The sequence below is a fragment of the Eptesicus fuscus genome, chromosome 12, assembly GCF_027574615.1.
Source record: "Eptesicus fuscus isolate TK198812 chromosome 12, DD_ASM_mEF_20220401, whole genome shotgun sequence".
Lineage (NCBI taxonomy): Eukaryota > Metazoa > Chordata > Mammalia > Chiroptera > Vespertilionidae > Eptesicus > Eptesicus fuscus.
This window is the reverse complement of record NC_072484.1, coordinates 33251994-33307431: the sequence shown is the minus strand read 5'-3', so window position 1 is coordinate 33307431 and position 55438 is coordinate 33251994. Positions and strand designations below refer to the sequence as shown.

General features: G+C 49.3%; 1 protein-coding gene across 1 annotated transcript; it reads right to left on the bottom strand.

Annotated features, from left to right (window-relative positions):
• Nucleotides 1–425: 425 nt before the first annotated feature.
• EFCAB8 (EF-hand calcium binding domain 8) lies at nucleotides 426–41369 on the bottom strand. Its single transcript, XM_054724272.1, has 21 exons — nucleotides 41262–41369; nucleotides 37080–37183; nucleotides 34513–34648; nucleotides 31642–31747; nucleotides 31342–31426; nucleotides 30690–30814; nucleotides 28330–28403; nucleotides 25573–25703; nucleotides 18109–18176; nucleotides 17629–17780; nucleotides 16578–16715; nucleotides 15963–16058; nucleotides 15094–15207; nucleotides 13520–13747; nucleotides 12688–12758; nucleotides 11736–11940; nucleotides 10663–10872; nucleotides 5605–5826; nucleotides 4900–5037; nucleotides 504–672; nucleotides 426–442 (listed from the first exon to the last, which is right to left on the bottom strand). The coding sequence occupies exons 1-21, from the start codon at nucleotides 41367–41369 to the stop codon at nucleotides 426–428; spliced, it is 2697 nt and encodes an 898-aa protein (XP_054580247.1).
• Nucleotides 41370–55438: the final 14069 nt, after the last annotated feature.

The following is a 55438-nucleotide window of genomic DNA, read 5'->3' as shown; positions in this document are numbered from 1 at the left end:
GGAAAACAGGATAGTGATTGCTTTTGGAGGGGTAGGTAGAGATGGTCGGGTTGGGGGGATGAGGGGAGCCCCAAGGACTGGTAATGTCCTGTTTCTTTATATAATGGAGGCTATATGGGTATAAACTTTGTGAAAATTCACCAAGATGAACCTCTAGATTTGGGCACTTTTCTGCATGTTATAATGTAAGAATTAAGTTTATTTTTAAGAAGAGAAAGGAATATATCTTATCAGATATATGATTTGCAAAAAAAAAAAAATACAAAGACAAATAATAATGTGAGTGGGTGGATGGGTGAACAGATAGTTGATGGATGGGTGAACTGACTGCCAAATGTGCAATTGAATAGATTCATATCCTGTAAAACTATTTGAACAAAGAAAGCTGCTGTGGTCTGAAACCCCCATCCCATGGATTATAAGGTTTATGTCAATTTATGTTCTGACAGGGACAGGGACAGGAAGGGCCATGGGGCATGGCTGAACTTCAGCAGGATCCATACCAATGGCATCGCCGGAGAGTCTCCAAGCCTTGACGTCCCGGTCATGGCCAGCACTAATCACCAGCTCATAGTTGTCCACATACAGGATGTCTGCCACACTATCCAAATGGCCCTTCCAGGTTGCCAGAAGCATGGGGGGAGCCACAGAAATGGTATGGCCATCAATGACCTACAGGAGACCGTACAGGATAATTACTTACAGCAAGACCATCGCATAGGCTCATCAGAGGGCACCCAGGACGAGACGAAGCAGAGCCCTCAGGGCCAGGACACACTCCTACATGAACTTCTGGTGACCTTAGTTAAGTTCCCACACTTCTCTGGCCCTCACTGCCCCTTTGGTAAAATCATAAAAAGCATTTACAGCCCTAGCTGGTTTGGCTCAGTGGATAGAGAATTGGCCTCCGGACTAAAGGGTCCCAGGTTTGATTCCGGTCAAGGGCACATGCTCTGGTTGTAGGCTCGACCCCCAGGAGAGGGCATGCAAGAGGCAGCTGATCAATGATTCTCTCTCATCATTGACATTTCTATCTCTCTCTTCCTCTCCCTTCTTCTCTGAAATCAATAAAAATATATTTTTAAAAAGGATTTACATATTGCTATATTATTTTTAATGTTTTTATTAATTTCAGAGAAAGGAAGGGGGAGAGAGAGAGGAATAGACATAAATGTTGAGAGAGAATCATTGATCGGCTGCCTCCTGCACGCCCCCCGACTGGGGATCAAGCCCACTCCCTGGGCATGTGCTCTGACCAGGAATCAAACCCTGACCTCCTGGTTCATGGGTTGATGCTCAGCCACTGAGCAACACTGGCCAGGAATGTTACTATATTACTTACCAATGCCCTCCCTATAGATTATTCCATTTGAACACAAAAACCTTATGGGATGTGTATGAGTCTCACCATTTCACAAAGAAGAGAAGTGAGTCAGAAATGTTCAGTAACCAGCCCAAGCCACATGCCGAGACAGTGATGGGGTTAGGACAAGAACCCAGATCTTCTAAAGTTATTCACTTGGGCATTGGTAGTAGAATAGGGTGAGTAGGGGATGACATATCATGTTATAGTATGAAAAAATAAACTGTTCTTAACAGGGAAATGAGTGAAAATATCCAAGACCATTGTTAAAAAAATTAACAAGATTAATTAAGGGGGCCCAGCTGGGTGTGGCTCAGTGGTTGAACGTCAATCCAGGAACCAAGAGGTCACTGGTCTGATTCCCAGTTAGGGCACATGCCCAGGTTGCGGGCTCAATCCCCAGTAGGGGGTGTGCAGGAGGCAGCTGATCAATAATTCTCTCTCATCATTGATGTTCCAATCTCTCTCTCCCTTCCTCTCTGAAATCAATTAAAAGATATTTTTTAAAATATTAAAATATGTAATACTTTCAACAATAAAGACTTAAAAAGAAAACACCATTATAACAACTTTATGCTATTACAATTTTTAAAAAGATTAATGAAGGGGAACATATTTTACCATATTCACGTATGTTAAGTCACAATAGTACAAACTTTAAACAAAACAATGGAAGACAATAGAGCTCAAAAACCAACTCAAATAAAACTTTGGTATATGATAAAAGTGGCAGGAAAGCTGTGGTAATATAGAGCAGGACTCAGTAGGCTGTGCTGGAATACCTGATGAACTACTAAGAGAAACTTAAATTATTGTCATATATCTTACAACTAAATAAACTGTAGGTGCATCAAAGAATTATTTTCAATGAAACCATAAAACATCTAAAAGAAATTCAAATTTGGAGTCACTAGCAAGTCAATACCTTCATAAATAAAATTAAAAGGCAAATGACAAATTGGGGGAAATATTTGCAATATATGTGACAGATGATGAGTTAATACCTTTTAATATATATTTTAAATAAGTATATGTCATTTACAAAAGATGGTTACCACAACAGAAAAATGGGCAAAGGACATGAAGAGGTAATTCACAAAATTATACATGGTCAATAAAATAAGGAAAGGTGTCAACATCATTAACAAGCAAAGTTATCTTTGTTAAAATCCAAAGAAACAATTTGTATCTATAAATCAGCCAAAAGTGTTTGGTTTGTGTGTGTGTGCGCGTGTGTGTTTTTCACTTCAAACATTTATTTATGTATTGAATGCCTTCTCTAAGCAAGGCACTCTGATTGACCCAGCGGTCCTTCACTCAGATGAATGCCACCAATACCTTACGTTGTGAAAGATAAAGCAAAACAGGCTAATAAAGTGCAAAATTGTATGAAGTTTCTGGAATGCAGTTTGACAGTATCCGTTAAAGGTCTTAGAAAGGTTGATGTTCTATTTTTCTATTTAATGCTTTTTTTTTTCCCAATTTACATTCAATATCATTTTGTATTAGTTTCAGGTGTACAGCTTAGTGGTTAGATAATCATTTACTTTATAAAGTGTTCCCCCTGATATTTCCGGTACCCACCTGGCACCATACATAGTTATTACAATATTATTGACTATAGTTCCTATGCTGTAGACATCCCCATGACTATTTTGTAACAACCAACCTGTATTTCTCCATATCTTCACCTTTTTTACCCAGTCCTCCAACCCCTCTCCCCTCTGGCAACCACCAGTCCGTTCTCTGTAACTATGAGTCTGTTGCTATCTTGTTTGTTCACTTATATTGTTCTTTAGATTTCATATAAGTGAAATCATATGGAATTTGTCTTTCTCTGACTGACTTATTTCACTTAGCATAATACACTCTAGGTCCATCCATGCTGTCACAAAAGGTAAAATTTTATTCTTTTTATATTCCCAAAGTAGAATCACTGGGTCATAGGCAGTTCCATTTAAGATTTATGTTCTTTTGCATATTATCTCCTTGGGATAAATTACCAGATGTGCAGATAAACAGCTACAAACAAATAAAAAAGATTCATGGGAAAAAAATTTTTGCTCTATAATTTATACTATTAAAAACATTTTTATTAAAATATAATTCACATACAATTTACTCATTTACAGTGCTCACTTCAATGGTTTTTAGTATATTCACAGAGTTTTCCATCACCATCACAATCAAATTTAGACCATTTCATCACCCCAGAGTTTGTATAAATGGAATCATATAGTATGTGACTGTCTTCCTTCACTTAACATAATGTCTACAAGGTTCCTCATGTTGTAACATGCATCGGTACTTCATTCCTTTGTCTTGGAGTGCCGTGCCAATGCCCCGCCCCCGTGGCGTGCATGCAGGGCTGTGGAAACCCCAGCAGAAGCTGCACTGAGCAGCTGCCGGCCCTGCCCCCATTGCCCCGCCCCCACTGTGTGCCCGGCCATCTTGTGAGGGTGTTATGGTGTGAGTGTAAATTTGCATATTACCTCTTTATTATATAGGATAATAGCAAATACATGTAAACCATTCATTCCCAATACCAGATATTATTCTGTACAGTATATATACCACAATGTATTTTTCCAATCTACATTGATGGGCATTTGGGTTATTTCAAATGTGAAGTTATTACAAATAGTAATCCTATCAACAGTCTTATTCATATTTCTTAGAGCATAGATTTCTCTTGGAGATAAACCTAGGAGTAGAATTGCTGACTTATGGAATAGGCACATCCAGCTTTAGTAGCTATAGTTCTCCAAAGTGATTTTACCAATTTACATTCCTACCAGCAGTGGAAATTCCAGTTGATCTGTATCCTTGCCAACATTTGGTATTGCCTGTCTTTTTAGTTTTAGTCATTCTAGTGGGTGTGTAGTAGTATCACATTGTGGCTTTAATTTGCATTTTCCTGATAACTAATGAAAAGGTGCTCAACTTCATTAGTCACAAGAAAAATACTGATTTTTGAACTATATAAATGTATTCCCTGCTCAAGAAAATACATAAATATTTTTATTATTTTTAAAAAGAATGCATGGTTGCCCAACCGGCCTGGCTCAGTGGTTGAACATCGACCAGGAGGTCACAGTTTAAATCCCAGTCAAGACACATGCTCAGGTTGCGGGCTTGACCCCCAGTGTGGGGCATGCAAGAGACAGCCAATCAATTATTCTCTCTCATCATTGATGTTTCTCTCTCTCCCTCTCCCATCCTCTCTGAAATCAATTAAAATTGTTTTGTTAAAAAAAAAAATTTTTTTTAATGCATGACTCCAGAGCCCTCACTGCAACAATCAAAGCCCATCAAAGGGGTGTGTGTGTATGTTTGTACACATGTGCAAGTGTACTCATGTGGGTGTATTTGATGTGTGCATGCTTGTGTTTTACTGGTTAATGGTGACTTCTGGTTAACAAAAATTTGTCCCAATCAACCAGTCAACCTGGAACAGGAAACATGAGAGACTCAGAATCTCAGTGCAAGCATCGTGGCCCAGCTATTTAGTAGAGAGTATCCAGTACTCTTCCTACCTCCTTCTTGTCCGAGGGGATGCTGTATTCGAGGTTGGACTGGATCAGTTTAGGAATTAAGAACTGGAACTTGTTTGTTCCACTGAGTTGAGATGACTGTCCATCAGTGACTGTGCAGTAATCATCGATGTCCCAGATCTAGGCACAAAATGTGAGTTAGTGGCCCAGCACCACTTCACTCCAGCACAAACTCACTCTGGACCCCTCCCAGACCACTGCTCCTCACTTTAGCGGGGCGGTTCTTATTCACACCTCTAAGATAACCAGATGGTCAGGCCCAGGAGGGGCCCAGGTCATCTTCTAGGTCAGACCCCTCACTAGCATGCAGAGAAGGTGAGACTGGCCCCAGGACAAGACACTTGCCTTGTGTCTCACCACAAAGCATGAAATCTGTTCCTGAAACAACTGGCCACAGGTAAGATGCATGGCTGGCGGGGAGGGAGTTTTAGGGAGACAAGGATGGAGCACAGGATTCACTGGGGAAGGCTTCTTGGAGGGGCCTTTTGAACCAAACCCTCAGTCACTTCACTGGGCACACCAGCCAGCGCAGAGAGGACTTCTAAGGTAGCCCATCCTACTGCCCACTACTTCACAAATGAAAACATACCCTGAGGGAGTAGGGACTGGGCTAGGGCCACCTGTGGCAAAGAGGGGGCTAGAATTTGGCTGACACCAGCCTCTCGATCTCAGTGCCACCTTCCTCACCTTGATGTACCCTTTACTGTCCCCTGTGACAAGAATGCAGTCATTTTCGTCAGTGGCCATGGCACCCACGACCACGTCTCCGAGGCCTCCAGAGTCCACGCGGAACTTCCCCAGCATGCCTCCGTACCCATAGATGGACCAGGCGTAGATGTAGCCGTCAATGCAGCTGCTCAGCAGGGCGGCCGTCTGTGGCAGGCGAGGCCTGCTTTGCAGGAAGATTATCTGTGCAAGAGAGGTGGGCCTGCTCAGCTGGCCGCTGTCACACGGTGCTGAGGGGCCCGCCTGGCAAGTCACCACACTGATCTGGCCCCCAATAAACTAGATGCCCAGTGAGAATGGTGATGGGGTAACCACACTTCCTATCTCAGTGGTAACCAGGAACATTTTGCTGAACTATGAGCTTCTAGATGGCAAGGATTTGTGTCTGTTTTTGTTCATGACTTTATCCTCAGTAACTAAGGTGATGCCTGGCACGTGGTACATGATCAGTGAATAGATGTTGAATTGTCCTAAGGCTCAAACAAGATTTTCTAAGACCTGTAACTCAACCCAAAGCTATTTGGAGGATGAGTTCATTCCCTTTCATATATCACTACAGTGAAACAGTTCTATTTTCCAGTCAATTGCCAAAAAGGCATTTTGACCAAATTCTTCTTCAGGTCTTATTTGGATCATGCCCTTTGCTAATTCCCCCTTGCGCTCACTTTCGCTTACATGATGGTTTACCTGTGGTTTACGTGGGGCCACGGTGCAGAGTTACTCTGTACGAGGAGCATATGAAGAGAGCTGCTCGCCTGGGGCCCGCCTCGCATGAGGCAGAGAGAGCACAGTTAGGGATACAAACTAAGTCAGGCCAGGCAGGGGAAACTGGAGGCTTCCTGACTCAGACTGTCAGAAATTACAGTGGTGGCTTGTGGTTCTCACAACATGCCTTCAACAACAACAATAGAAATCTCATTTATTCTCGTCCTGGGGTCCAAAACAAAATGCTCATCCTGCTTCCCATTGGCCCAGGTGCCAGGGTCACAGAACCAAGAGTTCCTAAACCAAAGAAAAAGGCAAGCATTTCCCCATTTTTGCAAGTGTACTTGTGCACTGCACAAAATGTGGACAGCACAGGTCGATGAGAAAAGATTAAATCACCCACAGGATCCCAATAACCGGAAATAATCATACTACGATTTTAATGCATTTCCTCCAGCTTTTTTTCTAATTGCATCGTCTATAAAGACTTTTATCATATTTCTTAAAAATGTAAAACATCCATGCAAGAATAGACAAATATGCCAATGGAACAATAGAGAGGATACAGAAATAGGTTATAGATTATCAGATATAATAATGATAGAATTTCAAGATAGTAGAGAAAAGATGAACTATTCAATAAATGGTATTTGAGTAACTGGCTACCAATTTAGAAAAAAAAGAACAACTAGATTCATATATACACAAAGTTACTTAGATGAAAAACAAGCTGACTAAAAATATTTAAAATCATAAATGTCTAGAAGAAAATATAACAAACCTGGCCAGCATGACTCAGTGGTTAAGCATCAACCTATGAACCAGGAGGTCCCGGTTCAATTCCCAGTCAGGGCACATGCCTGGGTTTCAGGCTAGATCCCCAGTTGGGGGAGGGGGGGAGGGTTGCAGGAAGCAGCTGATTCTCTCTCATCATTGTTGTTTCTCTCTCTCCTTCTCCCTTCCTCTCTGAAATCAATAAAAATATATTTTTTAAAGAAAATATAACAAATTTTTCTGTGACCCTAAGCCTCAGTGTGATACCACAAAGGCAGATGAGGTGAAAATATTTTTAATACACAAACAGGCAAAGGATTAATTTCTAGAGCATATAAAGAGACCAAGAACTTAATAAAAAGAATTTAAAAAGTTGATGAATAGACATTTATTTCATTAAAGAAATACAAATATATGACAAATATACAGAAAGCTCAATATCACAAATAATCAAATAAATAGCCCCCCAAAATGCTGTTTTCCACTCACCAGACTAGCAGAAATGGAAGGCTAATGGCCACCTCCTCTGTGAAGCCACCCCTGACCACCCTATTAAAACAGTAGTGTCCTCTTCACCTCCTGTGCCATTCTCCCTGCCTTCTTCCCAGTGTTCTTGTTCTCTGCTGTGCTGGCTCGCCCTGTGGCCTATCATTTATTTTACTCACTTAACTAGAATGTCAGCTCCATTAGGGCAGGGGTTCTTGTCCCTCACTGCTGCCCCCACCCAGTGCCTGGCACGCGGTAAGTGCTCAATGGATAACTAACTGTCTGTGCTCCGACAGAACTAAGTCATTGACCCAAAAGGTGGGGCTTTGAGTCATCTCCCTCAGTCAGAGTCACAGATTGAAAGGAGTGGGGTCTGTTGGCAATTCTGCTCCCAGGAACCCATGCTTTCAATATATTCCCGTAAGTGCACTGGAACGCATATACAAGGATGTCCAGTGCAGTGCTGCACGTAAAAGTTCCATGCAGGAACTAACCTGCCAGTCTATCAGTGGAAGGCTGGCTTCATCGTTTATGATACATTCAAACTATGGGGCACTATGCAGTGATTTAAAAAAAAATAAGTAAACGTCAAAGAATAAGCTGAATCTAAATTACTGCTATGAAGACATATCCATGGTATATAGTTAAATTTTTTAAAAACAGCAAATAGCCCAGACAGCGTGGCTCAGTGGTTGAGTGTCAACCTATGAACCAGGAGATTACGGTTCGATTCCTGGATTCCCCGTCAGGGCACATGTCTGAGTTGTGGGCTCAGTCCCCAGTGGGAGGTGAGGGGGGTTTAGGAGGTAGCCAATCAATGAGCTGGAAGACAGAGAAAGCAGCCCAGGTCCCTCTCCTTCCTTTCTGAAATCAATAAAAATATCTTTAAGAAAAATAAAAACAGCAAATGGCAGGACTATAATTTAGCTATAATCTAGCTATAATTTTACATCATTGGTCTAAAAATAAAAGGCTAAGGCTAAACCAATGCATTATCAGTGATAGTGACCATTACTTTTGGGATGGAATGGGGGTGGGGGGGCAGAAAGGATACATTGGGGACCTTTACTTTTCACTTTATGCACACTTCTTTTTCGTTTTTTACCAAAACAAAATTTTCAAAGGAGAGGAAAGCACATTCAGAACCTGGAGGAGAGAATGTGCAGAGGCTCACCAGTCTCCGCTCCAGCGCACAGGACCCAGCTCTGCAGGCACTGCTCCCCTGCTCGAGGCCCTGGTCCCCTAGGTAAGGGGGCAGCCCTGCCTTTCCTAACACAGCTATGACTCTGGTTTTCACTGGCTCATCGCAGGAATTTAGGAAACCCATACAGTCTCTTAATGACCCTGTCTTTGCAGATGAAAGCTGGAAGGGGCCTTATATGACAGCACAGTGAGGGGTGATCAGGCCTGAAAGGGGAGAGGCACAGGAGGAAATGAGAACAGATATGACCCAATCCCCCTCACATGTCATACAAAACACCTCACCGGAGCACAGGAGGGCATTTAACACTGGATTCTGGACATGCTACTTTTCCTCCCTCCCGGGCCGGCACCCCCAACCAGGAGGGGACACTGTTTACCTCCCTAGACAACCCCCCATACCCGTGGAGCTTCCCCCAGACACAGCAGTCCTGAACCCAAATCCTGAGCATTACCATCATCTCCACCACACCTCTCCAGACCCTGGGGAGAACCAGGCTGGGCCCCAGACCCCCACAGGCACTGCATTTCCCAACCCCGCCCCACTGTCCACCCCCGCTCACACCCCAGACCCTGCCTGAGCATGGCCAACCTTCTCCACCGACGCATTAGACTGCTGGAACTCCCTCTTCTGCTCTTCCCCTTTAGTCCTTTCTGACTCTTGGAGGAGTGACTGTCTCTCATAGTACATTCTTAAGAGTTTGAGGCTGCCAACACTGCGTTGTTTCTGGAAAAAATAAAATGGGCCTCCCAGGTCATCATAAGGGGGTCTCCCTGGTTAATGGGGAACAGAGACTAGAGGCAGCTGCTGAAGGAGCAGCCCCCAGCCCCATTCAGTAGATGCACCACCCTGTGAAAGGCACAGCTGGGGTCTAACAGGCCCTGAGCCTATGAGAGTTGAGTTTGCTTTGGGGGAAGACCCTCCCTTTGCCCTGGAAGAGATACCCTGGCTAAAGGTAAGAATAAAGCAGTGTCTATAGGCCATTGTTCTAGATTTGAAGATAGTGGTACAACCCCAATACTCGGTGATGGTATCAGTGCCTTGTAGTGTTATCCAGTGGCTGCCCCTTACAGCAGAATTGACTCCCAGCAGGTCATATGGGATCCGGTTCTAGACTACTTGGTACCTGACAGGTATTGTGTGCCTCAGTTCCCAGGAGTCAGACTTCAATGGCTAAGACTATCTGACTGGCTTCCAAGCCCCATTCAAGAGATTACTGTCTCCACTGTAGGATCTGAGGTCAAACCACACCCAGTGAGTAGGGAGAGAGCAGCCCCCCTGGCTCTTTCTCCCTACTCCGCCCACCCCAAATAGGACCATCAGTCAAGCCTGGAAGGGTTGATCCTGGGGCTGACACCAGGGCTCAGAGGAGGAGAGAAGTGGTTTGCACCTAGGATTCTGGTCTCCAGGGAGCTAAGTCTTGTTGGGGAGGCAGGGGAGCCTTTATGGCTCATCTCTGCTGGGGCAACAGGAACTGGAAGACAGAGAAAGCAGCCCAGGATCTAACCTCCAGATGCAGGTTCTCTGGTTGTCTTGCCTCCAGGTCCTGCCCCTGAGCTTGCAGACATCAGGTCTGGTATTAGCCGCTCTCTGGGAAGGGACCATGGCCAGGCACGAGGCAACAGAGTGGGTTAGATACCATGGGCATAATCAGGGAGGTGCCTGACCCGTCCACCACACTCAAGAAAAGTGTGTTAATGGACCTAAAGGCATTCTGGGTAAAGTGCCTCCTAATAAGGAATCACACACATGAGGCAAGCTGAGGTGTCTAGAGGTGTCTGTGAGGTCCGAAAGGCTGGCGGCCACTGGTCTAGAGAGTAAGGGTGGATGCCTGGGTCAGTTCTTGCTCCCACCTGCAGGAACTCAGGCTCCTCTGACTCCTTGGTCATGGAGTGTCTCATCACAGGGGGCGCTGACATCAGGTTCCGCCTCAGTTTGTTGTTGGCCACAGTCTTGGTGCTGTGGTCCAGAGGAAGCACGGAGGATTTGCGTGCCCACTTCGGCTCCACACAGGGGCTGCTGGTCCTGTGGCCCTCGATCAAGCTCTCGTCGTCTCTTTGCACCTGTGCCAGAGAGAGAGCAGCCCCTGGGACTCGGCAGTGTCCCAGAGGGAAACGCGGGGTCTCCCAGTCTAACACCAACAGCACAGGGCTCTCCAGGTGCCCAGAGCATGCTTCCCAGAAACTGAGCACCCTTAGAGGCATCAACCCAGCACCTATGACCCTGTCCCTGAGCCAACCGCTAATGCCCTGAGTACCCATAGGCAGGAGACTGCTGCTACGAGGAACTCAGTCTTCCCATCTCTAAAATGGACAGTGGTTTCCAAATATTTTTTAGGATGTTTTTCATCTTAAGGGAAGCTCCAAAGTATAAAATAGATAGAAAGCTGGGCGGCTCTGGGAGAAGCCTCTGAAATAGCTTCCAAGCATCTTTCCCCAACATGTTCCAAAAGCTACTGCATGAGGTGACCCCAAAGGCCCCTCCAGCTTTAATGTGCAAAGATATGGCAATTCAGAGACTGTGTGTGTTTCCTAAGGCCTTGCCATGAGCTCAGTGAGCCCTGAGTGGTCATGTGTACTAGTGACATGTAAGATGTGAGCCACCTTTCAGGACAGAGTAATCTATGGAGAGAATACGACTAGAACTCCAAGCCTCTGGAGTCAAACTGCCTGGGTTTGACCCATCACTTCTGGCTGTGGGGCCTTGGATAAGATGCATAACCTCTGTGTGCCTTAGTTTCATTTGTCGAATGAGGATAAGTTTAGAAACTACCACCTGCCTAGCTCCCAACCTCCTGCAGAACAAGTCACCACCATCCTCTCTACTTCCCAGGATGCTCCCTACACCCTCCTTCCCCAGGTCCAGTGTGATTCTGGCCCACAGCTAAGAGAAAGCGGAGAGAACAGCATGTTCCTATTGACCATACCCTCTTAGGCAGCAAGGGTGAGGGGCTCTGAGAGGCGTTGAATTTGAGGACGGGCTTGAGCATATTGACGTTCCAGAAGAGGATGTCCCCGTTGTAGGAGGAGGTCCCGAGGAACTGGTTCTGGTACTTGGACACACTCAGGATATCCTCGGTGTGGAAGGTCTGCCAGTGGTCGCACAAGATCACCGGCTTGGTCTTGTGGAACCTGTACACACGGCCAGAGGCAGGGGCGCTGAGAACTTAGCCTTCATGCTCCATTGCAGGAGCACGGACTCGGAGGAGGGCACATGGAGTCAGAACAGGGCTGACGCTCTGCCCTGCTGACCTCATTTACTAAGCACCTATAATGCGCCTACTGTGAAGGCCCTGTCCTAGGGCTTCACGTAAACTAATCTTATAGATTTGCACCACTCAGGGACCTTAGTAAGGATTCAGGTTTAGAGAAGAGGAAACCATTGCCCTAAAAAGGCCCTCTGAGGAGGAAGGGGTCTTGCACATATATCTCTTCCCTCTGCCTGGAATGTTCCTCCTATCCCAAGCTCTTAGCTGCTTCAGTAAGACCCCTCTGCTCACTCTTCAGATCCCACTCCCCTACCCATAAAATCCTTAGATGAGCTTTTTCTGACTACCCCTCAGACTAAATCATATTTCTGTCTCCTTCCCATAGAAATCTCTACTCAATAGAATGTAGCATTCTAAATGAAGTGATTTGATCAGCTCAACCCCACAGAGGCTCCAGGAGGACAGAGAATCCATCGTTCTTGTTTATACCCATCCCCAGCACCTACCGCAAAGCCTAGAGCCTATCGCCTTAGGGAGTGGTGAATAAATGGGTGGATGAGCAGATGAAGCCTTGGACACTACCCACCACTAACGTCCTGCTGGTGTTCTAACCACCTGCAAAGCCAGGAATGGAGGAGCCCACCTACCCACATGCACCCTTGCTACTCACTTGTAACAAGTGATTCTCTTATTCCACCCGCTCACGTAGAACACTTTATTCATATGGATAATCCCACTAATCTGTGGAAGATGAAAGAAAACAGAACTCTAAGGTAACTCCGTGAAAACAGTTCTGGGCCTGGAATGTCTTCCTAATCGTACCAGGCAAGAAGCCAACTCTCTCCGTGTGAGGAGAATTCTCTAGAGGTGATACCATCGCATTTTTCTCAAGGCTTCCTCACATCCCATCAGTTGGTGGACTTAGAGAAAGTAAATAGGGTGGGAATCCATGTCCACTTTCTAGGGGATGACTGAAAACAGACAAGTGACTTGGCTGAGGTCAAGTGGCTGAGTGATAAGACCTGGACTAGTACTCAAAGCCCTGGCTTCTGGACCATGTGCTCCTTCTGAGTTGGTTAAAGGACTGTGCCTTAGGCGTTAGGAGTGGCCTCAAGTCCCCAAGTGGGACTGCTGGCTTTGCACGATGCCACACCCACAAACTGTCTCTGTCAGGCATTTCTCAAATAGAGTCAAGCATGGGTGGTTCTGAATCACCTGCCACCACTGCTAGGATCCCGAGCTCTCGTACGTACGTGGGGTAAGAAATGCTAACAAACTAAAAGCCAGCGAAGCTAACCTTTGCAGAACGCTTATTGAGGACAGGGGCTATTGCCTGTCTTCACCTTCCGCGTGAGGACACAGCGGCTCGGGGAGGCGTGAAGCCGCACAGTCCCCGTGGACAGCACGCAGGGGGGCATTTGAAATGGTGGGCCCCAGAGCCACAGGAGTTGTGCTTAGCTTCTCAAGAGGCCCTCTGACCCCATCCGATGGACCAGACTGACCTCCAGCTTGTCGGGGTTGGGGAAGGTGAGCAGGGATTCGCCAGTGCTGTAGTTCCACATCTTTATGGTGCCGTCACGCGAACCCGTGAGCAGGCACCGCTCGGGCTCATCCAGGGACATGGCAGTCAGCTCCACTTGCTGGTCACGACTCACAGAGAACTCCATCATCCTCTTGCCTGTGACGATCTCCCACACACTCACCACGCCGGTCACACAGCCACTCACCACCTGCGGGGAGTACACAGTCTGGGGCTCCCGCAGAGGCGAGTGTCATAGCTAGGCCTCACCCGGCCCCCCACCATGCACTGAGAAGACGGGCATTCACGGACCCTGGCTGCCAGATCACCCCCTCTGGAAAACAGGCCTTCCTCGGGGCAGTGCAGCCTGGCACAGCTCTTAGAAGGAGCCAGTTGGGTGAAATTCCCTTTAACTCAGAAATGGCCTTTATCAGAATCTATCCAGAGAAAATAATCTCTAATTCAGAAAAAAACTTTTATTGAAGCATCATTAATAATGAGGGTGGCACAGGAAATATAGTAACTGGCCCCTAAGAAGGGAAGTGCAGAGAGTGGAAGATAGTCACTCCACTCCAGGGGTCCTCAAACTTTTTAAACAGGGGGCCAGTTCACTGTCCCTCAGACCGTTGGAGGGCCGGACTATAGTTTAAAAAAAACGATGAACAAATTCCTATGCACACTGCACATATCTTATTTTGAAGTAAAAAAACAAAACAGCAAAAACACCCGCATGTGGCCCGCGGGCCGTAGTTTGAGGACGCCTGCTCCACTCAGTGCAACTTTTTGCTGCCATGACAAGCATTCCAATGCAACGGGAGCCGTGAGCCTATTTTAGACCAACCCTCCTGCTAAGGACATCTAGAAAAGCTGGGGTTGGGGGTTATAACTGTTGGAAAGCATTGAGGAGCCCAAGTATGCAGGATGGTGGTGCCAGGAGCCAAGATGAGAGGGAAGTGCTGAGAGATGAGCTCCGGCTTCATGTAGCCAAGGCCACCTCTGAGGCAGATACAGCCTTTCCTGCCCAGAACCCAGGCCAGAAAAGGGGTCCAAGTAGAAACTGGCAGAAGGCCTGGAGGCCCTTTCTGCCCCTACACCTCAGAAACCATGTGTCCAGTTGCCCTGACCAGCCCAGAGGTCTCTACTTAGGACCAGGATACTGCCCGTGGCCTGGGCCTCCCTCTCTTCCCTTAGTGGACAAAGTTGAACTAGGGCTTCCCTAGAAAATGATGCCCAGGAACCCTGCAGAGTAGCCCACCCCTACCGTCCCATCTCACACTCACGTAAAGAAGGCTGCCTGTCAGAACTGACCTGGGGCAGCAGCCAGGAGTGCACAGGCTCAGAGGAGTCAGGCAATCCTCTGGCCAAGGGGCGGGGCTCCAGTCTCATCGTGGGCCAGCCCCTCTGCAGGGGTCATCCAGACCCCGCTGCCCCCACCACCATGGCAGCTATGAGAGTCCGCACCACCCGGCCACCTGCCCTGATTACCCAGGAGGTCTGGGACCTGCCCCATGCTGCCCAGCTCTCCTGCCAGTCCCAGAGACCAGCTGGCCCACTCACCTGCTTAAAAACCTTGCTGTAGAGGACAGCACACAGGGGCGCGCTGTAAGTCGTGGTCTTCTCCCCGGTTTTCCCAGGCCCCTCGGTCTCCATGTACCCTTTTAGGATCCCAATCTGTAATGAAGAGAGGGGCAGACAACTGGACAGTCCAAAGGGCTCTGCCCTCATTGACTAGCCCCAGGGAGAAACTTCCAGTAAATTGAGACATCAAGACAACCTAACTACTAGTATACATAGGACTGAGCCTAGCAAGACTCCTCTAATCCCTACTCCATGTCACCCCTCTCTGAGGCCGGGGCTCCCAAACCCCAGGGCTCCTAGGACCCCAAAGTCCAAGGTCCCTCTTATAACTTCTGAGAAGCATACAGCCTCAGTCCAGTGTCCTCTCTTCCAGGCTCTCCCTACCCCAGGCTAGGCTAAGGATCTTTTTCCTGTGCTCCGTGAAGCACCTAGCATAATGCCCATCATAATACATTGCATTTTCTACATTCCCTTCTACCCCATAGGTTCCTCCAGGGATCGGACAGTGTCTAATTAATATATTCTCTGCCCCTAACAAAGAGCGGGGGGTTGATAATGTTTGATGACATGAAATGACCTTCAAAGGTCTATTTAATTCAACAAATGCTGGCAGCCACTCTGGCACTCAGCAGAGATGAAGGAACCCACCACCTCCCATCTCAAGAAACCTCCCATGTGGGGGAGAGCCAGCCAAGGACACAAGAACAATATACGTGTCCCCGGCCAGGGTGGCCTGGCCAACAGAGGGTGCAAAGCCTCAGCGGAAGTACCCCTAACTCTTAGCCACAAATGACACCCTTGTCTCCCTTCCCATCTTGGCTGCTGGTTGTCCTCGCAGCTCCCCAAACTCCCATCTTGTCACAGGCCCCACCGCCACCCTGCTCCGTCAGCCCCTTGTGCTTCTCCCGGTCTGTGCTGTTCTCCAGGGTCAGGGTCCAGACAGACTGCACCAGGGAAGGTGCACCAGGGAAGGCACCAGGGAAGGTGAGCTACAGATGGTCTCACATCTGGTCTCTCCAGGTTCTCTCCTTTAGAAGGGCTACTCAGGTGTGGTCCTGCCTTCCTGGAGTTCACAGTTTGTCAAGAAATCCCCGTAAGAGTTCCAGGACAGAGTTGTAAGGGCTGTGATCATGGGGAGGCACAGGTCCAAGGGAGCTTGGAGGGGGAGCCCCTAACTCAGCCTGGGGGCAGGATGTACAGGTCAGGAAAAGAACAGACGGAGCAGCAACATAGAGGCTGACAGCTGGGGGCCTAGAAACGGCTTCCAGGAAATCCCAAGAGATGAGAAAGTCAAGGGCGAGGCCACAGAGTCTAGCAGCTTCAGCCGCACAGCATCATGAAGAGCAGTCGGGGAGGGACAGTCTGTGACCATCCCTTGGTTGTCCTGTGGGACTTCAGACCCGGCCACAGTGGCCACCCTCTACGTGCAGCCACGATGCCGCCGCCTCCTGCACGGCACTCACTGAATAGGTGCTGCAGATGAGGGTGTTGTCGTTCTCCCGGAAGTAGATGCTGGTGATGGGACAGTTTCCCAGGGCAAAAAGCCTCCCACAGAAGGACTGGATGCACATATACTCCTGCAGGTCCCACACGCGGATATTCTAGGAGGTAAAAAACAGAGAGGCTAAGAGTGGGATGCAGCTGGCAACGGAGGCCTTGGGATGCGAGCAGGTCAGGGGCCCACGATGCCAGCACTTCCAATGCACACCCCCTGCGCTTAGCGTCTGCCTCCGATCCTGACCCTACGACAGAGAGGTTGTTCCTGTGCTCTAAGAAGAAACCGTGGCCCGGCTCTCTCCCCCTGTCCCAGCCTTCACCCAGGACCTCTCCCCTGCTTGAGCGGACGCCATTCAGTGGTGGAAGACCACGCCAGGCAGCACGCACCCCTGCAGACCTCACGGCTGCCCCTCCAGCCTCCTCAAACACAACCAGGTAGAACGCAGAGTAGCTACCAACACTGCTGCCCAAAAGGCCCACCTGTCCCGAGAGGATCCCCCTCGAGTTTATCTCAGGTTGAGAAAATGTCCCTAGAGAGGCCCCTGGAGAGCTGGGGGTGCAAGTTTGGGTTGGGGGGAGGGTGAAAGCAGGGAAAGACTCACATGTATTGTATACCTACTATGTGCCAGACATGGCATTACTCTTTTACCCCCCATTTTCCTCTAAGCCACTGACAACCATTCCATGGAAGGGGCATACATACTCCTGCAGGTCCCACACTCGGATATATGAAAGGGAAGGGTGTGGCCCAGGACCACAGCCAGGCTGGGCACCCGAGAAGCCAGCTCCAGTGGACTGCTGGGAGCTGAGCTCAGGCCCCGCATGGCGACTCCCCCCGGGGCATCTCCCTCTAGGCCTTAGGCCAGGCGAGAGACCACAGGCAGGGAGGTCACACCATTCCCCTGGCCTCAGGCTCCTGCCAACTGCCAGCCTCCCCGCTGCCCAAGCTAGACCACTGTCCCCAGGAAAGTGTCTCTGGCTTGGGGGGCGGAGGGCCATGCTCCACCAGGGCAGCACCTTGTCCTTGGAGATGCTGATGAGGATGTTGCTGTTCTTGGTGTTCACCAGCATGTGCATCACCGAGGTCTGATGCCCCTTCAACAGCCACACGGGCTTTTTCGAGAAGAAGGGGCTCCACAGGCAGATGTGGGGGTCATAGCCACCAGTCACTGGGGTGAAAAAAAATGAGCATCAGCCACTGGGGGCTTATGCTGGGACCTTTTCCTGGGGCCAGGGATCAGTTCCAGCCAGGCTTGGCAGATGGGCGGGCATTGCTACCAATCAACCCTCTGCTCCCCACCCATGCTAAGCACAGCCCGTGCCATAACACTACCCCACGTACCCATGAGTGGGGGCCAGAGTGGCAAGAGAGGAGGCCAGACAGAGGCAGAAGGCTGCAAGGCCTCCTCCTTGGCTCTGATGGTCCCCATGCCTCCAGCAGCCCTCACCCCGGTTCTGCCAGGCCAACAGATTCTGCATGACATGAAGATTACTTACCCAGGAAGTTCTTGTCTGCGCAGTAATCAAAGCAAAGAATTCCTTTTCTTAAATTCAGCACCGAAAACCTACAACAGCAAAGAACAAAGGCTGTGAGGCTGGGAGAGGCCTCGGGGAGCCTCTGAGCGTGGGGTGCGGAAGAACTGGAGGCAGGGCTGGGGGGAGGCCAGGAGAGGTCACTACCTCTCCACCCAAGGAGAGGAGCAGCCCCAGAAGCCCTGCCCAGAGCACACCCTGCAGCTGAGTCCGGGCCTTGGGCCTCAGCCCCAAACCAGCAGCTCATGGAAGAGGCACCCACCTCTCACTTATAGATGAAAGCAGCCCACAGGAGCAACTACTTACAGTTATAACACATTTGCCTCACTCCACGGGCAAACTTCACTTCATCTTCACCTCAACCTCAGTGGGACAGGTGTCTCCCCGCCCACAGCACAAATCCAAAGGGAAGGGTTTCCGGGCCAGCTCCTGGGGTCATGGCCTTGCTCCATGCTGCTCCCAGGGCTGGGTGCTGTCTCGTGGGCCCCCTGGACCCCTCACATAACCCTCAAGAGTGTCATCAGCTCTGTGCCATGATGAAGACATGGAAAGGAGAAGCTAGGGAGCTTGCCCAAGGTCACGTGGCTGGTAGGGCAGGAGGTCAGGGGTCAGAGCCAGGATGGGCACGGCAGGAGGAGGCAGAAGGCTCAGCTCCAGGAAAGGAAGAGGGGTGGCAGCATGGCTGGGGCTTGGGAGAGCCAGGGTGACCCAGGCAGGATTTGTGGAAAGGTCAGGCCCCGCAGCCCTCGCAGACCCAACAGCCCTGAAAACTCAGTGCCTTTGCACATGCTGTTCCCTCTTATCCACACATCCTGCCCTGCCAGCTGCTTCTTCTTGAACTCTCCCTTCAAAACTCAACTCAGGGGGAGGAACCAAGTTGGCGGCATAGTTAAACAACTAATCTGCTGCCTCACACAACAATTTCAAAAATACAACTAAAAGACAAAAACGTCTACCACCCAGAACCACGGGAAAGCTGGCTGAGTGGAAGATTTACAACTAAGAAGAGAAAGAAGCACAATCGCTGAAAAGCTGAGGTACGGAGGCACACGAATCTGCCGGCTGCGGGCGGCTGGGTGCGCGGCTTTTCTTCAACCCGCAGGGAGACAAGCTCCCGATCACTCTGAAATCCAGTTTCTGGGGACACTCGGGGGACCCAGGCACCTACGGGGAGAAGCTGGACTCTCGGCCATCGGGTCGGAAAGTGAGAGTGACTTTTTTGCGGTGGTGCGCCCAGCAATCATTGTTTACTGCGCTGGAGCGCGGGGCGCAGGGACTTGGAAACGTGGAAAGGCAGAGACGGCTGACGGCAGCCATCGCCGTTGGCCACGCCCCAGCCTAGTGACGCCCTGAGACCCCGCCCAGCCCTGAGGCCCCGCCCCGCACATTCTACAAACCCGCCCCGGCTCCACACACCGGCTTTTGCATATAAATGGCCTGTTCTGGAGCAGCTTAACCAACTGCAGCTCCAGTCAGACTGCTCCAAAACCGCCCAAGCAAAGGAGGAGAAAACTAGCCCTTGCTGTAGCTCCTGCTGGGGGACACACAGTACACAAGAGTACACCAAGAGTGTCCACCTCAAGTAACTGGGAGGCTGACCCGTTGAACCAATAGGACACCTAGTACACAAAACTACCCTACCAACTTAGGGAAGCAGAGAATATGAGAAGGCAAGGAAACAGATCACAAACCAAAGAAATGGAGGAGAACAAGCGACTGGACATAGAGTTCAAAACCACGGTTATAAGGTTTTTCAAGAATTTCATGGAAAAGGCTGATAAATTCCATGAGGACCAACTAGAAATTAAACGTACACTGACTGAGATAAAAAATATTATACAGAGACCCAAAAGCAGACTAGAGGATTGCAAGAATCAACTCAAAGATTTGGAATACAAAGAGGCCAAGGACACTCTTCCTGAAAAGGCCGATAAATTCAATGAGGACCAACTAGAAATTAAACATACACTGACTGAGATAAAAAATATTATACAGAGACCCAAAAGCAGACTAGAGGATTGCAAGAATCAACTCAAAGATTTGGAATACAAAGAGGCCAAGGACACTCTTCCAGAGAAGCATGAAGAGAAGAGAATTCAGAAAGTTGAAGATAGTGTAAGAAGCCTCTGGGACAACTTCAAGCGAACCAACATCAGAATTATGGGGGTACCAGAAGAAGAGAGAGAGCAAGATGCTGAAAACCTATTTGAAGAAATAATGAACGAAAACTTCCCCCACCTGATGAAAGAAATAGACTTACAAGTCCAGGAAGCACACAGAACCCCAAACAAAAGGAATCCAAAGAGGACCACACCAAGACACATCATAATTAAAATGCCAAGAGCAAAAGACAAAGAGAGAATCTTACAAGCAGCAAGAGAAAAACAGTTAGTTACCTACAAGGGAGCTCCCATACGATTATCAGCTAATTTCTCAACAGAAACCATGCAGGCCAGACGGGAGTGGCAAGAAATATTCAAAGTGATGAATAGCAGGAACCTACAACCAAGACTACTCTACCCAGCAAAGTTATCATTCAGAATTGAAGGGCAGATAAAGAGCTTCACAGATAAGAAAAAGCTAAAGGAGTTCATCACCACCAAACCAGCATTATATGAAATGCTGAAAGGTATTCTTTAAAAAGAGGAAAAAGAAGAAGAAAGATAAAAATTATGAACAACAAATACATATCTATCAACAAGTGAATCTAAAAGTCAAGTGAATTAAAAATCTGAGGAACAGAATAAACTGGTGAACTTAATAGAATCAGGCATAGAATGGGAGTGGATTGATAATTCTCAGGGGGAAAGGGGTGTCTGTGTGGGGAGTATGGGAAGAGACTGGACAAAAATCATACACCTATGGATAAGGACAGCGGGGGGGGGGGAGGTAAGGGAAGAGGGGGGGTAGGAACTGGGTGGTGGGGAGATATGTGGGGAAAAAGGAGAAACAATTGTAATCTGAACAATAAAGATTCATAAAAAAAATAAAATAAAAAAAAAATTAAAAAAAAACAAAAAAAAAAAAAAACTCAACTCAAAAGCCTCCAACCCTCTAGTGCAGCATGCCCTCACTGAACTTGCCTTTGAACTGGCTCCTCCACCACTCCCTGGGGGCCCAAGCCTATTACCTGAATATCATTCTGGAGGCTCCCTCTCCTGTACTCCCCCACATCCCCCCACAGCCCTGGCCTCTGCTTAGTTCAGACCCCCCTTTATTTCTGTCAGCCTCCCAGGGGGTCTCTAAACCTCCAGTCTTACTTCCCTCCAACCTGCTCTCCCCTCCACAGCAGAAGGATGCCTCAAACAATCAAAATGTCAGGAAGAGCAACTGAATCCATGTATGTCATTTATTGTCAAACCAGATACATCCTTCTCCACACATATATGTGCAGAGAAATCTTCCGGAAGAATGGTCCCGAAACGTCACTCTAAATTACTTCAGGCTGATTCACCCACTCCTTCACCAAAGAGTTACTGGCTCCTACTCCCTTCCAGGATTGCCAGAGGCGTGGATGTGATGCCCTGGCCTTCCTGGGACTTCCTTCTAGAGGGCAGCAGCATGGGCAAGTACATGAACAGAGGTGGGAGACGGACATTTCTAGATCATGGCAAGTCTTGCAGGGAAATAAACAGTGGCTTTGACAGGATAGCAGGAGGAGACCAGGTCTGCAGATGGCTGCTGCGGTGCAGAGAAGGGCCTGGAAGGTCAGGGGGCATGCAGGGAACAAGGCCACTGCGAGCAGTTTAGGTGGCAGATAACAGTGGCTTCAATGAGGTGGTGGGGGCAGAAGTGAGAGAAGAGGGGGGAAGCAGGGGAGATGCTGTGGGTCAGTCCACAGGTCCCTTCCACCCCGACCCTAGCTCCTCCATCTGATTCACTGCTGGCTCCAACCACCTGGAAACTCAGTGCAGGCCGGCTGCTGGGAAGTCAGCCCTGTGGGCCCACACTGCCTCAGAGGCTGAGGCCCACTGCAGAGTTAGGTTGGCAGTGCCAGGCCACACTGCAGAGGCCATGCCCTACGAGGCCATCCCCAGCAACTGGAAACCAGCAAGTAGTCAATGCCGCCACCTATCAGAAAATATGTGTACTGCATTCAGACAGGAAGGAAGGGTGTGTGTGGGCACCAGTGTATAAATATATTCTCCAACCAACCCTAAAATATATCTCAAATCCCTCCATCTCCACCCAATGGTCGACTGCAGGCTGCTATCATACGTACGCTGAATTATTGCACTGGCATCCTCACTGGGTCCCCATCTCAACTCCTGCCCACATGCACTCTACTTGCAACAGAACAGCTGAAGGATGTTCCTACACGTCAGACCACGCCATTCCTCTGCTCAAACCCATTCTAGAACCCTGTTTATATATGATTCCCAATAATTGTAAAAAGATATTTTTGAGACACTTGGGGAGAGATTAACTTAGACTAGGTACTGGTGATATTAAAGTATTATACTATTATCTCTACTTTTGTATGTGTTTGAAATTTTTCATAATAAAAAATGTTTAAAAAACAAAAACTATTTTTTTAAAAAGAGCATATCACTAGAGAGGAGTGATGCAAAGGCCCTGGGGCAGGAGCGCGCCCGAACCACAAGGGGGCCAGTGTGGCTGGAGTGGAAAGGTGGAGGGGTGTGCTCAGGAAGGCAGCAGGGCCTGACCAGAGAAGGCCTCGGGGCCACAGTGAGGTGACCCTCCTGATAGCCTCCTGCTGTTGAGACCCAATAAAACAAGAAGCTGATGAAACACATTATCACAGACATGAGATAATACCACCACCAAAGCAGAGAGATGACACTCAGCCAACCAGCTCCAAGCAAAATCCCACCCCACAGCCCCACAAAAGGCACTGAAGCCAAGACTGAAATGCCCCCGCCCCATCAGACATTCTCCGAGGCTCCCTCCCCTAACCTGCAGTTAGTTCCAGGACTTGGGTGGGAATGTGCACAGAATACTCTGGTTAACAAGACAGTGGGCTTACAATGAGGCCTGGGACGCAACCCCACCTCAAAGGTCTGCTCCAAGCCAGTCACCTCCCCTGCCTTCCCAAAGCCTCAAGTTTCCAGTGTAAAATGAGGAGCTGGACCTAAATTAGTGCTACCATCCCAGGATTGGATTCCCTCTGGAAAACAGGGAATAAGAAGGAACAGACCGAGATGGGACCAAAATGGCCCTTATTCTCCACACTGTACCTGACCCAGCTGCACCCCTAATACAAGCCTCAAATCTCCTCCTGTTCCCCCAAGACCAGGGAGCTACAGCTCATTATTCAGCCCGTTCAGGAGGAAAATGTCACAGGCCAAAGGCGCCAGATGTTAAAAGGTGGGACAATAAGAACACTGCAGAGGCAGGGAAACCCAGCTGCAGGAATCCTCAGGAGAAAGTACCTACTGCAAAGTGCCAAGTGCTAGGTGAACACCAAAACCACAGAATTGGGGCTTTTGATAATGGAGTGAGACAATGGGGTTAGGTAAGGGGAGGAGGGCTGCAGGATTCAAATTTTACTTATCACGTTTTAACTTTTTACAAGGACAATGTATATACATACACTTCTGTGGAAAATCAGCTGATTTTAAAGAAGGGAAGGGAAGGGAGAAAGGGGAGAAAATTCACTCTGGGGTAGAATAATCTAGAATGAAAGAAATAGACTAGAACTGTCTCCAAAAAAAATAAGTTCTGCCAGTCACTGAACACATACCACAAACCATGTTCATCAGAATAATCCTTGAGGTAAGTGAAGTGCAGTTACCACCCTTTTACAGAGGAGGAAACTGAGGCTCACAGGGAAGCAATTTGCATTCATTCCTTGGGTCAGAAAATTTTTTTCTGAATGCCTGCTGATACTACATGCAGACTCCTGTGCTGAGTTTTGTATATAAATTGTTGGGTAAAAGAAACCCTATTTTAATTTTGCTGCTGATGGCATGCCAGAATGATGATTAAAACCACACTCCACACCTGGCCAGCGTAGCTCAGTGGTTGAGCATTGACCTATGAACCAGGAGGTCACAGTTCGATTCCTGGTCAGGACACATGCCCGGGTTGTGGGCTCCATCCTGATGGGACATGCAGGAAGCAGCCAATCAATGATTCTCTCATCATTGATGTTTCTCTCTCTCTCCCCCTCTCCCTTCCTCTCTGAAATCAATAAAAACTATATTTTTAAAAAATCAATAAAAAATATAAAGAAATTTTAAAAAAATACACACTCCATAAAAGTTCTCACAAGAAAAAAAAAGTGTAACTGTGTGTGGTGACAGATGTTACTTAGACTTATTGTAGTGATGATTTTGCAATCTATACTAATAAAAGGGTAATATGCTAATTAGACCAGGAGACCTTCCGGACTTCCAGACAAAGCCATGGTGGTGGGGCCGAGGCAGAGGTGGTTAGGAGTGATCAGGCCAGGAGGGGAAGGCAGTTGAGGGTGATCAGGCCAGCGGGGTGGGGGGCAGTTGGGGGCGAGCAGGCCAGCAGGGGGGGCCAGTTGAGGGCAAGCAGGCCAGCAAGGGGGGGGGGGAGTTCGGGGCGAGCAGGCCGGCAGTGGGGGGCTGTGGGGGACAGTTGGGGGTGATCAGGCCTGTGGGGCGGGCAGTTGGGGGCAAGCAGGCCAGCCGGGGGGGGGGGTGCAGTTAAGGGCAAGCAGGCTGGCAGTGAGGGGCAGTTGGGAGCGATCAGGCCAACAGGGAGGAGGCAGTTGGGGGCGAGCAGGCCGCGGTGGAGGGGGGGGTAGTTGGGGGCGAACAGGCTGGCAGTGAGGGGCAGTTGGGGGCGATCAGGCCGGAAGGGGGGCAGTTGGGGGTGAGCAGGCTGCAGGGGTGGGGGGGGCAGTTGGGGGCGAACAGGCTGGCGGGGGGGCAGTTGGGGGCTAGCAGGCCGGCAGGCAGAGTGGTTAGGAGCAATCAGGCAGGCAGGCAGGTGAGCTGTTAGGAGCCAGCGGTCCTGGATTGCAAGAGGGATGTCTGACTGCTGGTCAGTCAGGCATCCCCCGAGGGGTCCTAGATTAGAGAGGGTGCAGGCCAGGCTGAGGGACACCCCACCACCCCGTGCACAAATTTTGTGCACCGGGCCACTAGTGTGTGTGTGTGTGTGTGTGTGTGTGTGTGTGTGTGTGTATCAAAACATTATATTGTATACCTGAAATATAATGTTATATCAATTATGTCTCAATTTAAAAAACAAAAAAAATAACTCAGACTCCAGAGCCCATGTTGAAACAACCCGCTGTTGGCCCGTAGAACAGGTGGAGCTTCCTTGGACCCGGTGTGGTTCGTAGACAGTGAGCTGCCCACAAGCAATGCCACCGTCTCAGAGGTGGGCCCACCCTCGGTAGGGACGGCCCCTTTTGAATGAAGTGAAGCCAGACCCTACCCACCTCCCTTCCAGCCCCACCACCTTAGCCTAGAGAATGGTGCTTCTCACCTGGTGGTCTCGGAGGCTTTGGATGGCAATATTGCCAGCACCAGAGAGGACTTTCCGATGGCTGAACAGGAGGCCACCAGGTTCATCTCGGGGATGAACCTGACCTGTTGGCACCAGTTGCGATGCAGAGCCTGGGAAGAGAGCGGCAGTGGTGGAGCCCACCCGAGGACAGCCTTTCAGCCCAGCCTCTGGGACGTGGCAGGTGTTGGGGACTAGAGGGACCCGGGATCGCTGAGTCCAGTGGCTTCTAATGGCCACAGCTCTGACAAAGTGATATGGCCCCCGCCCTAGCCCAGACCCCATGACCAGGAGGGAGTGGCCATTGCTTGTCAGTGAAAAGGCTGCTGCCATGTGAACGCTTGCTTATCATTTAGAGGACAGGCAAGTCAGGATAAACTAATATTGTTTGTCGCCCCCTCCCCAAGACAGGAGAAAGGATGGATTTGAGTCTGTGAGTTCTGTTATCTGCAGGAGCCCCAGCGCAGATTAACCTCTGCTTCCTGGCCCCTCCGCTGCCCTCCGTCTTTGTCAGGACATGGCGTGGGATAGTGAGAATGCTACCTGGTGCACTTGGGCAACAAAGGCCACGACCCACAGGTCACGGGGGTGTTCTGGCTGCACAGGCTGAAATACTCCAGCTCCAGCCCTACGGTCTGACCCAGAGCTTGGCCTCCCCATCCAGCCATCTTCCTTCCCGGGACAGGAGTGAAAGAAGCGGGTTGGAGGGTCGTCAGGCCCTGACTAGGTTTTGCAGGCCTGTCTCACTGAGTATCACAGTGGGGCACCAAATCCAAGGCACTAAACGGAACCTGGGTCACTTAGCAACTTGGAGGGAAACCAAGCCCAAGATGAGAATCCCACGGGAGATGGAGGACTAGCCTGGGACTCTTTCTGAGGGGCTCCCAGGGCCTGTACAACCCAACCTGCTGCAAAGGAAGCATGGAGGAGCCTGGACCACCCAACGCAGACTTTCCTGAGTGTTGGATTTATTCACTCATTTGTTTAACAAATGTGCTAGGAGCCCACAAGCCCCAGGCACTGGAGACGGAACAGAGAAGAGAACCAGCTAAGTGCCTTCCTCCAGGATCTGCACTCCCATGGGAGAGGCAGGACAATACCAAGGTGAGAGGTGGCGGCTGTGATGCTGCGATTCATAATGAGAAATACAGATTCTGGGTTTTGCCCCTGGTTCTGGCACAGAGTTCCTGAAACCCTGGGAATTTCCTAAATAATAAGAGCTATAAAGGTGTTTTGTAGTCATAGCAAGCCCCTTTCAACCACACCCCAGTTTATGTTAAGGAGGTGACTTTTGGAAAGCACCTAAGGATGAGGCTGGTTACCAGGGGAACCAGCCATGTGACTGGATAGGTGGAACCTTGAGTTCCAGGGAGAGAAGAGAAGTGGAGGCTGAATTTAGTCACCAATAACCAATGAAGGCAGCAATCAGGCCTCCGTAACGAAGCCTTCATAAAACGTTCAGAGAGCTTCCGGGTTGGTGAACATGGAGATTTTAGGAGGGTGGAGCTCCCAGAGAGGCCATGGGGCGCCACGTGCCTTCCCACATACCTCGCTCTACAAATCTCTTCCATCTCACTGCTCCCGGATTACAGCGTTTTAAAATATAATCAATCGATGATCTAGTAAGCATAATGTGTCTGTGAGTTCTGTGAGCAGCTCCAGCAAATTAATCAAACCCCAGGAGGGAGGGGATCATGGGAACCTACTTTCCATAGCCAGCAAGTCAGAAGCACAGATAACACCCTGCACTGGTGACTGGCACCTGAAGTGGAGGGCAGCTTTGTGGGACGGACCTTCACCTGCAGGAACTGTGTTGAGCTCTAGGACAGCCGGTTAGAGAATTGCATGGTGGTGTGGGAAACACCCACACACACACACACACACACACACACACACGCTGTAGTTGGTGTCAGGATTCTGCAGGGTGAAGGAATAAAGGCAGAGGCAGGCAGCAGGGCTGTTCCAGGCAGGTAGGTTGGGGAATTGAAGGAAATAGAGAGGCGGGCGTACAGGTACCTAGAGAAGAGCATGCAGCCTGAAGGAACAGCAGGTGTCAAGGCCCTGAGGTAGGAAAGGGCTTAGTGTGTTTCAGCGAGAAGCTACTGGGGATTTTGAGCAAAGTGGTGACATGACTGTATTTCCATCTCATAATTCCACTGGCTGCTGGAGAAAGCACTGAGTGAAGAAAGGACATGGGGAACAGCTAGGAGCCACTGCAGCCATCCAGGAGAGAGGCGGTGTCTGCGGGAACCAGGGCTGAGCAAGGAAGGCGCTGAGAGAGATGGCCATGCCTGAGACACAGAAAAAGCTGGTAGGATCCAGCTCCACCCATTCCTAGAGACCAGCCCCACGGCCCATGACTGAACCCAGGGGCCAAATTCACTCTCTGCATTTATTTTTTTTTTTAATGCATTTTTAAAATCTTCACCTGAGGATATTTTTTCCATTGATTTTTTTTTTTTTAAGAGAGTGGAGGTAAGGGAGAAGGGGAAAGAGAAACACTGATGCAAGAGAGACACATTGATTGATTGACTCCCTCTCACACCCTGACCAGGGCCGGGGAATGAGCCTGCAGCCGAGGTACATGCCCTTGACCAGGAATTGAACCCGTGACCCTTCTGTCCACGGGCCGACACTCTCACCACTGAGCAAACTGGCCAGGGCTCTCTGCATTTATTTTTTACAGGAGTGTGTACAAATAATTATCATGGTAACAGGCTGAGGAAAGCTACAACTTACCTTCAGTCGGTAACTTTTATACAAAGGGGACTTCTCATTTAAGAGCTTCTTTGTGGAAATACTAGTCCAGTGATCTGTTAGGAGAGAAAACCGAGGTCCATGTCACCAGTTCTCCCCCTTTGCCAGGCAAGCAAAACCTCAGAAGACACCGGAGTCTGTTTGTAATTCTATGCATCTCAAAAGCCGTTTCCATCCAAATGCTCGTTCAACCCTCACTGTGTCCTGATGAGTTCATGGGGTGAACTCAACACCCAGAAAACAGAGCCAGCAGGTTAACACTACCGCCCAGAGTCCCCTGCCAGCTCACGGCAGAGCTGGAACCAGGTTTCCGGGTTCCCCACTCTCCCCAGCGGCTACAATCTAAACAAGTTGATTCTGTGAGTTAACACCAAATTTCCTGATGGGGAAAATGAATCACGGTCCTCGGCTCTATTCACTCTGAAAACAGTCCTTTGGGGTTTCCCATCATGCTTCAAACTGCAGGCCCCCCTTTGCCCAGCAGACACGAGCATTGTAAACTGAGCACATCAGGGGCAACCGCACGAGGTGCAGCCTGCCCTCTGGGACCTTAGGTCTCCTGGCTCTGGAAACCTCCCACGAAGGCTGCTGGGAGCCTCTGGGGAAGCACTCGCCGGCCCCTGGTGCCAGCTGCACAGCTGGACAGTGACAGGTGGAGGCAGCAGTGACAGGACACAAAGCAGGATTTAAGGAGGTAGGTCAGATGGGCCAGGACAGTCTGGGCTCAGGTGTGAGAGAAGCTTCCAGGTGAAATGGAGAAAGAGAGATCCAGGGCCTTATGACAAGCATTTTCTGCTGCCAGGTCACCAGCCCCATCTCGCCAGGGCCGGAAGAGGCTTGAAAAGGAAATCCCAAGGGATGGAGTGTTGCCCACTAAAATGGGGCAGGCCCTGCATGCGTGTGGGAGGAAGGAAGCTTAGTTCTGGCTGGGCCATGCAGTGAACATAGCCTGCCTGTGGCTGCCACTAGGCCCCCTAGGCTGGGAGAGCCCCAGAGAGCAGGGGAGACCGTCTCTGGACACTGGCCATATGCCTCACTCTATGTACTCTCTTTCCATCTCACAGCAAAGCTATAGACTGAGTGTGCTCATCCCTATTGGATAAGGGAACTGAGGCACAAAGAGGTTAGGCAATGGGATCAAGGTCACACAGAGCTGGTCTGTCCAACTCCTCCCAAGTCAACATGCTGCTGGGCCTACCTTTGTGTTTGTCCCCAGCCTTCAATCAGCATGTGGCATGGAAGGACGCCCGTCCAACACTCCAGCTTCATCTGCTCCCATCCGCCACCTAACTTCTTATTCATCACCTCAGCTCAAAGACTACCATGCCCCGCCCATGCCAATTCCCAGGGTGGCAAACAGTGACCAGAGCAGAGGCTGATGAGGCAAGAACATAGCAGGGTGCCAGCCCACTGCTGCATCCAGGGCAGGATGCGTTTTCTGTCCAACCAGGAGGGACACTGCCCCAACAAGCGTGGCAGGAGGTGTCACTGAGGCCTGGGAGCCCAGGAGGATGTCCTGTTCAGAAACCCTGACTGGAAGCCCAAGGGGCCACTCTGGTGGTCTGCATGGAGCTACCTGGAAGACTGACACTGTGAACTGGAGGTTTGATCCAGCTCAGATGAGCCCCCAAATGCCCCAGGCCCCAGGGCCTCAGGATCTAGTGCCCCTTGGCAGAGCATCCCAAACAGCATCCTTCAATATTTGGTGAGTCTGGTATGCAGCTTAGCAAGTGGTTCAAGTGCAGACTCCGGAGCAGACCGCCTGCTCTGATCCCAGCCACCACATAGCCCTGTGGGGGCCTGTGCAAGAGCTCCACCCTGTAAACCTCTGCTCCTCCTCTCTTCAAGGGCTGTGGCAACAGCAGCTCCCTCCAGGCAGTGGGTGGGGAACTATAGGAGGGCTCTTTCAGGGCAGCTGCTCCACTCTCCCCTAACCACCCAAAGGCAGCTCACAGCCAAGGAGAGCAGAACCCTCCTCACAATGATGGAGGAAGTTAGCACCATCAGCCCAGGGCCCAGAGCAGGTGAGTGACTTTTCCAAGGTCACACAGCTGGCGTGGGTTCATTCTTCCTGGGATGAGGAGGGTCCTGAAGCCCCACTCCCTGGCCCTTACCTGTACAACCTCCCACCTTCAGAGTGATTGCCTATCTCCTCAGTTCCCCCCACCCACCCACCCATCTCTTGCTGTCACCCCATCTCCTCGGTTCCCACAGGCTGCTCTGAGCTGAGCGTGTAGTGCACTGTCGCCCGAGCTTCTGAAGGAGCCAGGGGCCCTTGAGCAGGGAGGTGGGGAGAGGGAAGAACACCCCAGGGCAGAGCCATTCCCCAATGTGTTAGCTACCCCACTTGGAGGTCCTGGGGAGGATTCGGGGATTGAACAGCCCATTGGCCACATTGTCGGAGGTGAAGACGATGACGTTGCCTTTGGTGTCTCCGAAGCAGAACACACCCCTGTGATAGTCAGACCTGGGAAAGATGGAGACAGAGAAGCCATGGAGCCAGCTGGGCGCACCCAGCCGCCGTCCTCACCCCCTCCCCGTGCTCCACGCCTATGTCCATCCAGGGACTGAGGCAGTTCTTGCTCTCAACAGCCGATGAACATGGGCCCAGCTACCCAGATCCAGAACATCGATGAACCAGATCCAAAAGAAATCAGCATTTTTTAAAAACCAAAATAAGTCCCTGGTCCTCCAGTTGCTCTTTGTCAAGTCGCCCCTAGCGGTAGATGTGATCCTTCCAGAGTCCTCACCCGCAGTGGGACAAGCCTCTGACTTGCTGGGAGAGGGAGAGGAAGAGAGCTGACGATGACGCTGTGGTCTGAGTGACGGTGAAAGGTGACGCTGGGAGAGAGGCAGCTCGGGGGAAAGAGGACACAGGCACACAGGATGGGAATCGCTCCAGGACTGTTTCCAGCAAGGCTTTCTCTGGGTTCCCAACCCACTGAGTGCTGTGGCCACTGCCAAGACCCTGCCCCGACCTCCCAGGAGACTCACCAGTAGTTCATAACCAGAGGGCAGCTGTCCAGATCGATGAAGGTGAAGGCCCGGGAACAGTTACGATTAGTAATATCAAAGAACTCTGGGGAAAGACAGAGGAGAGGCATGCATAGAACCCGAAGCCACATCCCAGGCCTCGGGGTCTCTGGTGACAATGAGCAGTCACTGCTCACCACCCGACAATACCCCCGAGGACTTGAATCCGTGCTCAAAGTTGGCTCAGGGACAGATCTCCCCAAGTGCAGGTGCATGACTCCCAATGGCCCAGAGCAGGCCGGGCAGCCACCAGGGACTCACCTATCTTCTGGTCAGTGGACGCAATCGCAACTAGGTTCATGTTGTGGAGACATACCATGTCGATGACCCACATCTGCTGGTTGTGGAGCGGCGGTATATGGTTAAGCTGGCCAGAGGAAGAGCAGAGACCTGGGCTGGGGAGGCTGCCCCCGGAGCACCCACCCTGACAGCCGAGGCCCTGGGACCAGGCGCAGAGACCTGGTCATGGAGCCCAGTGTGACCACCAACTACTAACAATGGCGCTTTAGATAAACGCCCTATCCTCGCTGAGTCTCAGTTTCCAGGTCTATAAAATGGGCTTTAAAAAACTGGTATCTTTACAACCCCTTTTTAGAGCAGTTTGACAAGCTCGTCCAAGTTTTAAATGTGCAGTTTGTGATCCTGGGATCCATTTCCAGGACACAGCTATGGACATGTTCACATGTATGCACTGAGACATATATGCAAGGGACACCACCCAGACATTAGCTGTGAGGGAGCTGTGTACGTACCAATAAAGAGTAGTTGCCAAGATATATTACTAAGTGAAAAAGCAAGGTGAAAAGCAGCAATATAATGTGTTACCATTTGCATATTTAAAAAGAAAGGGGGTGGTATATGTACAGGCTATCCATGGAAGAGCACCCAAAACTAGTCACAGCAGTTGCCTCCCAGGAGAGGAATTAGGGTCTGGGGGAGGAAGACCGACTTTCCACTATCTGTCCCTCTGGGTGCCTGAATCTTCCTCCCCTCCCACCCCCGCCCCAGTTTTATTGAGATATAATTGACATATAACAGTGTATTCGTTTTGTTTCGTCTGAACCTTGTTTGCCACCTGCTGGTGTCACCTGGTCACCGTGGCTTATTAAGGAGAAATCATCCTGTCAGGCTGTGAGGAAGTAATGGAATCATAAAAGCTAAACTATCTAGAGTGCCCTTGGTAGGAGCGTGGCAGGCTTGGGAGCCCTTCCACGCTCTGGTGCCAGCCTCACTTCACACATGCAGGCAGATTTGAGCTGGCACTCCAGGCGGGGGACACTATGAGCAAAGGCATGTCGGCAGAAATGAACTGCTATGTCCAGGGAAGAGGAGGCCGGCCCAACAGGCTTGGGTGGGAGGAGATGGGAGATGGCTTTAGGGGTAGCCAGCTGAGAAACTTGTATTTTATTCCCTGAATAACACAGGCTCTGAACTGAAGAGAGGGGTCCCATCTGAAAAAGAAGGGAGGGGACATTTTAAGGCCGCTCCTGTAGGTGGATATCCAGAAGGGATGGCAAAGGCGGAGGCAGGAAGCACCATGTTCCAACAAAACTCAGAGCACGAAAAGCAGAGGCCTGCACCACTGGCTGGGCAGCGAGGACAATGGACCAGGGCCCCCGGAGGCCCCTCTCTTGCCCAGGGCTGGGGTCTAACCTGCACACAAGGGAGGTGACAGTAACATCCATCACCCCGTGTTTAGATGAGAGAGAGAGAGCTCTAGGGAGTCTCAGTGGCCTGCCTGAGGTTGCACAACTCATAGGTGAAGCCCAGACCCGGCCCCACATCCGGGGCCTTCCATTTGCGTGACCATGGGTGTGCAGCTGCTGGTCACGGATGGTGACTCACTCTTGACAACATCTACTTGAAAGCAGCCCCTCAGGGAAGAATGAATGCCCAGCTCTGTTGGACCTTCCGGAGGAGCCTCCCTCTGTCCTCCTTGGCCCGCCTCCCCCCGAGGCTTTGGCCCTGGAAGGACACTAAGGGGACCATGTAGCAGCCACAACCAGGAGCTCAGGCTATACTGTGCCCCCTCTCCGCATAAACACCCAGAGAAAACATGTGTGGAGTGTGCCCAAAACTCCAGCCTCAGGAACACAGCACAAATCCCCCTTGGTCCTGGGCTACCAACAGCACCCAGGGGAGTCACTGGACATCCCCTGACTTTAGTTCCCACCATGGGCAAGTGGGAGGCAGTGGGGGAGACCACCCAGAGCCCTCCTGCCCAAGGCATAACCCCTGATGCAACTGGAAACACTGCAGTTACACAGAGCTGGTAACAGCCCTCATGCTGCTGGCAGCGTCTCAGTAAGGCTTCATTCTCCAGAGGGCTGTGCCTTCCTCATTGGCTAGACCGGCCTGGCAACACACACACACACACACACACACACACACACACACAGGGGGTTTGCCTGAGTGTTGTGTCACTCACTGCACTTGGCCAGAAACTGACAGCACAAAGACAATGACGAGGTCAGCTTTTGTTCAGCAGGCACTTGCTGTGTGGCTTGCCCTGCTCCAAGCACCATGCATGTATCATGTCATTAAATCCTCCCACTGCCCTTGAGGGATTACTCCTCCATTGACAGATGAGGAAAATGAGGCACGGAGAGCTCTATAGTAACTGGTCCGAGGTCACAGAGCTGGAAGGTGGTGCACTGGGGTTCTAAGCCAGGTAGCCAGGCTCCAGCGGCCAGGCTCACCACCACGGTGATTTCCTGCCTGGGCCCGGCAAAGGATTGGATCTGCAGGACTTGGTGATGGAGTGGGTGTAACAAAGAAAGGAAAGGGGGCTGCTCTCCAACACAGACACCTCTCACTGAGGTGGGGGGGGGGGGCGCCACAGGAGAAGCCTGGTGGGCAGGGAGGGCCACAGTGACATTTAGTTTGGACAAACTGGGTTTGAGGTGTCTGTTGGACATCACGTAGAATGGACATCAGGTGGAATCTTGCTTACAGAGGAGGACTATGAGGCTCATGGTCCTACGGTGAAGCCAGAACCCGGAGCCAGGAGTGTGACTGCAAGTGCGGACTGCCTAGTCCACAAACCCTGAGAAGGAACCACCCTGAACCAGAGTGGGAAGGCAGAGGCTCTCTGACCACCCCATCTGTGCTCCCCATGTGGGCCCCACTCACCTTACAGGAGCTGATCAGAGAGAAGGACTCTGACCAGAACTGCAGGTTCCCGTCCTTAGTGACAGTCAGGAAATGCCCAATCTTCTTGAACCGCTGTATTAAAAACTCCACTTTCACAACCTCACACCCGTGATTCCTGTGGGAGGTAATGAGAGAGGGAAGAGCCCAACCAAACACAGAACAGACTCAGAGGAGGAAGGGAAAGCAAGCAGGAGGGCTTTGCTCACACACACGCACGCACGCACGCACGCACGCACACATGCACCAGACCCACCACTGAGAAACTCCATCAGGCTCCATGAGACGTGGGCCCCTGCCCCTCCACACAGATTGCCTCCATTATCAACAGCGTCCAAAAGGAAGATACCCACGTATGATGCTGGTATGAGACGGGGCTCCCAAAGCAGGAAGCCTGTCCTGTGAAAGAGCCAGTCAGCCTCCATCATGGATGGGGAGATGAGACAGGGAGCAGCGGCTTTTGCAGACCTTTTATTGGGAAAATGGCCCACAGAAGGCGGGTAGAGTAGGACTTGACTGGAAACTTTATAACATTGATTCCAGCAACTGCTCTAGTGCTCCAGGATGGAGAGGGGGAATGTGGGCGAGGGTGCCATGAGACATCAGGGCCCCTTTGCACAGCTCTTCCTCTCCAAGGACCTGCCCTGAGCCCGGAAAACAGCTTCTGGGGCAGGCCAGGCCTCACTCAGCCTTCCCAGCAAGCCTCAGTGCTGCCTTCCAATGGCTTCTTTCCTGCCACAAAGCTGGCTAAGCCAGAGATCTGGCAATTAAAGGGCACTAACATTTTGACTTTCCGACACAGCACACACTCTCCCATTTGATGTACCCTCACTTCTGGGCCCAGCAGGGCAGGTGATGTTATCTCACCTGGTGCTTGGAATTATGTCCTGGTTACCAACAGAGCTGGGACCTTCACCCCCACTCCAGCCACAGCCCTTTCCAAATGATGTGACCCATGGCCTAAAAATAACCCAGTCACCGTGAAATTCTACCCATTACTACCTCTGTGGAAGAGAGAGGGAGGTGCTGTCCTCTCTTTCCTGCCATCAGTCCATAGCTCTGTCCAGATCCTCATGAATATTCTCAGTCACCCCTCCAGCTGTCACCTCCCATTCTGCCTCGTCTGTCAGGCCCCAGAGTGTGAGGAACAGACACAATAGGTGAGAGCTACGAAGTGAGGAGCACCCTGGGAAGTGTCACCCCATCATGGAGTCTTGGTCTCCCCATCCCCACAATGGCAGCACCTCCACCTCCTAGGACTGCAGTGGGAACAAGATGGTGCATTTGGTGAACTGGGCCCAGGCTACCCTTTCATGAAGGTAATTGAACATGATTTGGCTATTTTCTCCAACAATCTAAATGATGTGACCCATGGCCTAAAAATAACCCAGTCACCGTGAAATTCTACCCATTACTACCCGTCACAAACCCTCCGGGATTGTGGGTTGAGCGTATAAACAGGAGAACACAGGGGCAAGCTTCTTGGCATTTCTGGTCCAGGCCTTTTAAGCACCCTCGGGAATTCAAATGTCCAAGGAAACAGACTGGTGAAGGCTTGGCTACATCAAGCGAAGTTTCCAGGTCAAAATTTAAGATTATAAAATCTTTCATCACTCATGTACATGGGCTATTCCTCAAGTAAATCTTGACCGAAATTTGTTTAATGTGCCCTTTCGTGCTTTTCATTTAAACCATCTTCTCTATTCAACTCCAGGTTGCTGAGGGCAGGGGCTGCCTTCTAGTTCGTGGTGCTCCCCACGGCCTGCTCTGAGGAAGGTCCCCTGAGGACAGACCCACCATGGCCCTTCCTGACCAGGCCACAGATGCATGTCTCACAGGACCTGGCTCCTGGCCCCAGCCACCTGCACCAGGCAGCTGTTGCTCCCACACAAGGTGCGCTCTGGGAAGGGAGCCGGCGGCCCAGCACTCCTCACTCTTAGGGTGTTTTGAAGGGTAGGGGCTAACAGGCCACAGCACAGAGAGAGGATGAGAAGTGCCAGAGGGCACAGCAGGGGAGGAGCCACAGGAGCATCCAGCAGGCAGGGTCAGGCTGAAGTCAAGGCAGGGACAGCTGCATGCTGCAGGAGTGACAGAGGGGCTGCCCTCCCCCGCCCCCAGACCTGGGCAGGCAGAAGGAGCAGTTTCCTGCTGTGCCTCTTAATCCCTGTCCCCACTGTGTGAGGCATCTGTGTCCTGTGGATGAAACTGCCAGGTGTATTCAGCCCCGGCCCCAGAAGGAAGCAGGAGGGGCCGTGTTGGGGAAGCTGAAGGCTGAGAGGGGCAAACAGAACCACCCACTACTGCCATTTGACCTCTCTGAACCTCAATGTCCTCATCTGTAAAATGGGGACAAATCACTTACCTAATGCTCCTGCCCACCTACCCAGTTGTAAGGCTGATAGGAGCTAAAGGGCATCAAGCACCAGGCCGGGTGCCAGACCCGTGGTGGCCCCACCAAGGTGGCTCAGGGATTTCGGAAGAGCACTAGCTGCGTGGCCGGCACGGCCTTGTGCAGACCCGCCCTTTCGGCCCAGGGAGAGGCTCCTTACAGGGGGATGATCTTCATGGGCAGCTGGAAGTGCAGGTGGTACTGGCTCTTCCTCATCAACTCCTTTCCCCGGAACTCATGCATCATATAATCCACACAGTTCGACTGCCTCGAGAAGAAAGACGAGGCAGGGAGGGTGTTGGCCCAATGGTCTGAGCACTGGGCTTTGGGAACCCAAGCTCAGCTTCCAGTATTCTCCCCCAACTCTCCCAGCCCCTTCCGAGGGGCTCTGGGAGCCCCACCCCCACCCAGGCTGGCAAAGGGAAGCAGCCTAGCAGCAGTGCTGCTATTGCATCTGAATTGGCAAGTATTTGTGAAGACAGCATAGCAGCGCCTCCCTCCTGAAAGCTTTTTCTTTTTTTCTTTTAATTTCTTTATTGATTAAGGTATCACATATTTGTCCTCATCCCCCCCATTCTCAAACCCCTCCCCACGCATGCCCCCACCACCCTGTTGTCCGTGACCACTGGTTAGGCTTATGTGCATGCATACAAGTCCTTTGGTTGATCTCTTTAAAGCTTTTTCTTAAGGCTCAATCACCAAGTTTCAACCTTTCCATCTCATGGCACACATAAACTAATTACTAAAATTGCGCAGCACGCTAAAAATATATATTTTTTGCCAATCTGACAAGAAAAATAGGTATAATTTTGATTCATTCACACCGATGGCTCTTGTTGTGTTGGCTGTTGTTTGTTTGTTGTTTTTTACAACCCAAGGGGAAAAGGCAGTGCCCCTGACTAACAGTCACGTATTGCATCTGGTTTAAATTCTTGTGACAACTGGTTGAAATCACTGTGCTATATACATCTTCACATCACTTCCACGCCTGGCATCGCATCTGAGTGTTTATTCACCCTACTTTACGGACAATAAGACTGTGCCCAGATAAGTACAGATGAGTTCCCCCAGATCATCTATCACATTAACAGCAAGGGAGGGCCCATAAGCCAGGCCACTAGGGCAACTCTAGACTCTACTGTTCAGCCTCATGAAAATATGGCCAAGGCCAAAACGGGCCCCAGCTGAATCTATGACAAGAAATAGGGAGTTATTAAGAAATATCACTGTGATATTTGACAAAGGCGGCAAGAGCATACAATGGAGTGAAGACAGTCTCTCCAATAAATGATGTTGGGGAAATTGGACAGATACATGCAAAAAAAATGAAACTAGACCAACAACTTACACCATACATAAAAATAAACTCAAAATGGATAAAGGACTTAAACGTCAGATAGGAAACCATAAAAATCTTAAAAGAAGCCATAGGCACCAAAATAGCAGACATTCGTCGTAGCAATATCTTTACTGATACAGCTCCTAGGGAAATGAAAACTAAGGAGAAAATAAACAAATGGGACTACATCAAAATAAAAAGCTTCTGCACAGCAAAGGAAACCATCAACAAAACAACAAGAAAACCCACTGCATGGGAGAACATATTTCCCAATGTTATCTCCGATAAGGGTTTAACCTCCAACATTTACAGGGAGCTCATACAATTTAACAAAAGGAAGATAAACTCCAATCAAAAAATGGGCAAAGGACCTAAATAGACACTTTTTGAAAGAGGACATACAGAAGGCCGAGAGACATATGAAAACATGCTCCAAGTCACTAATCATCCGAGAGATTCAAATCAAAACAACAATGAGGTACCATCTCATTGGCAACTCTAGACTCTACTGTTCAGCCAACAAATCAACAAACAACAAGTGCTCTCGAGGATGTGGAGAAAAAGGAACCCTCGTGCACTGCTGGTGGGAATGTAGGCTGGTGCAGCCACTGTGGAAAACAGTATAGTGTTTCCTCAAAAAATTAAAAATAGAACTGCCATTTGACCCAGTAATACCACTTCTAGGAATATATCCCAAGAAACCAGAAACACCAATCAGAAAGGATATATGCACCCCTATGTTCATAGCAGCGCAATTTACAATAGCTAAGATTTGGAAACAGCCTAAGTGTCCATCAGCAGATGAGTGGATTAAAAAAACTGTGGTACATCTACACAATGGAATACTATACTGCTGTGAAAAGTAAGGAATTCTTACCATTTGCAACAGCATGGATGGAAATGGAGAGCATTATGCTAAGCAAAATAAGCCAGTCAGAGAAAGATAAATATCACATGATCTCACTCATTTGTAGAATATAAAGAACATCATAAACTGATGAACAAAAATAGATACAGAGAGCCAAAACTGGTTTGGCTCAGTGGATAGAGCGTCAGCCTGCGGACTCAAGGGTCCCAGGTTCGATTCCGGTCGGGGGCATGTACCTTGGTTGCGGGCACATCCCCAGTAGAGGGTGTGCAAGAGGCAGCTGATCGATGTTTCTCTCTCATCGATGTTTCTAACTCTCTATCCCTCTCTCTTCCTCTCTGTAAAAAAATCAATAAAATATATTTTTTTAAAAATAGATACAGAGACAAAGAAGCATTGAACAGACTGTCAAACTACAGTGGAAAAGCAGGGGAGGGGGAGGGAAGGGGGTAAGAGATCAACCAAAGGACTTGTACGCATGCATATAAGCATAACCAATGGACACAGACACTGGGGGAGTAGGGGAGGTGGGGGGACGGGATGAAGGCATGTGCCTGGGGGTAGGGGAGCCTGGGGGGAGGTCGATGGGGGGAAAAGGAGACATATGTACTACTATTTATAATATTTTAAATTTTAAAAAAAAGAAAGATCATTGTGTTGATAGCAGAGAATGCTGGAAACATGTTTATTGCAGAACTAGAGGCCTGGTGCATGAAATTCGTCCCCTCAGCCCAGCTTGCACCCTCTCCAATCCGGGACCCCTTGGGGGATGTCCAACTGCCAGGATTGGGCCTAAACCAGCAGTCGGACATCCCTCTCACAATCCTGGACTGCTGGCTCCTAATTGCTCACCTGCCTGCTTGCCTGGTTGTCCCTAACTTACCACCCCCCCTGCTGACCTCATCGCCCCTCTCTACATCTGCATGCTGACCTGATGGCCCCTAACTGCCCCTCTTGCTGGCCTAGTTGCCCCTAATTGTCCTCCCCCCCACACTGGCCAGGTCACCCCCAACTGCCCCCTACCTTTCAGCCTGGTTGCTCCTAACTGCCGCCCCCCTGCCGACCTGGTTGCCCCCAACTGCCGGCCTGGTCACCCCCAACTGTACCCCACCCCCACCAGCCTGGTCACCCCACACAGCCTGCTTGTTCAGTCATTTGGTCTTCCCTCACTAACCCCCTGCCAGCCTGGTCGTAGGCAGCCATCTTGTGAGGGTGTGAGGGTTAATTTGCATGTTACCTCTTTATTATATAGGCTATTAAGGGAGATGAAAGCCAAAAGAAAAAAAAGAGACCCAGAATGTACCCCTAAGCCAAGGGGTGGGGGGTATATGATAGAGCAGTTAATGGACGGGCTCTTGAGACAAACTCCCTGGGCCTGAGACAGGCTCACCTGCTAACTAGCTCTACAACCCTGGGCAAGGTTCTTAACTTCTCTGTGCCTCAGTTTCCCAGCCTGTCAAGTGGAGGTCTACAATAGCACCTACCCCATGGGATTCCTGTGAGGTTTAAGAAAAACAATGCATAAAGTGCTTAGCACAATGCCCAGTGTAAATGCTAGTTATCATTGTCATCCTCATGACATCAATGACAGACTTTTTTTTTTTTTTACTTTTCTCTATTTTGTATTCTTAATGCTGTACAGTATTTGCTCATTGTAGAAGAGATAGAATCAGAAAAAAAAAACAAAAGAAAAAAAAAGCATGAGTAATAACATGCTCTAAACCCTGACATTTTTGGATTTAACAGCCACAGGTTTGCCTGTTCCTGAGTGAGCGTAAAGGGCCATGAGATGGTTGTGGCACTGGCTGAAATCCCCTGAGCTGAACTCGGGGCTGGTGAGCTGCTCACTGCTGTGCACGCAGTTCATTTCAGGCAGAGACCACTGACATTCGTCATACACTTTCCTGAATCCCAGGAGGGAAATGAGCTGTGATAAGCCCCCCAAAGTCTCAGGAGGGCCCCCTTGAGGACTGTGAGGGTTCCCTCCATTCAGCATGTATCCCAGGATCCACAGGAGGCTTTCTAATGTTGTGACTGCCCCCATCTTCAACCCTCCATGTGCTTCACTGGCCCGCCAAGCCCTGTGCCCCCCAGCCTCCCTCCAACCACCGAGGCAGCGGGGCTGCCCTCCTCACCCAGGTGATGAGGCCAGTGCCGTCTAGGTCCATCTTCAAAAACAGCGCCTCTAGCACATCATCTGTCACATTGCTCAGATTATTCCTCATGGCTTTCATGAAGGCCATCTTGTCCAGGACTTCAAAAGAGAGAGGAAAGAATATTGTCTACTTTATCACAACCCACCACTGACCACCGCGTTTTTGGGTGTCTGGGTGCTAAGGGGGCGACACAGAGAGGTGCACATTTGCCAGGTTATCTGTTGTATCACCTGTTCAACATTCAACCACCCCACAAATACTGGCTGCACACCTTCCACGCAATAGCACTATGTTGGCCCCACTGCTGGGGGTAGGGGGGGTGTACTAAAAAAGATCAGATATCATTACTCAACAAATAAGACTGACCAGGCATCGAGACAAAGAAAACTGATAAAAACTAAAAATAAAGAATTGCAACAATGAGACATAAATTTAAAAATATAGAGGGAGAGGTGAAGTGCATCTTTTATGGCAATTAAAGTATAAACTTGGCTGGAGGGAAAGATGGGGAGAGGTGAGGAGGAGAGAGAAGGGATGAAATATCTCCTGTGCTGCGTCTTGTGGTTCTAAGGTTCTCCGTCTACAAGTAAGTCGATAACCTCTGTCTAGATTTTAAAAAACAAGCACAGTATTTATAATGTGCTTCTAAAACCCTCTCCAGCCCTGGCCGGTGTGGCTCAGCTGGTTGGAGCATCGTCCTGTGCACCAAAAAGTTGAGGGTTTAATTACCGGTCCAGGCATACACCTGGGTTGTGGGTTGGATCCTGGGTCGGGACATGTACAGAAGACAACCAATCAATGTTCTCTCAGATCAGTGTATCTCTCTCTCTCTCTCTCTCTCTCTCTCTCTCTCTCTCTCTCTCTCCCCACCTCTCTTTTCCCCTCTGTCTAAAATCAATATGCATAACCTCAGATGAAGATTTTTTTTTAAATAAATAACAAATAAAAGCCCTCCAAGTATTTGGAGTCCTTGCCATGGCCTGAAGGCCGTGCATCATCCTGCTCCTCTCATCCTCACCTCCCACCAGAGTCCCCTTGCATTCTCTGGTCCAGCCATGAAGTCCCCACACTATTTCTAAAACCACTGAGCACACTCCCACTTGAGGGCCTTTGCACTGTCTGGTTCCCTGATCCAGGGAAGCCTTCCTGAGACTAAGGAGGCCCCCGACCCCCACACCCGACGCTACTGTCCTCCCGACATTCCTCATCAACACTCCAGCCCATGAGCTCCAGGAGAGCAGGGCTGAGCCTGTCCCTCCAAAACTGTGTCCCCCGAGGGTTTCTGCCAGCACTAGGATGTGATGGCAATGACACTGGGTGCCAGTCTCATCTGTGTTTATGCCTACTGACCACCTAATGAGAGGAGCTTGTGAGGAAACTACAGCACACAGAGGTGAGGTCCCATGCCCAAGGGCACACAGCTGCGAAGGGGTGGAGCCCGAGACTGAGCCCAGCAATCTGGCTCCAGAGGTCCTGTTTCACCCCACTCTATGCTCCTCGGCAATCGTGCTACAGCAATAACGATGGTTATTGCTTATTGCTGCATTGAGGAACAAACGAAAGCTTGACCAAAACATGCCCTGCCTAAAGAAGGACCCATTGTTTATCTGAAGCTAGAGCCAAGGGGCTCACGCGTTTTGAGTGGCACTTCCCAGTCCTTCCGTGCACAACACGGACATCAGGTGACGGTCCGCGAGCAGCAGCCTTCCCCTGCGGACAGAGCTGGAGTCAGCGCGCCTTTGTGCCGTGGTTAATGAGAACACTCCTCGTGACAGCGCCCCAGGGATCGAGTCTTTTCACCGTGTTTCAGAAACCATAGACACTGTTCACGGCCATATTATTTTAATATACTTCTTCTCATAAACAGTCTACCCAATTTTTGAGAAAACAAGAGAGTAGACACAGAGGTATTCTAGAAAGGAAATGTACACTGTGGGGGCAGGCAAGACCCCGGCTCATCACCTCTGAAAGGAAGCACTCACCATCTTGTCCCAAATGGTTAATTAAAAGCTCTCAAAGCTTAAATGTAACAATATCACTTCCCTGGGGAGGGGTCACTACTAGGATCAGGCAGGCAGGAACTTTTGGGGGTGGGGGGTCCCCTGACTTCTGCCAGCCCACTCCAGTGAGCCACCAGTGACCTCTAACCAACCACACCTGACAGTGCCTCCTGCCTCCCTGGGCAGCTCCGCCTCCTCCAGGCTCTGTTGCCTGCCCTGCCTGTCACCCTGTGTCTGCCTCTTCTCATCACTGTCCTTTGCTTTGCTGCTTGAAACTCTTGAGTGACCTCATCTACTCACCCATCTCTCCATCTCAGGAGAGGATTTCTCTCCCATGTCCCTAACTCCATTTCCAAGTCCCCCTGGCCCCTCCAACTCAATGTTTTACATCCAACTTATCTTGATCACAAAGTGTGCTCCCCTTTCCTGTGTTTGCCTCCTTTGCTCGTGGTGCCACTTCCCCCAAGTCACCCAGGCTGAACACCTGAGGGGGGTTTTCAATGTCCTCCCTCCTAAATCCTCATAAGAATCCTATGACCCTAGAATGGAGGCACTGTCTTTCTCCCATCACACAGGTGAGGACACAGAGGCACGGAGCAGCTCAGGGACCTGCCTGAGGACACACAGTGGCGCAGCAGGGATTGAAAACGAAGCGTTCTCTTCTCTCTGTCATAATCTCCACTCCCCTCTGTAGGGCTGGGCCTCTTACAGCCAAGCCCTCCCATATCCACCCAACCTCCTCAAACAGGTCTACATGTGCCACCTCCCCGTCAGTCCCACTGCTGGGGTCCAGGGCCCCTCCTGACTTGAGTCCCCCTGCCATGACCCTCTTCCTCCCCCCCTTGCCCCAGGACATCCCTTCTCCTTCTAGCACAGCAACCCCCCTGGCACCTCTCTTCTGCCTTTGCCCTCCTCCCCATGTCCTGGGAAACTTCTACTTCACCTTCCCAGGCAGGTTTCTAGCCATACGCACTTCTATTCCCAAGTGCCTCCCAACACCACACCCCACCCCTTTCTCTTCCTTTCTTTGTAATGACTATTTTTATATACTTATATAAGTATTTTTAAAAATAAATGCTATCTGCCCAGCCGGCGTGGCTCAGTGGTTGAGCATTGACCTATGAACCAGAAGGTCATGGTTCGATTCTTGGTCAGGACACATGACCGGGTTGCGGGCTCGATCCCCAGTGTGGGGCGCACAGGAGGCAGCCAATTAATGATTCTCTCTCATCATAGATGTTTCTCTCTCTCCCTCTTCCTTCCTCTCTGAAATCAATAAAAATATTTTTTTAAGTGCTATATGGAAACTATTTAAGGAAAAAATGTTGTTTCCTAACCTCCCCTCTGCCCTCCGGGGGAAATAAGCACATGTCACAGACAGTCCTCCATCGCAACCACAGACTGGCCCCTGCGCTGCCTGATCCACTCTCCCTTCACTCACTCTGGCATCTGGGGTGCTACGCATGGTGTGGGGTGCCCACAAAAGCCCAGGCTTTGGTGTCAGAGGCTCCGGGCCACTCCATTTGGGCATGTGAGCAAAGAAAGGGCCAGACTCCTCACAGAGCCAGCCAGGACACTACCGCCACCTCTGCAGAGCCCTCATGCGAACTGAATAAAGTCTGACAGGGCTTTACAACCCAGAAGACTGCCCCAACGCTGATTTTATCATGCCTGGCAAAATGTCTGCTGGGGACCCTGTGCCACGGACATCCACCCTGGAGCACCTGCACTAAAGGTAAGGTCCACACGGGGTCCAGGCAGGGAGCTGCAGGCTGCCGCTCAGTGCTAATCCCTCAACCCCTGAGCAGCCTGCAGGCTCCCCAGGCAGAGGGTGCTGGGGCTGTGGGTACATGGACACTTTCAAAACCTACCAAAGATGGGTCAGCACTCCTCTTAAAGCACCACAGACCCACCTACCTCAAAGACCTCGGTTCAACCAACAGAAAAACTAAGGCCGGGAAGGGAACTTGCAGAACAGGGAGGAGAGCCCTGTCCTCTCCCCCTTCCACCGAGGCAGGCAGAGTTGGTCAGGGTTCCCGAGCAAAGGCATCGAGCCCATGCCAGAATCCATCTGTTTTAAAGACTTTTAACGGAGGAAAACTATCCTATTTTCCTTTACCCTATACATCAGCTAAGGTGAATTTTCCTCTCTTCCATTTAAAACCATGACCAGTTTTTTAAAAATAAAGAGCCTCTCTTTTACACTGATATGAAAAGATTACCAAGACATAGTAAGTAAAAAGCAAGAGGGGAAACTTTGGTAAAAATTATTTTTTGACAAAGCAAGGAACAGGCAATTGTGGGGATCCTTTTATAATGTATACCAGTATCAAGTCATCACAGTGTACACTTTAAATGCATTATAATTTTATTTGTCAATTATACCTCAATAAAGCTGAAAAAAATAACCAGTAGATTTATGGGGAGTAGGCTCCCACTGCACATTTTATTTTATTATTTTTTTTTGTCTTGCTTAGTACTGCTTTATTGCTTAATACTTTTATAAATCATGTGTTCTTTACTCTTATAAGTTTTACCACACCCCTCTATACTTATTTGTGCCAATAATTTAATCTTATCGGCTAAGGTATTCCCACTGCACATTTTAAAAAGGGGGAAGCAACTATACCCACTTCTGTGCTTGTCCAGCAGAGGGAGACATTTTTCTCTATAACAAAAAAGGATCACAGGAAGGGACATTTTGAATTTTGAACTGCATGACTATATTACCTATTCAAAACAAACACACTCAAAATCGTGGCCAAAATTGGCGCTGTCGGGGTCCTCCAAGACACAGGTGGCAACTCCTGGCTGCCAAGCACAAACATGAAAGAACTCCAATTAGGAATCATCTCATCTTCAGGTCAGACACAAATGGTCCCTCTCCAGACTCACGTTCCTTATTTGTAAACAAGATTTGCTATCCTTTCCTGCCCACATTACAGTGTGGCTGTAAAACTCAAAAGGCATCGAGCCCATGGGTTGATGGGTTGAGTAGACAGGGCCCTAGCATTGATGTTCATAGTTTAGTGGATATAAATGCCTTTAAGTATCCCTACTATTTTATTTTATGTGTATCATCCCAAGGGGAAAAATCAAGGTGTAAAGAGAAAACATTTGATACACAAAGGATGTTCTTCACAATGTTTTTAAACTCAATAAACCTAAGTGTCCAAATATAAAGGAAGGGATTGGTCAACCAGTAGAACACTTGCGTTTATTGGTAGATGGCTTGGAAGACCACATAGCAGTATGAAAACGCCCTTAAAGGGTATCAACAAAAGGGTCTGGAATTACATATATAGTACAATTATAGACATGTAAGAACACACGGCCATATGTGTAAGAGGCCCCATGAGGTCCGCCTCCTAGTGTTCATGCCTCCCTGCAATCCTCTCCCCTTGAGGGTGGTGGGACCTGTGGCTCACTTCTAACCAATATGGCAAAGGTGATGGGATGTACAGGACCACATGCACATGATTACATTACTATGTGATAAGACTGTAGCACCCATCTTGGTGGAGTTTCTATCTCCCTAGCTGGCTTGAGCCTTGAAATCAGCCATGTTGGAGAATCCCACATGGCCGGGAACTGTAGGCAGCTTTAGAAGTTGAAGGCAGCTTCCAGCCAAGAAACAGAAGCCCTCAGTCCTGCAGCTGTAAGGAACTGGATTCTGCCAACAAACTGAATGAGCTCAGAAGTGGATTCTTGCCCAGTCAAACCCCAGATGGCATCACAACCCCAGCTAACACCTTCATTGCATGGTAGTGAGACCTTGAGGAGAGGATCCAGCTAAGCTATGCCTAGACTCTTAACCCACTAAAAGTGTGAGATAATAAATGTGGTCATTTAAGTTAGTAAGTTTGTGGGAATACTGTTACATAGCAATAGGTAATAAGCCATACATATAAAATTATTTGAAAAAATATATACCAAAGTGCTGACAGTGGTTACATTTAGGTATTTGGATTAGGGATTTTTTTTTTTTCTACATCCCAAGTAGCTTCCAATATGCTTACAATATTTATCCTAATATATAAAAACCTAGGGTCTGTAACATCCAAAATGAATGTTTTGGCTCCACCGACCAGAAGTCAATGCTGGGTGACCCAGCACTGACTGCGGAGGGGGCTGCGGATCAGGCCCAAAGAGAGGCCTGGAGAGAGAAGCAGGGTCTGATCCATAGCCTCCATGGCAGCTGTTGATCAGCCCTTGCCTCTCTCTTTCTCTCAGGGCCTGGCCAGCAGCCGCACCTCTCTTTGGGCCTCCGCTGGGGCTGCTGATCAGCCCCGCCCCTCTGATCAGGCCTGTTGATAGACCCAGAGACGCTGACTGGCATAGAAACCGACCAATCCGAACCAAATCTGGGTGAACACTGTGAGGAGCCAATGGCTGCCTAGAGGCGGAGCTTTTGCTGCTGACTGGCATAGAAACCGACCAATCAGAACCAAATTTGAGTGAAGTGCAAAGGCAGACCTAAGGTGGGGGCTGAGAAGAGGGTTTAAGGGCAACAGCTGTTTGGTATAAGGTGTACAAAAGTGGTTCAATTTTTTAATGACCAGTTTGGCAGTATAGTGCATATGGCTGGCTATCAGTCCAGATATAGGGATTATGTATTTTTGTCTGCCAAGAGCATCTCCTGCTGATGAAAAAAGCTTTCTCTCCCCCCCCCCCCCCCCCCCTTTTAAGCAATCCTATCCTATATAATCTATCTATACTACTAAAAGGGCAATATGCTAATTAGACAGAGTCAACCGGCCATCTTCTGAATGTCCGTCTTCCTTCCGGACAAAGCCATGGTGATAGGGGCCAAGGCAGAGGCCGTTAGGGGCGATCAGGCTGGCAGGGGAGGGCAGTTGGGGGCAAGATCAGGCCAGCAGGGGAGAGCAATTGGGGGTGAGGTCAGGCTGGCAGGGGAGGGTAAGTTAGGGGCAATCAGGCATGCAGGCAGAGGGGTTAGGGGCAATCAGGCATGCAGGCAGGCAGAGGCAGTTAGGGGTGATCAGGCAGGCAGGCAGGTGAGCAGTTAGGAGCCAGTGGTCCCAGATTGCAAGAGGGATGTCTGACCACCGGTTTAGGCCCGATCCCTAAACCGGTGGTTGGACATCCCCCAAGGGGTCCCCAATTGGAGAGGATGCAGGCTAGGCTGAGGGAACCCGCCCCCCACCCCACCCCCGCTGCCCCTGTGCACAAATTTCGTGCATCGGGCCACTAGTTTAACAATAAAGGAGACACTGGATGCAAAAATGTTTGTCCAAACACCACAGGTACTGGATCCCCCACTGTGCAAAAGCCAAGAGACTAAGCCCACAGTGCAACTTTACCTCTAGTCGAGTCTATGCCGTCCTCAAATATTCTCTTAATCTTGGCCAGGTGTAGCTCTGAAAATGGCTGAGACTCATCTTGGACGGTGGACGTCTGGCTAAAGGTGACGGATGATGACGGGGATCTACCTAGGGTGGGTGACTGGAACAAATATGACTTCAAGACTGAGAAGGTTGATTTCCTGCTCTGAATATTTTTAAGCACATCTGATTAAAAGAGAGAGCCTTGCCCTAGCCAGTTTGGCTCAATAGATAGAGCCTCAGCCTATGGACCAAAGGGTCCCAGGTTCAATTCCAGTCAAGGGCACATACCTTGGTTGCAGGCTCCTCCCTGGCCCAGGCCCTGGTTGGGGCTCATACAGGAGGCAACCAATCGATGTGTTTCTCTCACATTGATGGTTTTCTCTGTCTTTCCCTCTCTCTCCCACTCTCCCTAAAAATCAATGGAAAAATATCCTCGGGTGAGGGTTAGCAACAAACAAGGAAAAGAGAGAGAGAGCGCCTTGGGGAAAGGACGGAGCATGCAGTGTTATGGTATGTTACTAACTGGCCACTTTCAGACCTAGGAAGACCAAGAAAGAGCTAGCCTGCTTCTCCTGGCTTTGGCAAATTCCTCTTTTACAGATTCCCCAACTGAGGCTCAGCGAGTTTAGCAGATGTGCCAAGGTCCCACCTGACACATAACAGGGCTCTAATTTATAAGGTGCTTCAGTTCAGTAACTACATTGTTTCAAATCTTCAGTTGTCAGAATTCAAGCCCCCAAGAAATCCAGCTCTATGTCCCCCAGACAATTTGATGTGGTTCTGACTAGCCCAGACAATTCATTTGCACACACTTGGAAGCTCATGTGAGTCCCCTCCCTCCATCAGGGACTCACAGCTTCCTCCTACTCACCTCCCACATCCCACTAAAAGCCTTCCCCACCCCTCCATCCCTCAACAATCAACAATGCTTCCTCTCTTTAGCTCCTACTCATTCTGATACTTGGCACAATGCTTCAGGTTACCAAAGGCTCAGGTTCTCAAAGTCTGCCGCCCCCAAAAGACTGTAGGTGTGGACTAGGACATGATAACCACTAAGTGCTGCTCACTGAGACGTGCTGCTTTTTGGGCTTTTTCAGACAAGAAAACTTTAGTGGAGTTTGGGCTATTCACTCTCCCAACCCCACCAAACAGGCAAAATGCTCATCTCCTGTAAACTTTCATTCATTCCCTCAATATCTACACACATTTGTTGAGTGCCAGGCACTGTGGACACATAAGTGAACGGAGTGGAGACCTGCCTTCATGGGGCCAGGCAGATAAACTAGTTAATCTCCCACCAGCCCTGCAGGCCCACAGATTAGAAATCTGAGCACCATCTTTGGCTCTTCCCTCTTCCTCCTACACATTCTTGCTGCCCCTCCTATTAGTTCTTACTGTGTTCCATCTCCTACATCTAAACCCTCCTCTCATGATATCCCTGCTCCACCCTGAACCCTGGCCTTTTGCTGGAACAAGTACAGTGGCCTCCACTACCTGGGACCAGAATTTGGCTTTCCCTATCAATCCACCTCCCAACACTGGCACCAATCATCTTTCTGAAAGGCAAATCTGATCAGCTCTGACATTTCCAGAGTATTCCCACCACCTCCAACTACTGAGTGTGGCATTCAAAACCCCTTGCAATGCAGCCCTGACCTATCTTTATAGTTTCAATGCACACATCATAGTCCAGGCACACCAAGGGCTCTCCAACATCCCAACACAGCAAGCATTCCACTTTTACTTACACTGTTCCCTCTATGTATTACTGACCATCTCGCCCAGAGGTGAACTCCTACCCATTCTTCACAGTCTGGCTCAAAAGGCACCTCCTCCAAGGAGTCACCACTGCCACCTTTGTACTCCCAAACTCTTTGTTCATATCTGCCATGCATGTGTTATACTAGTGCACGTGTCCATACATGTAGACAGCATGGGCTAGAATTCTGCTTGGCTCCCTACTTCGGAGCAAATTATCTTGAGCATATTACATCGCTTCTATGAGCCACAAGTGTCTTCATCGGCAAAAGAGATCCACAATACCCACTTTGCAGGGTTGTGGTGAAATTTAAACAACATCTGAATACATGCAAAGGCCCAGCAAACTGCAATCACACAATAAATGGTGGCTCCTGTTATTACTCCTCTCATAGTGAGCAAGGGCATATTGATCTTAATTTAATCTTAATTTAATTTATACCAATTATCTCTACAATTTCCTAGCCCCAAGTTCATAGTAGACACTAAATACTTATCTGGCTTGATAGTAATCTGTACAGCCCATCACACCATTATAACTGGGCTGAAGAAAATTAAGTCTAGTCCATGGAGAGGCTGCCATTGGGTAGCCTCAGATTTGCTGCATTTGGCCCATGCAGTGCTTTAAAAAGGAAGAACCAGCCTGCCTTAGCACACACTTCAGTTTCCTATCTGGCCTTGTAAATATCTGAGTTTGCAACCCCTGGTGAGAGGCTGATAACCAATATAGACTTCTATTCTATGCCTATGAGTGATGTCTGGGTGGCGCTAGAATACCCCCTCCCATCACCAACTCTGGGTTTCTTACCTCTCTTAAGTCCTCGGAAGATTCTGATTCTGATTTTGACCTAGAATAGGGAATCATAGTCACTTTAAGTCCAGTCTTTGTAAGGGCCCTGTGGGAGGCTGACCTAGCTGAGTCAAAGGAAGGGGGGAAAGAAGTCAGGGTTAAGGTAGGGGGTGGCTGAGCCATGCCGATGGACACCCCAGCACGCATTTGATGAGCATCCCTTTTCCCATAGGGGCTTCTCCAGTAGGAAGCTTTTCCAAGCTTACACCTGAGTTTTCTTCCCCCTGATGGAAAGTTGTCCCTTCTGAAGCCCTGGGGCTTCTCAAGTTACTATACTCCTGGATTACAGCCAGGGGCTTCCTAAAGGGGGCACCCTTTTTACAGAATTAGGCCATGAGGTGACCCAACTACAATTCAGAGATTAGGAAAATAAGGCCCAGGAACAGGCCTGTGTCCAAAGGGTCAAAGACATGCACCAGAGCCCTAACCGGTTTGGCTCGGTGGATGGAGCGTTGGCCTGTGGACTGAAAGGTCCCAGGTTTGATTCCAGTCAAGGGCATGTACCTTGGTTGCGGGCACATCCCCAGCAGGAGGTGTGCAGGAGGCAGCTGATCGATGTTTCTCTCTCATCGATGTTTCTAACTCTCTAGCCCTCCCCCTTCCTCTCTGTAAAAAATCAGTAAAAATATATATTTTTTAAAAGAAGACATGCACCAGAAGGGAAGCAGGAGGACCCAACTGTCCACTTCCTACACCTCCCCCGACACTGCCCTCTGATGCCCTCCGAGACAGGACTTCTTTGGGAGACGTGACAGAACCCTCCTCACAGTAGCAAAGGGTCAGGGGAGAATGTGTAGAGGTCTGTTCCCTGGAGCTCAGATCTGAGAATATAAATGACATGTTTCCACTGGATCAGTGGCACCTCCATGGAAGATGGGAGCCGGTGAGTTCACCTCTTTAGCAAGTCCCACCAGCAGGAACAGAGAGGGTACTCTAGGATGGCAGGGGAATGGCCAGGAAGGAGTCAAACCCCACACACACCCAGTAGAGCAAATGAGCCAGCTTGGCTTGGCAAAGGGCTCCTGGGGGAGGGGAGGGGAGGGGAGGGGAAGAAGAGTGGGAGAGAAGAGAAAAAAGAAAAATGGAAGTAGAATGTAGCATTTTAAATTACCTTGCCAGGGAGGCTGAATAGGATGAAGGGCAATTATGAACATTCATCAGCAAGAGAGAAAAAGGGGGGAGGGGGGGCGGGGGACTGAAGACTGGCCAACAGAGTCCTAACCTAACAGTGTCTTGGCAGCAGCTCAGATGTAAGGACCATCGGAGAAAGATGAGCCAAAGGAAAGGAGATTTGGAAGCCAAATCTCAGGGTAAATGCGGGAAATGCCAGAAACATTTTTAGAAAAGGGAAGAAGGAAAGTAGCCTAATGCATGTTACGCTGAAATAAAAAAAAAAAAACCAATACCTGGAAATATGGGACTAACACCTGAGGAGTGGCTACTTTTAGAGACAGAAAGAGGAGAAACACAGACAAAACAGGATGAGTCAGCGAGGAGGATGGGATGCTTCAAAGTGGGCCAAGATAAGAAAACGAAAAGGCCACGGAACATGGCCATTGAAGGTTCCTAGTAAAAAAAGGCTGCAGAAGTGGACTTCTACGTCCACTGCTGTTAAGCATGTGTGTGTTAGCACAAGCACAGAGAGTGCCTGGGGATTATGCTCCAGTTGTAATGGCAATTATTTCTGGCAGGTGAGATTACAAAGGATTTCTAAATCTCTATTTTTTTAATTCAGAAAAGGGCCATGGCAATCTTTAAAATTTATTTCAATGGTGGGTGGCGATTTACTTTACTAACCTGTGAAAGACCACTGTACAAGAGTAACTGCTGCAGCATTGATCATAGTGGCAAAAAATAAAGTGAATGGCTATCAGAAGAGGGATGTCTGAAAAATCAGTACACCTGTACTCAGATCCTCACCCAAGCACTCAGAGGAGGAGCCTAACCTCCAGCAGACAACTAGGAGGGATTTCCATGAGATACAAATAACTAAGAAAAGATGCTAAAGAGTGCACGTATGATACCAATTTTTATACAAGAGGTATGTTTACACAAATAAGGACATTGTGCACACACACGTTATGCACACTACATTTGTAAATAGGACTACCCTTAGTAATTATGGGACTAAGGCCAGAGAACATAGGTCCACATAGGAAGTCTCAACACTTTAAATGTCAAGTTAATATACTATTAAATAAAATATTCTCCTACCTTGATAAATACACTTTCAAAACAACCTGGACAACCAGTTTCAAATTTAGAATTCTTGAAACTCCTCAGCTCAGTGCCAAAATTTGGCAGAGTGGGGAGGGCCAGCCACTAAGCTCCCTGCCCGCCCCCCCACGCCCTCTCTGTCCTGCTCAAGGGGCTTATAGATGGTGGCATGTACATGGACACCCCAACCCACACACCCAGGCTGACCTCCCCGTCACCTACACCGCTCCACAGCCACCTCAAGCCTAAGGCGAGCTGCCTCAAAACGGATGTACTAGGAAGCAGGCACCCACAGACCCTGGAATCAGGTTCAAAGACATCTGGGTAGAAAATACCGGTACGTAGAGCAGTGGGGGAGGGGAGCCTCTGCATGGCCATATCCTCTTGGCCCCTGGGCTCTTTAACAGGTGGAGAGGGATGTGGCAACCCACAGCCTTCTTGTCTGGGTCTAAGAGAGGGACTGTACTGTCAATATGTTCAAAGGCATGAGTACAAGAGAAAAGCACCAAAGGATACACACTAGGTGTTGATATGGGTTATGGGGAGTTGGGGGCTAATGTGGCAAAAGGTGGGCAAAGAATAAAGGAATACAAAAAAGTCTGCACTAACGAAAGGCACATGTATCATCACATTTATATAAAGCAGGAAAGCATGGGTAAGTTTGAAGGAAATAAGCATGTTTTGTTTTGCTTTAAAGTCTTGACAATTAAAGTAACATCACCAACGAGGGAGCAAAAGGCCACTTGCATGCCTCCTGGGTGCCGCACTCAGGACCCATTACTGACAGGTGGTATTCCTGACAAACACGTGTAACCTGAATCAAGTCTGGAGAAATGAGACAAACCGAAACTGCAGGCCATTCTACCAAATAACTGGGTTTTACTCTAAAAATGTCAGAGTCATGAAAAACAAAGAAAGGCTAAGAACTGTTCCAGATTAAAGGTGACTAAAGAGAGCCAACAACCAAAGGCAATGACCCGAACTGGATCCCAGACTGAGGGAGGAGGTGGAAGGGGGGACTCTAAAGGCTAGAGGGGTCAATGGGGATAAAAGAGGGACATATGTAATAGTTTCAACAAAACAAAACACCACCAAAAAAAAAAAAAAAACCCTCGAAGGGCCGTTAGGACCATTGTTCACAGCTGGAAGTGAGCTCTACATTCTCAGATATTAGTGAATTAACATTCCCTGCTTTTGACTGTTGTGCTGTGGTTATAAGGGAATGTCCCTGCTGTTAGGAAATAATATACTTGAGCATTTCAGGGTAAAGGGGCAGCATCTAATTTATTCCCAATGGTTCAACAAACATATATGACGACAAAGTAAGCATGGCAAAATGTTCACAATTAGCCAAAATGGGCAAAGAGTTCTTACACCATTCTTACACTATTTAGAAAATCTAATTATTTCAAAAACGAAATATTATTTAAAAAAATGTGTTTAGCCGAAACCGGTTTGGCTCAGCGGATAGAGCGTCGGCCTGCAGACTGAAAGGTCCCAGGTTCGATTCCGGTCAAGGGCATGTACTTTGGTTGTGGGCACATCCCCAGTGGGGGTTGTGCAAGAGGCAGCTGATCGATGTTTCTCTATCATCAATGTTTCTAACTCTCTATCCCTCTCTCTTCCTCTCTGTGAAAAATCAATAAAATATATTTTTTTAAAAAAATGTGTTTAATCAGAAGAGAACCCTATGTTCATGGACTGAGGCAACAAGTGGAAAAACATATTGGTGGAGGGCAACAGAGATACCCAAGAGTTAATAAGGAAAAGATTAAGAAGCAGAGAGTAGTCCTCCAATACTGGCGAGAAGGAAACTTCAGATGTAGAATTAAATTTCTCTTTAGAATAGAGAACGAGTAAGATCAGGAAAGACAAACCCATTGGCCTAAATCTATTCCCTAAAGTTTACCTGCTCTGGGGCAGGAGCCAGGAACTGGACAAACCTGGACAAAGGAGTGGAGCTTGAACAGCCACTAGCACCAC

Excerpts from the sequence above, each read along its gene's own strand:
- EFCAB8 (XM_054724272.1), bottom strand. The coding sequence starts at position 41,369 with ATGGCCTTCATGAAAGCCATGAGGAATAATCTGAGCAATGTGACAGAT. Across the intron at positions 15,208-15,962 it reads GGGCCTGTGACAAGATGGGA|ATTGGGATCCTAAAAGGGTA; the intron begins GTTTGGGGAGCT and ends TCTTCATTACAG. Across the intron at positions 11,941-12,687 it reads AAGAGAATCACTTGTTACAA|GTTCCACAAGACCAAGCCGG; the intron begins GTGAGTAGCAAG and ends CCGTGTGTACAG.